This window comes from Amphiura filiformis, unplaced genomic scaffold (genome assembly GCF_039555335.1).
Source record: "Amphiura filiformis unplaced genomic scaffold, Afil_fr2py scaffold_25, whole genome shotgun sequence".
NCBI lineage: Eukaryota > Metazoa > Echinodermata > Ophiuroidea > Amphilepidida > Amphiuridae > Amphiura > Amphiura filiformis.
The window spans coordinates 1,588,380-1,650,598 of NW_027305489.1; the positions used below are offsets into that span (position 1 = coordinate 1,588,380).

General features: G+C 36.3%; 1 protein-coding gene across 3 annotated transcripts; it reads left to right on the plus strand.

The window, feature by feature from the left end:
* The first annotated feature begins 833 nt into the window (after positions 1 to 833).
* Positions 834 to 57,346, plus strand: LOC140143669 (glutamine--fructose-6-phosphate aminotransferase [isomerizing] 1-like). Of its 3 annotated transcripts, none has more exons than XM_072165488.1 (19): positions 834 to 975; positions 23,662 to 23,769; positions 25,938 to 26,042; positions 26,345 to 26,470; positions 27,014 to 27,207; positions 30,296 to 30,446; positions 32,321 to 32,344; positions 39,628 to 39,798; positions 42,499 to 42,594; positions 42,974 to 43,069; positions 43,641 to 43,738; positions 44,185 to 44,305; positions 46,673 to 46,830; positions 48,003 to 48,117; positions 48,701 to 48,828; positions 49,220 to 49,348; positions 50,168 to 50,206; positions 50,670 to 50,831; positions 53,354 to 57,346. In XM_072165488.1, the coding sequence occupies exons 1-19, from the start codon at positions 969 to 971 to the stop codon at positions 53,396 to 53,398; spliced, it is 2,073 nt and encodes a 690-aa protein (XP_072021589.1). In that variant the 5' UTR covers positions 834 to 968; the 3' UTR covers positions 53,399 to 57,346. The 3 variants fall into 3 exon arrangements, with proteins under 3 accessions (XP_072021589.1, XP_072021588.1, XP_072021590.1); XM_072165487.1 differs by lacking the exon at positions 32,321 to 32,344 and adding an exon at positions 34,793 to 34,831; XM_072165489.1 differs by lacking the exon at positions 32,321 to 32,344.
* The last annotated feature ends 4,873 nt before the right edge of the window (positions 57,347 to 62,219 follow it).

Here is a 62,219-nt window from a genome sequence, read left to right on the forward strand (position 1 = left end):
GGCTTCCCCAAAATCTATACTTTATCAAAGATTATTTGGCACATCAAAAGGGGGGACAAAGGTTTTATGGCACGACCAAAGGGGGGAAGGGCCCGGGTTCTCCCTGGTTGAAGGTATACGGGGATGTGCCACGGTTTTGGGGTACCTTTTAGCAATTTTGGCATATCGATGGGTGGGTTTTCAGTGGAGACCATTCGGGCAAAAGTGCCCCTAAAAGCGACCCAATTCGGACAAATTTGGGTGCTTTTTGGGTGTTTTTTGTGAAAAATTGGTATACAGATGGGTGGCAAAAACAGCAAAAAGTAGGTATAGAGAAAGTTAGCATCCAAAAGTCTGCGTGACACATCCCCGTAAATTTTTTTTCGAAGAACCACCCCCGGGGGAGGGGGCAAGCAATTTGGCAGACCACTTTGAGAATTCACCTCCCCAGGATACACATTTTTTTTTTAATATATTTTTTTTAATCCTGTCCAATTATTCCCATGAATCATCAAATATCAATATTCCCCTTCTGGGCCCTCCCTTTCCAGCTCTTTCCCCCACTTGGTTCTTTGGTTGGAGCTTTTGGCATGCAAAAAATAAAAGCCTTGATACAAGTCTACAACATTTTAGAGACGTGGCCGTGGATTGCCAAATGGTGTGTTTCTATTAACAGGAAAAAGTCTAAATGTATGAATTTCATGAATAATAAATTATAATGTTGCTTCACAGAGATTCTTTTTCAACAAAATTGTAATTGGAGAAACAAAACAAAGTATTTACATATACTTTTGAGGGCTTTGAGGTGATTATATTAAAAATATTGAACAGCTTATAGAAACACCCTGGAGTAAACAATCATTCATCGATCATTGCATTTGGAAACCAAGTTGACACATAATTTCTGCATTTTCAGGGCCTGTGCATTCCTTCAGTCCTGCCTTTTAATAAGACTTGTTTAAAAAGGAAACGAGCAGAAGAATAGCAATATGTGTGGTAAGTAGTTTAAAGGACACATGTCATATAACACTATAACGACAGTTACAGCATGTACAGTAAGCTTAAAATTAAATACAGCAAGACTTCAGGTCAGTCTTTATCTAGACGTTCGCTTTTCGTATCTCTTTCCTTGTTGGAAAGGTATAACGTTGAGGAGATAGGAACATGTACAGAAGATCCGGGACCTACTCTGCCATGTTTGGCTGAGTAACGGTACATGAACACAGTCTTTTGTGCCTATGTAAATTAGTCATTGTGTAAAGCTGTGTTTATACCCACGGGTTACTCATCATCAGACTGAATCATTGTCGCTAACTACACAAGTTATGTGTGCAATTTTAGAGAACGTTGACCGACAGAGGGTGTCAATATAGGCCTACGTGTCCAGTCGTGTCGCTTTTGAAAAACAGCGAATCATGCGCATGCTCAGCAGGCAAATACGACGGCGATTTAGTACACTGACCATGCGTGCGATTCAGGTTTCTCCAAAAGCGATTGAGTATAAATGCATCTTTAGAAATGACCGGCGATTGTGTGTTCTCAAGTGGGTTTTATCATGTTAATTAGTGACCTCGATCAAGCATTGAAATGCTGTCATTTTTGTACTGGATCGCTCAAGCATCTCCAACAAATTTTTCAATGTAAGTGCCTCTGGCCCTAGTAGAAGTAAAAATGGATACTATGGCCAGAGTTCTAGGGCTAGTCTTTATCATAAACATAAATAATATGACATTAAGGGTTTACCGTCGTAACTAAACCATTCGATCAAATTTTTTTAAATTGACATATTTTGTACATTAATATGTGTAGATAATAAATCAGTAAAAAAAACTGGGGGTGCCGGACCTCACTTTTGAGCTACAGCCGTTTTAAAAGAGGTGTACATTTCCAAAAATCTCTGTACACTTTAATGGCAAAATCAGCAATTTTCTCAAAATAGACAACCTTTATGTTGTAGAAAAAATTGTATCGATCAAATTTTTTAAATTTTATATATGTTATGAAAAATAAAAGCTCTGTAAATCGCAAGAAAAAAATTGGGGTACCGGACCTTGTTTTCGCGTAAATTGACCAAAATAGGTCAAAATTTCATTTTTCATGCACACCATGCGTAGTTAATTGCGTACATGGATATTTTGGTGCGTATCAACGCGCTGGTATACACGCGAGATCTGATGCCGTATAAGCGTTCGTTTACGCATATGGCCACAAAAAGGAATTGTCTGTTTACGCAGGAAAGTTTTCACTGCAAAAAAAGTTAACCTAAGAAGTTACCATAATAGGAAAAATTATTCTATGATGTCGATTATTAAGATTTCATGCCTTAATATTCTTACTAATTTGGTGTATTTTGGTCATAAACGGATGTAAGAAAGACTCCCTCTGCAATCTGCAAAGATATTGGACCAAAGAGTTATCAAGTTAGTAAGTTACACAAAGTGAGAAATTTTCAGCTTTCACCATGTTCACCTGACTCGATCGACCAAAAAGAGGATTTATTAAACATGTTTAAGCGAAGCGTTTGCCCAGGGGGGCCACTCAAATATGAGAGTGTACGCATGCGTGACCAAATTTTTTTCAACACCCCCTAAACAAGTTTTCCTCTGTGAGCAAAATTACCCCCTAAGCAAGTTTTTAGCGCGCTTCCCCAAAATTTTGACCCCCTAAACAGGTTTTTGTCTAATTTTGACCCCCTAAACAAGTTTTTGTCTAATTTTGACCCCCTAAACAAGTTTTTGTCTAATTTTGACCCACGTTACAAGTTTTGATGGTTTTTTACATATTGAATAAATTTGTAGGCCTACTAAGTTAGTAACTTGTCATTGAACACTAAAACTGAGTCCACCTCCGGATATAGGTTTACCCCCTCCGGTATACCATACCGTAGGCCTACCACTTTAAAATATAAATAATTCAGATTCGTAGCTTGTTACATGAATCTGATTGGATTCTCGTAAAGTAGTTTTGTGAGAATATACCAATAAATTATTCAGCGTAATTTATGATCTGGTTTATCCAGACGCAACGAAAAGCAGTATTCACATCGTATTTGGTTCCGAATTCGGCACCTAAAGTTGATTATCGTGTCCTGATACCAGCGGCCCTTTTCATGCTTTCTACTGCATATATAATTTCCTAAAGTAATCCAGAGAAGGGGAAACTCGCAAATCTACCAGCAGGAGTAGTAAATAATGTGAGGAATCTATAAAGGTCCTAAAATCTTTTTGAAAAATATACATGATATTTTCATTCGGATTTTCGCCACCCCGCTTTGTCCACTGAACTATATACCCATCATCATAATCATGACGTCATTAATTAATATGCACGTTTTTTAATCTAAACGGTATTTTCCATAGAAGTACGAGGCCATGGTTAAATCACATGTAAGGCCAATGGAACTCGATTATTAGTTTCCGATTGGATGTTTGAAAAAAAGGACGAGGTCGCTATTTCATTATTCATTATTCGGTCTCTTTTCATTATCCATTATGTCAACAAAATCAATGATTTTATGAACAGCTTTCTCCAAATTTAGGTACCCCAACAGTATATTGTTGATGAAAGATCATTTCAAAACAGGTTTAAAATGCTTAGATCATCATTACAGACATTTTGCAACAGATTGAGAAAAGATTTGAATTTGTTTTTATTAAAATGAAAAGAAATTTGCAATTTTTGTAATCACTCAGAAACATGATGAGGTAATCCGTAAATTTCCATTATTTACCACATCCTCTACCCCTACAACTAAGAAAAACTGCTGATTATGATCAACAGGGGATGTCAGACATTTTGAGAGTTTCAATTTTGATTATTTCCATCTCAATTTTCAGAAAATTGACTTTTTTATAAAAATAATGAAAGTTTTGGTCAAATTGAAAAAGTGATGCGGGCGGTCAATAGGAAACTAACAATCGAGTTCCATTAGCCTAACACGTCATGAAATATATTTGCATAACATAGTGCTTTAAACATTTATACGACACTGGAATAAACTTTTTTCGGAATCGGAGTTTCAGCAGATTTGAAAAGCGGATTAAAATGGTACCCTAAATGCGCTACAAACGATTTTAAAACAACCCCTTTTCATGAAAATCACCGTTTTTGCCCCTTAACGCGTCACGCCGCAGAACGCGCCCAATCGAAAAAAAACACCCCTTTTCACGCGTTTTTTTGGTCACGCATGCTTACATCATTATATTTGAGTGGCCCCCCGGGAGCGTTTGACACCATGGCCGAAAGTGTTTGACTATAATAGGCCTACAATTATTATAGACATAGGCCTACTTAGCATGCTTAGTGCCGTTTACCGAGAAAAAAACTTTTTTGGTCAAAAAAAACTATATAATTATACGGAATTATCTCGAGGTGGATTCATATCACAAAGCAGTTCAATTAAAGCAAAGTTAAACACTGGGTTGCCTATAGCTGTAGAAAAACATTTGGCCTATTATAATTTTTGTTAACTGTTTACCTAATGCTGTGTCTGAATGTAAAACTGTAATGTATGCAGATGATACCTCTTTAATGTGTAAAGCTAAAAATGAATCTGATCTTAAAATTCAAATGGAGTCATGTCTAAGTAGGGTAGCTGAATGGTTCAAAGTAAACAAACTCACTTTAAATGTTGAAAAGACTAAGTTTATGATCTTTGGTACAAACAAAATGCTTGAAAAGTTCAACAATGTACATTTAATATATAACAACAATGATATTGAAAGAGTAGATGAGTTTAAATATCTAGGTGTGAAATTTGATAGCAAGCTGTCTTGGTCAGCTCATGTCGATAATGTTAGTAAAACTATTTCCAAAAGAACTGGCATAATAAAACGTATAAAATATTTCCTTCCATACAAAACCACTGTAATGTTATCCAATGCTCTTGTTATTCCCCACTTTGATTATGGAAGCATGGTCTGGTCAAATTTTAGTGTAGAGTACCATAATAGGCTTCAGGTACTTCATAATAATCTAGCTAGAATAATTCTCTCAGCAGATATAAGGACACCAACTAATGATTTAATGAATACATTGCAGTGGGTTAAACTTGATCAAAGATGGCATAATACTCTATTAATGACTGTTTTCAAATGTTTAAAGAATGAATATCCATTGTACTTATCTTCTCAATTTGATTTTGTTCATGATAACCATAATCATATAACTAGAAATCATACTTCTAATACATTGATTGTACCAAAATTTAAATCAAATTCAGGTCAACGTACTTTTCATGTCAGGGCAGCCTATGCATGGAATTCTTTGCCACCGACAGTAAGAGCTCAGATGGAAAATATGACTTTAGGCCAATTTCAATCAAAAATTAAAGAAATTTAGGCCTGTCTTTTTCTATATTTTATTCATTTACTTGCTTGAATTTTGTATATAAATATAAATATAATTATTGTATTTCTGTATTTTGAATCATGGTATTTATAATTATCTTGTAGTTGATGGTACCATTATACTTATTTGTAATATATTGTAAATACATTATAAATACTGTATGATACTTTGTAAATATTGTGTATCGTAATATATTTTGTTGCTATATAACATGTATCAATGAGGGCCTGCTTGAAAAGCAGTGCTTGTCACTGAAGCAGTATAACCCTCAATAAAGAAAGAATAAATAATAATAAATAATAATAATAATAATTAGGCTATGATATTATTTTTGTAAATGTATGACACATTTTTTTGAAATTGAATAGTTTTGATGGTGTTGTCTATATCGCATGCATTATGAATTCAGTGCACGTAGTAGGCCTAGGTCTTTACCCAATAACACAAAATGCTTTAAAGATTTAAATGTTGGATTATAAACTTGCCGTGTGGTGCGTATCATTATGAAACGTTCTACAAACGTATTTAACCTTTAATAATAGGCCTATAATATACCGGTAGTGGTTACCCAACATTTAGGCCAAAATATTATTAAAACGAATTAACCAATTTATCCAACACTCGTTACGTTTAGGCCTAATGTTTAAAAAAACAACTTGATTCTGTGTTTGTTGGGTAGGCCTATAACTTCATACCATTGGACCCTACTGTCATAAGCCTAATTTGGGGGAGGGGTCCAGGTCCGTTATCAGTGGAAGCACGCTGGCAAAATTTGGTTTGTAGGCCTACATGTTATATTAAGCGGCCACTTTTCTTGCGCTCAGCAAACATTGTTTTCTTTATTTTGTGGCCCTGGTTATCGCCGGTGCGCAAAAATAGCATTGACACGCACATCACGCATCGTTCTCTGCAATGTCTGCAACGCAACGCCGAGCACAACGCGGAGTACGCACGCGTTGAAAACAGGCGCAATAGTCAAGTCGAATCGGGTGACGACGGAAAACCCTTAAGGTTAAACAAAATCTGTTATGGCTTTGTCAACTCAAAAAACATATTATCATCTTACACGTAAGAAAACATGCATACCAATCATGTGAAATAAAAAAAAATTAAAAAAAAGTGTAAAAATTACCATTTTAGCTTATTTTGTCACCTTCAGTCAGCTCCTATTGTTAAATTTGTTTACCGATGCTTGGTAACAAATTTGATTGACAGGCAATAGCTTGTCACCTGTCATGCGCGCAACACAATTATCTCTATAAAACATTCTATAAAGATGTCAGCCTCATGCAATTATACTGATCATCAGTTGCAAGCTCGACCCAAGACGCATTCGGCCTAAAAGACACTGCCCTATTGTAATGCAGCCAGAAAAAACCCGACCGCCCGGTCAATATTTTTTGAGGCCTGTGATTGGTTGGGTGGGAGTGGGGCACCCAGGGGAGTCGGTGGGGATCATCCCCACAGATAATTTTAAGGAATACATGGGAACAGCAAAGAGTCCTTAAAACCGGGCCTTAAAATGAATAAAATGAGATAAGAAATGTACAAATTGGGATAAAAATTTGTCTTTTCGCCCTATTCCTCACACTAAAATCCTGGCCAATAACGGGCTGTGCTGGAGTTTGATTGACAGAATCGTTTCGGGTAGGCCTATCACATTCATGTTTTATATAGCACGAACGGCCGACGGGCTTATGCTTTTCAAGATGTATTTGTTTGTAGCGCTCTGTTTAGTTAGTTCGTTGGGGTGGGTGTTTCATGTTTATTTTGTTTGTTTTAGCAGAGAAAATGGGGACATCTAAAGGCTGTGCAATAATTATGAGCCCTGGGGGAGGGTAAAATTAGGGGTGGGGGACAAGAAATTTTTGGCGAGCCGAAAGGGGATGGGAAGCAATTTTTGGCAGGCCGAGAGGAGGGGCAAGTGAATTTTGGCACATAAAACACTCTAAAATGCTTAGGAAAACCGTGCGGAAAAGCTTAATGCAAATTTTCCTTCACATCTAAGCTTCAAGTAACATGTATAAAGACCATTTAAAGTTGGTAAATTGACATCCCAAAAATTTGGCATGTGCAATGGGGGGGGCAACGATTTTTGGCGGGCCGAGAGGGGGGCAAGCGATTTTTTTTGGCGGGCGGGGAGCAATTTTTGGTGTCATTTTCCCAACAAATTACTCTTATCATACAGTGTATTCTGCATGTACATTATTACCCCCCCCCCCCACCCCCGTGTGGGCCTCCTCCCACATACCCGAAGAGGAGGAGGGGTCAAATAATGATGAATTATTGTTTTTATATTGCGCATTATATAGCCTATATCAAATTTCCGGATCTGAGAAAATCTCGAATTTTAAAATGAAAATTCCTTAGAACCCTGACTGGATGACTCGGCTAGATAATGGTACTCATTTTTTTTTGCATCGTGGCCAAATCAAAGTTTTATATTATTGAGAACACATTTTCATGCCAAAAATTGATGAATTTTAGTCCATTATCGGACCAGCATGCCACTGATTGCTGTCGGATTTTATTCAAAAAACTCATCTCTTTTTCCTCAATGAATATTACCCTAGTAAGAAGTATGCAATGTGTATTAATGAACGATGACGTTTGAGATGCTGCTGCATGGACTGATGCCGTATAGGCCTATGTATACCATGTATACTCTAAGATCAAGTCATGTTTAAGGTGGTACGAAAGGCAAAATCAAGTTGCTCTGATTGAGATTAAAATAGACTTGTTGCAGAGAGATATGCAAAATAATCTTAATTCCAAAATTTGAGCCAAATCGGACAAACGGTTTTTGAGATATTGCTGTTGAAAGATTCTTTGTATTCTATTGTTTTTGCCAATATATTGATGAAGTTAATGAGGAAAATTGGCAAAATGTGCTCATTAATATTAATTTTGCCAATATTTTGCCAATATTTTATGAATAAACCTTCATACTACTTTTACCTTTAAAATTTTGACCTGAAACTTTGCCAATGTGTCTCTATGACCTAAACCTTTAACATGTGATTTTCCGCCCATCTAATTTGCATATTTGCATAATTAATTAGCTTTAAGTATAATGCTAATTAATTATGCAAATATGCAAATTAGATTTGCGGGAAAATCACATGTTAATGTTTTAGGCCATAGAAACACATTGGCAAAGTTTCATGTCAAAATCATATAAAATAAAAGTAGTATGAAGGTTTATTCATAAGATATTGGTATAATATTGGCAAACATGAATATTCATGAGCACATTATGCCAATTTTCCTCATTAACTTCATCAATATATTGGCAAAAACAATAGAATACAAAGAAACTAAAAACATGTATATCTCGACGACCGTATGTCCGATTTCCTTCAAACAAAAACTATTTTGCTCAGTGTATATTTAGCTTAACTTATTCAATCTATTCAAATGGTTCTAAATTCAGTTTCTGTTTTCCAGAAACATCGTTTCGAACCCCCTTAAGTCTAAATGGAAGCAAACTTGGGTCAAAGGTTTGATGTGGACCTTTTAGCTGTATAATTTCGCTTTGTGTGGCCGTCGGGTGGGGTAGGTTGGGTGGGGGTGAGTGAGTGAGTGTGTGTATGTATTTCCCTTGGGATATAGGCCTACTATTCAAATCCCAATTTGTAGCGACACGCTGTATGTTTAACATACCGAATTTTACAAATTACTCTTATATATCACTAGATTTCATGGTTCTCGGTCGGGCGCTTCTCGTGATAGGCCTATTTCTAATTACCCAAACTCGTTACCCATATACCTGCCCTGACTTTTTAAACTACTAAGAAATGCGTCTCTCAATGATCAAGACCCAAGACACAACTTAATCAACTCTGTTTGTTTTAAAGGTGTGATGCTTACTTGTAGGCCTACCCATAATCTGAAACCAATCATTCGCCTCTTCCAAGCCCTGCCCTGTTACCACATTTAGAGAAACCGAAATTAATATCTGGACGTGGATATAGGCCGTTACTAAAGTAATGAAATCAATCGCGAGAAACGTGAACGCAAAAACGGTTCATAGGCCTTCCGGAAATAGTCATGTTCTCAAAAAATAGGCCTACATGCACGTGTTTGGTGTGTGCACGTGTTCGGTATCTTAACGTGTTCGGTATCTTATATGTGTTGAAAATAAGGCCTATAATTATTGGTCCGATGAGATGCACCTGTTAGTCACACTGTAATGCTTCAAGTTCCGATGCGCGGACTGTACTCCGCACACACGCCCGGTGATGCTCAGCGATAGCGCAGCGCGCGCACGCGATAGTGCAGCGCGAGCACGCGATAGTGCACCAGCGTGAACGCGAAACTTCGCGGGACGCTTGAACGCGATAGCGCCATGGACAGAGGATTTGACGGACGGACACGCCGTAATTAGTATTAAGATACCATGTATTCTTCATGCATAAGTACCCCATGTGGGCCCCTCCCACATCCCGATTGGGGGGGACAATCATTGTTTTTATATTGCGCATTATAGGCCTATACTATCAATTTCAGTCATGTAGGCCATGTTTAATATTATATTAGGTCAAAAAAACTTTTCAAAAAAGTCTAAAACACTCCGGTTTTTATGTCAAAAATGGTCTCTTTTGGGGTGCTAAATCTGCTAAAATGTTTACTGAACGTGAAAGCCCAGGATGGGGTGCCGGTAGGTGTGGTGGGTGGGGAAGCAGTGGATACCAAGCACAAAAATGTTTAATTATTGCCTTATTTTTCTGCTTCAACATCAGCCATATTGGTCATGTAATAAAACCAAAAAACAATTTTTAAGAGTGTCTCTTGTGCATAAAAGTATAGGAAACTCAGTAACTTTAAAGCATGTTTTCTGGAAGACGTAAGCACTTGTTATTAAAAGTGTAGAACAAGCCAGGAGCCTTGAAATGTTCTTTTTTAATAGCCTCTGAAATGTCCTTTCCTGTGGTGCGAAATGGGCAGAAACCATCTGGCTTACCCCCACCAGGGCCCTTGAGCGGGCCCCGAACCCCCGGCCGTGCTGGGCGACAGCTCCACTGCCACGCTCGCTTCGATTTGCAAGTTCAGGATTTTTTGGGGTCTGTCTGTGCATCTCTGAATTTTGTAACAATCCAAAAGTTGAGGGTCTCACCCCTTAATTGTTGGACTGGGATTGACAAGCCAGTAGGCCTATATAAGCGCCTTTATATTTAGGTCCATTTTTAATATCATTAAAACTTTTTGCTCCATTCGTGCGAATTTGTTCAGTCCAGCAAAATCATTTTGATAGTAGGTCATCAAGACACAGGTTTTGCAATTTGAGGCCCTGCACTGGTACCCCCCCCCGTTTTGAGGCTCACATCCCCCCTCAGACACCCTCCCGATGGTCGAGCTATTCCTGAATCCGCCACTGCCCTCTCGGCCTACTAAAAATTGCATGGTTTTTTTTGCCATGGGGGGTATTTTTGCAATGTGCAAAGGCCATTAAAATTTTTCTCCATATTAGGCCTATTTCACAACCCATTAGGTATAGGCCTATTAGGCCTAGTTTTCATGTGTTTTTTTCTCATGCATTACTTTCATGTATTTAGGTGTTTGTGAAGTTTTCTTTGGAAGGGGGTCCCAAATTTACAAAAAGTCAGCGCCAATAAAATTGCGCCCCCCCTTCCCGCCATCACCGATACACCTTACCCTTAACAGGCTAAAATTGCATTGAAATCGGTCCTTTAAAATAAACACACTATCTGTAATCATCTTGTGACTCACATTCTCTACATTTGGTCATTAAAAATGTTATGACCCCCCTGTTTTTCTTTCCAAAAATTTACGTCCCCCCCCCGTATATTTGGGGCCCCCCCCCCGAAGAAAATGCCAGCCCCTTAATATTTTTTTAAAGATTGGTTTTAGGCCTATTTATTTTTTATTTACGTATACTATTTAGCCCTATTAGATTTCATATTGTAGGCCCTATGGATTAATTATATATTTTCTGAGAGAAAGAGAGAGAGAGAAATAGAGAGGGAAAGCAAGAGGGACTGATGGAGAGTGCGGAGAGGAAGAAAATGGCAAAGAAAATTGGACACAGTTGTTTGACATAAGCGCCGATAGCGGGTCAAATTGAAATAAGGCCGAAGTTGGTACTAGATACGAGTTGTCACAGGGCACACAACGTGAGTGACCTTGTGACCTCTTCAGAAATCAACACGCTGAAATGCTGAATTCAAATCAAGTGTCCGGAGGATAAATAATTTGAAATTTTGACATCTTTGGACCAAATTGGTAAGAAGTAAGTTACTGATTAGCATGTAACGCTATTCATTAATCGTCATGTCCATTTTGACATCAACAGAATGAAAGATGTTGATGAAAGAGCGATTTTTTTTCAAGCGTATTTTATGGAGTGGCCGTAATCGCTAATTGAAAACCGTCACAAAATGACAGCGGAGTGTGCCTAAACGCCCAGATATTTCATTTTTGGTGAATCCTAGTAACACTAGCATACCACATATGTTATGGTAAGGTATCATAGAAATAATGTAGCTAAGAATTCTGGCGATAATATCATACACAAAAACAATATTATTGTTACAAAAAATGACCACAAGTGGTACCAGATTCCATGCAAATTTTGTCAATGCTTAAGCTTATAAAATAAAATCAACAAAAGCTTTATACAGGCTGAATAGTGCCATTATTTTATTGAACTGTTTATTATCTGTAGCCAAATTAAAAGCAAAATCGGGCATGCATCACTAACTTATGGCCTCTGTCACAAAAATCTTCATGCTCACGTGACGTGAACAAAATTGAAACACTGACAAAGTACATTTGTGTATGAGCTAGATTAATAAATCATAATTAATGATAATGCTTAGAATGTTAGCTCCGAGATGACCTATGATTTTTAGGTCTACGATGTTTATTTTCTGGAGAAAAAAATTGGTTTAGGTGGCTACGTGCAGCCCAAATTAGGACGAGAACCATAGAAATTTAGCGTAACCTTAAGGCTGGCATTTTCGGCGGGTAGCGGGTACCCGCCTGATTACATTACCCGGTAGGAAATACCCTACCCGGTACCAATTCAAAAAAAAAAAAAAAAAAAAAAATTTTAATTTTTTTTAAGTTTTATTTTTTCGGTTTAGTAGTGTCCCTAAACCTAGACCTAAATGCTAGGATCATTCATGGTTGACCTAAAAAAAATAAAAAATTTCAAGATATTTTGTATTTTAAATATGAAAATTGATCATTTGTATTCATGTCATAGTCTATTAATGATTTCAAAATGCATTGAATTTGAATTTTTTTTTTAGGTCTACCATGAATGATCTTAGCATTTAGGTCTAGGTCCAGGGACACTACAAAACCGAAAATGCAATTTCGGGTACCCGGTTACCCTCCCGAAAAATGCGACGGGTACCCGGGTACAAAATTACCCGAAAATGCCAGGCCTATATGACATCTAATCAGATAATGTCATGATGTTAAATAAAGATTACTGAGTTACAGTTACTGGAATTAACTCATATTATAATGCCTGGCTAATGCTGTTGTTAGTAGTAGCCAGAGTTACTCACACCTCCGTCACTACGATTTCCACTGTCCTTCTCCGTACGAAGGTCTGATACTCCTGAGCCTATCTGGTCCAGGGTACACATAAAATACCACTTTTTCTCATAAATACCACTTCCTACCATTCCTCACGTGAAGATGAGACAATAAACAAAACATATTTGGTCATGTTTTTTGAGGTGGGCACCCAAAAAAGGTGGAGCTGTCACATTTTCCAAAATATTTTCTCTTCTTATTCTTATATTTTTGCTAAAATCCATCATGAAGAAATGGTTTTGGTCTTATTTTGAAGATAAATTATTAATTAAATGAAATAATAACAAATACAGTTGAACAAATCAATTAATTAATTTCAACAGCTTAATTAAGTTAATTAGTCAGGGGTGGAGCCGAAGCGGAGGAGCCGGAAGCGGAGGAGCTCTGTGTAATTCCAATGGGAAGTTGGTGTTCATTTTAAAATTTATGCACTTTGTTGCCTCAGTAGGAGTAAAAATGCATTTGCATGATGTTAATTTTATTATTTAACTTTCCATTTCTATAATTAGCTAGTTAATCTTAATAAATTTAGTAATTAAGGATTTAACAAGCTTTTAATTAATGCAGTGGAATGTGTGTCATGCAATATAATGGGCTTTAAATTTTGCATGCATTTCATCTGTCATAAATAGATCTTTTAAAATTGTTTTATCTTTGAAATATCTATAAAATAAATCTTCTCAAAGGAGATTATTACAGTCAAGGATTTAATCTGATGACATATTGATCTCTGGCTATTGTTAAATAGTTTATTGATGTAGGCTAATTGTGCATGTATATGCCTATTGTACATGTACCATTGTTACAAATTATTCACTGTATATTGATTTTTGGAACACCCTATATGGGAATTGGATATTTATGTGATATTATAGCAATTCTTTAAACTATTTTGAATATATTTTCCAAATTAATGGCACTTAGTGAAAGTTTTCATTAAATTAAACAATTTAAAATTAACTTTTTTCACACCCTGTATTACACAATGGGCTTAACAAATATAGTGCAAACTTTATATTTAATGAAAACACTAATTGTGTTCATTCCAAATATCAAGTTTATTTTCAAATTTAATATACCATGTAGAAATATTGGAGTGGTAAAGAAATGTAATTTTTATGTATTTTTCAGTGGAATCACCCTGTATATTTTTTTGGCACACCCTGTATATCCACTCAAACTTTACAGATTTGCAATCCTGACAATATATGCTTTCTAAAAATGTATAATTTTACATAGTTTGGGTGAAAACTTTTTGAAATATAATCATTTATACAAAAAAGGAGTTGATTTTTGGCAAATTGCAAGATGTGACGCAATTGGGTCCCACCTCAAAAAACATGACCATTTGATGCTTGTTCGTAAATTTTGAGCACATTTGAGTAAAAGACCAGACTTGTGACTGTGTAATCGTTAGGGTTGTTGTCAAGTAGAATTTTCATTGTCGACAATCATCAAATCTCAAGATCCGATGTTGACAAGTTGTCGACAAAGCAATACATCAATAAGGTCCAAATATTAAGTTCAGAGACCACATTATGCGTTGTTTATTTACATCAAAATATTACTGTCAAAAACACATAATCATATAATCATAATCATTACTCAGAGGCCGTATGTCTCAATTTTGGCCCAGTGAAAATTATTTTTGTCTCACAAAAATTTGTAATGCTGTATTACAATTAGTCAATTTGGGGAATTACTGAGCCAAAATTGGGCCAATTTGAGAAGAAAATGTTTCATTTGGCGCACCCAATTTCCAGAGAGAGTAAACACTGTAAAATTACCATATCGGTAACTCACCATAACAAAATGAAGTCTATTGATCCACCCTATCATTGTAATGTTGCTCAATTATTACTTTCTTTTTATATACCTAGAAGTTATTTCATGATCAATAATTGTAATCTTAAGCTTATCTCTATTATTTTTTTTAAAATGACTAGTCTTTGTCGATAATTAGCCCATGCTTGTCGACAATCGGGAAAGCTGGGAAAAATTGCTTTGTCGACAATATTGTCGACAACAGCCTTGTCGACAACAACCCTAGTAATCGTCACCGTGTTTTGAATTCTTCCTATAAATAGATGCCGTCAGTGTGACGTCATCACCGCGACGCGAGTTCACGGGCGGTGCCCCATTTCTATATGCACGTACACGGCATTCATGGCCCTATGTATGGTGAGGAAGGGGCCATGATGTTTTGTGCTACTGTTTTACTTTTAGCCTACCGTACTCAAGTTACTGCAGTTGCCAGTGACATTGTCAATTCTCAGTCATGCTGTATAGTGTATATTATATCACTCATACATAAATTCTAGACAGTTCATTGGTTGATAGCCATTTATCATTTTTACCATCAGCCTCTCCGTGTGATAGTTTTTACCATCATCACATAGTGCTGTGCCATAGTGCGCCTGCGCCAAGCCGTGAGCTGACTCTAATAGACTCGCCGATTTTAATAGTTATGGGGTGGACACAAAAAAGTATGTCACGGCAAAACATGGTGTTATGTTGATGAAAAAATATATTCCCTATCATAAATAGTATTTTTGAGCAACAGAATTTATGTATGAGTAATATAAAACAAATATTAACTGTCTTAAATTTGTGTAATGGTCGAAATATAATCACAAGGTGAAAGATGTATTGTTCCATTCCACTCGCCGTTCCGGCTCGTGGAATGGAACAATCCATCTTTCACCTCGTGATTATAATATTCGACCATCACACTCATAGACAGTTAATATTTGTATACAATCAGCGTTTGAGTTTCCTAGTGTCGCATCGCAAAATGCGCCACACCTTTGAATACTTGCGAATCAATTCTACAAATGTATACATGTACCATCACATAAAATGCCATGAATGCGATTTAAAATATTCACCGTTTTTATTGCACTGATGCTGGCCCCTAGCTACAAAATACAGCTAGCTGTATGTTTACTATTAGTGGTGGGTTAAGGAATCCTGATGTTTCAAATTTCTTAGGGAACAGGCTTATTTGATGCAGTATGATCTCCTGAGCATTTTGACACCATTTTCATCCAAATCGGCCAAAAAATGAGTTGGGTGTCGGCCAAAACAAATACGGTATTTGGTCAGGGGGGTCTGGGGGTCTGAAAATCAATATTTTTGACAATAATCATTATTGTTATATAAAATGCCTTATTCTGTTAAAGTTGGTGCTGATTGGTATGTAATTGATGTCTAGAATTTCATTTATGAAAGTTGTCCATAAAAATTGGAGTTGTCGTTCTTAAAATGACTCTTTTACGTCCAAATATGGATGTGAGGGCGCACCGCGCATTGCATAAAACATGCAAACGATCTTTCAAACGGAAATTTCAATGATGTATGTATGAAGATAATCATAGTTACATGTAGAAACTGCTCAAGAAATTTGAGCGGTTTACAGAGTACGGTTTGGTTTTGGCAGCCATTTGAATATTTCATAGAATGCTCCCATTTAACTGTACACTTTAAAACATATACTTTTCAATGGAAGGCTTCCTGAGAATACGAAAAATGGTGCCACGGTCAAACGAAAAGCAATATAATGCCCAAATTTCTTGAGGATATGCCACATGTGATTATCTTCAAACTGGCATCATTAAAATTTCTTGTGCAAAGAATGTGTGTGTCAGGCGTCATAGGTCACGTGACAGGTGACGTACGAGAATGGCGAAAATACAAGGCTGACAGCCCCATTCAAAATATATGGTTAGCAGTTATAAATTGAAAAACAACATATTTACAGTGGGGTACTTTGTCGCACTTCAACGGTTTTAGAGTAAGATAATTTTGCTTTGACACCACATAACAAATTTAGAATTGTTTGTGAAGATTTCATGATTATGTCTTAATAATCCAATGGCGACGTCACAAATGGCAATATCGCATCCACCGCCACCTGGTGTGCGTGTTTTATGCAAAGCGCCTTCACATCCATATTTGGACGTAAAACAGCCATTTGAAGAAAACGACAACTTATTTAAATTATAAAAAAAGGGACACTTTGAATGCATTGCTAGCTGTTCAACTGCAAAAGTAATTAAAATGTACAACTTTATCCAACTTTGAAAAAAGGAATACCAGTATTTCTCTTGTTTCCAACCTTGAATAACAAGTAATTTAGGCCCTATAACTTTTTTTTGGTCAAAATTTTGTAAAACTTGTACCATAAACTTATTCGGTTGCCAAAAGGTGCTGGATTTCCTGATACTACAAATTTTTTTCCAATCCTATCCCCCCATGTCAAAAAGAAATCTATGCCACTGGTTGCGACTTAAACTTTGCATAACTGGGTCTTTGCAAATTCACTCTAATAATAGTAATGCCCGATCATTGTGTAAGGATGACAATATGGAAGGAATGGGGGTAAATGGGTAAACATGGTCAAAAGAAAGGAATTTTATTCAAGAAAAGGTGAAATTAGGCTGGGAAAGCATCGTAAAATGTAAGAAAATTGAACGTAATTGAGTATGCCCATTGGATGCCTAAAACCAGCGGGCCAAAAGTCGGGCCCATGAATGAAATCCATAAAAATATGCGGTTGGAAAATAAATAAATTATAACCCAAAAAAGGGTGAAAATGTTGCATCAAATGGCTTCATTTGTGCTTTCATTTTGATTTTTCCCCCAAATTCTCACGGGGGCACTTCCCCCTCAGACACCCCCCTGCGTAGCGCAAGCTTGACGGGCAGCGCTGTCACACACTCCATAACAATCATTCAAAATTGTACTTGCTCCTCTATCAAAATACTCAGGCACTGCCCCTGTCCATGGCCTATAATTTTTCTTGTTAAAAAGTTGCATCAGTTTTGTTTTTTGACATACAAAATGATGAAATTCATTTGGTAAATTTGTATATCAAATTATCAATTTGATTTGTTGCTTATCTGTTATGAGTAGATAACTCTGTAAACAGCCTGTCATTTGCATCTGGCTGTCTGTGGTGGCAATGGATCCAACAGACCATAGTCTCTGGGTGATATGAAGGCTTGTTTGCCCTCTTTGAAACCGCAATGTACTTCTTTGGTCAATTTAAGGAAAAGATTGTATTTTGTTATCCTTGGACCACTTCTCATCATGTTCCTCAGTCAGTAAATGTTTTTTTTTTTTTTGTCTTTTGCATGCCAAAATTCATGCATTCTCAGTTGAGTCTACAACTTGCTAAGGGGCTGTGCAACAATTTTGAGCCCTGGATGAAGGCCGGGGTACTCAGTACAAATGACCATACGGGACGTGCATGCAAACATGGGTAGCATTTTCAGCCTTCTGGTATATCAATGACCCCTTTTCAAAGCCTATTTTGGTATATGATTATGAATGGGTCCTTTTTCAAAAGTTTCTTAATTTTTTCGGACAACAGCCCAATTTTTCCTTTTAAATCTAGCCAAAATTTTCCCAAAATTTTGGGAAAATTTGTAAAAACTAAGACGATTTTGGGTAAATTCGGCCGAAAATTTTGACTTTTGGTATATCAATGGGTCCAAATTTCTTGAAAAATTGGTATATTTATGGGTCTACTTCCAAAATCTCAGCAGCACGTCCCTACCAAAACCAAACTTGAGTACCCCCCCCCCCCGGGTGAGGGTAAGAATAAGATTAGGGGCAATACGTGGTTTCAAAGTAAATGAACCTCTCATATGTCCATTTTCTTCTGTTTTTTATTGTTTTTGTCCTCAATTTTTGCTTACAACTGTACTCAGTTTCATTATTGCTGACTAGCCAGATGTGGTCACATGTATATCTTTCACACATCACATATAGTGATTTGACCACTACATACTATTACTAAAGAGTAATTCGACCACTCGCCTAGCATCATGCTAGCGAGGGATTGACCACTTGCCTTTAAAATCTAAACTGCAAGGCCTGGCTTAGACTCCAGTCCACAAACATTTGCATTAATACACAATTTGCATATGGTCATTTTCACGGTAAAGGGTGTAACTTTTGATTTTAGGGTCAAAATTTCAAACCACTTAAATATGTTTCTGTTTACTGAAATCATGCATAGAAGCAACTTAAATTCAAGTAAAATAATGTTTCAAGGCTTAAACCTTTTGATTTCTAATAAAAAATTTGACATTTGCATAACATTTTGGTTAAAATCTAAGAAAAACTGTATTTTACATAACCTCAGAAAATTTTGACATGAAAGCTGGAATACATGTGAAATTCCATTCCAAAGTAAGTCAACAGATATAAGTTAAATTTTATACCATGTTTTGCTATGTTTGTAATTGCAGTTTTGAAAATTTTTAACATCAAGTGTCATTTACAATGGAAATTTCCAAACCTTAAACATATTTAATTTTTAAAGTTTTAATTGGGTTCCTAAAATAATTTGAATGTCTAACTTCATGTACAAATAATACTTGATGAAAGGAACCTCCCATCCAAGTTTCACAGAAATTGGAGTTATTTTTTAGAATTGGCAATTCAAGCGATTTGTGTTTCGGAGGCTTCAGTTAACAACACAGGTGATCATAAAAGTAAAATATTTAGCTAAGTACTACAAGTTGACATAAAAAATAGGTAAAAAATATCACAATTACCAATTTTCATGCTTTGCTTCTAAGTATTGAATTTCAGTTGTGACAAAAATTAAATTATCACAGCAAGTCATTTTTTTTGTTTCGGAGGCTTCATGTTAACAATTGTTAAACATTGCAGAAGTAGTTTTTTTAAAAACAACAGTGTTGGGATCATCTAAGCTGTTATTTTCTTGTGTGTATTGAATCAATGATTCTATGCGGCAGATATTGTAGATTTATCACACATTAATTTTTTCACCCATTTGTTAAGTATGGTGTTTTTTGCATGTGAAGCCTCCGAAACAGGCTTTTTAAGGTATCAGTATATTTTTCAAACATTAACCATAATGTCAATTTTTAAAAAAATTTATGACATTCTGCACATATCAAGTAATAATTACAATGCAGATATCAGTATGAAACACACCAATTTAGATATGCATAGATGATAATTAAGTTTACTGTTGTTTCGGAGGCTTCATTTGTTTCGGAGGCTTCAATTGTTAACGGAAAGTTTGTATTGGGTCCCATTTTCAAACGGTGATATATATCTCCACGATTTAAAAACATGTGACTTGAGGATCTACTTTGCTACATTTTGATAAATAGATTGGATGAGCTCTTTTATTTATATTTGCACAAGCTTGCTGAACAGTTTGTTTCGGAGGCTTCAAAAAAGTTAACGGAAAAACGGCTATTTGAAGTCAAGATTTTATAAAAATTTTAAAAGCTTGCAAATCGGCTAATTTTTGTTACCCATTTCAAGTTAAGATAACAACTGTTATAAATCAAGAAGAAGTGAAGAAATAACCAAGAATTATGAACCAAAGCTACACCCACAAAGTTTGTTAACAATTGTTAACGGAAAATGAAGCCTCCGAAACGACAAATATTGCGAAGTCCGGTTCTCAAAAATACAGGGCCGTTCACAATTAAATCTAATGTGGCAGTGTTTACTGAACATATGACTGTACTTTCAGGATAAGAAAAATTATCCATGAACTAACTGAAGAAAACACAGGGTTTTACAAAAAATGTTACTGTTTTTTATAGTTTTTCAAAATGGCAATATTAAGTACATTTAAGCCTGCTAAAACTGAACGCAGTAACTCCCAAAGCTGATTATGCTACCCAAGGTAGCTGCTAACTAGATGACTTATGTGGCCAAAAATTATGGAATTCTGTGGCTTTATTAGAACACTACGGATTAAAATGTTAAAAATCCAAAGTTACACCCTTTACCGTGAAAATGACCATATACAAAATTTTACATGCAACATCTGTGTACCATATGGGGTCATTGAAAATCCATAAAAATATGTGAAAAAAGGTTGTTATTTTTCATGAATGATTTTTGAAGGTACATGTAATTTCAAAACCAAATATAAAGTCTTTAAAAATATTCTCGACTCGGGGATCAATATGTATGATCTTCTTTGACATCATGTGTAACCCACTTAGCACTACCTACTGATCGAACATTACCTCTCAGATTGGTCAGTTATGTGATATCTTCACTTTAATCACCAATCAGAATGGAGCTTTGCAAATATAATTCACCCCATTTTTTTACATGGTGAAATTATTCTAACAATGTTGCTGATTGGTCCAATTGATAATGAAAACTTCTTTTTGACCAATAGGCAGGTAGTTCTCAAGGGGTTAATGTATTGTGTATTGTCTTGAAACCATGATTTCATAAAGCAACACCCCAACTGGTGCAAAACTGCTTGGAACTGAGACTGGTTTTTAATGTATTGTCTAAATTGATAGGGGCATGTGTATTGTGTAATTGTCTTTGAAACTGTGAATAAAACAATGCAACAGGTGTGAATACTTGGAAACTGAGAAATTAACACCCACTAATTATATCCTGCTATACAATGTTGGTTGCAATTGCATGGGAATGGATTCCAGGTGGACACATGTTTTCAATTTTTTTTTATGTGTAGGGGTGTACCTACACAAATGTATGTATGTTGTTTTTTTAAAGAGTAGCAGGCAAAGTAAAGACTTTTCTATTGTTTCCAAGTGAGGTTAAGGAAATCATTCTGTGGGTTTTCATAAACCAGCTAACTGGGGGGGGGGGGGGCTCAAAAGCCCCCTTTTTAAAGTCAAATATACCTGATGACACCCTTTTTTTAAAAGTCATACCTGATGACCCTCTTTTTCTTTAGGTCCGGCTACAGGCTACCCAGTGACCGCCTTTTTTTCTAAAATTGTATCATCAAAACGCCACAAAATAATGCAGAAACTTTAATTCTGTTATTTCAGCAAATTTGTATATGAAATTTGGGACAAGAAATATAATTTTGCTCCCATTTTTCAAAATGTTCTACCTAATGACCCTTTCTTTGACATTTTATACCCAATGGCCCCCTTTTTTGCTATATTATACCCATTGACCCCCTTTTTCATTTAGTTTGTACTCAATGACCCCCCTTTTTTAAAACAATGTTTTGTACCGATAGGCCCCTACTTTGGAACGCTGGTAGGCACATACCTGTCACTACTAAAGTCGAGTCCCCTCCTCCCCCGGGCTGCTGAAAGTTTAGCCCCAGTATTCAGAAATAAAAATGGCCACTTGTTCCTTTCTGCTTTGAAGCTCTACATATGACAGCTGTTGTTTCCGACTGGCCTGATTATTTGTATGCATCAGAACTTTAACAAATTGTGGTATTGAGTTTGTTAAGGATGCATTGTCAAATAATATAAGTCTAAATGTAAATCTTTGGATGCCATCCCTATGTTTTGCCAGATATAAATTGCTCAAATCAGTACAAATTGCAGGCCTACCAATCTTTCATAGCTTCACACAAAATATAAGGGGGCTATCATTTTCTTCAGAAGGGAGGGTCCCAAATATACCAGAGGGTCATAAATTTTAGGAAATTTTTGATGACCAAAATGTAGGGAGTCACAAGATGTTCACAGATAGTGTATTTTATTCAAAAAGACTGATTTCAATATAATTTTAGCCTGTTTAGGGGGTAAGGTGTATCGGTGGGGGTAGGGGTGTGATTTTCGGTAATTTTGTGCCCGGTACCAGCGATTTTTCGGCGGTAACCGGCACCAAATTGCCACAAAAAAAATAATAATAATTTTTAATTTTTTTTTTAAAGTTTTTAGGTTTTGTAGTGTCTCTGGACCTAGACCTAAATGCTAGGATCATGGTTGACCTAAAAAAAATTGAATTTTGCACATTGTTTTGTAATTTATCAATATGCATTGAATTTGAATGCATTTTGATATCATTAATGATATCATGAAAACTATGTATCAATTTTCATATTAAAATTACAAAAACAATGTGCAAAATTCAATTTTTTTTTTTTTTTTTAGGGCAACCATGATCCTAGCATTTAGGTCTAGGTCCAGAGACACTACAAAACCGAAAAAAAAACTTCGAAAAAAAATTATTAAAAAAAAAAAATTGATTGAGCGAAGAAGGAATTTCCTGCCCGGGTAATAGGATTATCGGGCGGGACTCGAATTCCCGGGACTCACTCACACCCTTAGGTGGGGGTCATAAAATTTTTGTTGCCGAAATAGGAAGATCGCAATTTTGTTGACGCTGACTTTTTATGAATTTGGGACCCCCTTCCGAAGAAAATGATAGCCCCTAATTTTAAAATTGACACATTGTGATCCACAACCTCACCATATCCCCCACTTACTCCAAAAAAGTTGAGATTTTTATGCCATTGGAAACCTAGGACTATGTCTGCGAGCATTTTACCTTTCTTAGAGATTCAGTCATTTGGCAAAGACATTTTCTGTTAGCAGACAGAAATTACAACACAGTAGCATATATGGGTCAAACTGTACATGTGTAAACCGGGATGTGTAACTTCCCCAAATCTCCATATGAAGTGAAATTTTTGAAATTAAGCTTTTTTCATGGATATCTATCACAGTGGATATCTATTAATTATTGAGCCATATAACGGGTACCATAAAAAGAATGCTAGAATAACAACATGCCCCATAGCAAATGTAGTCCTCAATTGGAGAAGGCCACCAAGACCATCTGTCATTTTCAATGTTGTGTTAGTTCCAAAGAACTTTGTCCAGTTTCTAAGCATGATTCAAAATTTTTAAATTTTATTTTAAAAAGCATTTAGCTCGATCATGAATTGTAAATCATTGAAGATAGTGGTAGTTTGAACGAAGCTTGTAATTTTGACTATAATTTTGAATTTTTGTTGATTTTTTGTAGGTATATTTGCATACATAAACTATCTGGTGCCTCAGCAACGTAAGGCTATCTTGGAGACTCTTATCAATGGCCTCAAACGACTGGAATACAGGGGCTATGACTCCGCAGGTAAGTGTTGTGAGACATTTGTGAGACGTGTGAAACTGGGATACATTTATTCTTTATCCCGATAAACTGAGGATACGCCTGCAAACGGGGATATCCCCATTTTTCACTATGCTAATGGGGCTATATAACAATATTATAACCCCCCTAGAGGGCGCTAAAGGCATTAGTTAGACATAGGGCCTATTAGGGGAGGATGAGGTCCCCTATTGTATTCTATCTAACTGTGGATACACACATAATTTTTTCCAGCAAAGTGGGGGATATTCCACATATATAATTAAAAGACAGAGGTAAAAAGAACTTATCGCGTCTGATGTCTCTGTCAATTACGATCCTAGATTGATTTACACAGGTTAATAGCGGGTAAAAGGAACACCAATCTATGTGGTGCTGATCGGAGAAAAGGAATAGCAGCAAATGGCGAAAAATTATGTACATTTACAAGGTAAAAAGCAGCTTTTCTAGGCATTGTTGACATGGTGCCTTCGCGAAAGAAAGTTTCCTACTATAAAGAACTTTTGAGATGGTTTGCATGTTTGAAGGTGCAAAATTAACAATAAGGCGCCCGGTTATACCGCTGCGTTCAGCAAGTCATCATCACGACACTTGTAAACAAACCGTGTTCGAGTTTGAATGACAGATGACGTCAGACACGATAAAATCTTTTTATCTCTGTCTTTGATAATAACAACATAAAGCATAGTTGCGGTTGGATAGTCAGTGATAGTCCCAGTTGGCTAAATGCCACAGAATTAGAGACGGAGAACCGGGACTCCCTATACCGCCGCATACAATCGCGCCATCAGTTATGGGGGAAACGAAGTCGGCATGGTTGGTTGGAGACTGCTGTGGGTTGTGTGGATTCAGTTAGATTATCGAAAAAGTCATGGAATTTTAAGTTTGTGGGAATGGTCAACCCAGTGTGCTCACTCTCCCACAGCATGTTGTGAAGCAAAACAGAAACTTAACCTAGAATAACGTAATGTGAGTTACCTTCAATTGATTTGGTTTCCAATCACATATTATTATTTCATGTTGTCAACTGCCCAAAACATTTTATTAAAAAAATACAAATGTTGAAATTTGATATAATGTGTCAATTTCCAAGTCTACTTCCTTTTTTGTGATAAGCTATATGTAATAGAAACCAAGCAGTTGTTACAATGTATATTATACTTATAGTAGATTGCAGTAAGAGATATGAAAGAAATAATGAGTGTTCAATATTAAACCATGAAAAACCCAGGGCATGGGCAACATGCCAGTATGGAACAACATCATTGGTCAATGCAGAGAAAACAAAGCAAAAACAAACAAACACATACAAAACGTATTTAAAAGAGCCAACTAAAGCAATGATCAATTTGAGGTCATCCCACAAGGGCTCTTTCCTACAATTCTATATGTGACACGATCTGGTCCATGGGGGCCAAAGGCTGCAAATTTGAAACTGGGATAAATAAAGGTAAAAATATAGAGTAAAAAACAATAAAATACATAAGAAAATAGACATCAAAAAACTTCATAACTTTAGAACCAAAGTATCCAAGACCTTTGGTGTTTTCAGTAAATGATAGCCAGGGACAAGTGATTTGCGCGGAAAAAAATAGCCAATTGCGCGAAGATTACGCGAAACTTTTTTTCAGTGCAAATCATGTATCCCTGCCCATAGGAAAAAAAATAGCTGATTGCACGGAAAAAAAGTTCCGCGCAAATCACTTGTCTCTGTGATGATAGCCTATTGTATGAATAATGTTATAATTACAGTAACTCAATTTTCAAAAATGCCTCCTTTGGCCCCCATGGACCAGATCGTGTCACATTATGCTATACCAGCCCAACAAAGCTATTTTAGAAATGTACTGGTTTGTTTCCTTTTTAGTGACTAGCTTTGCAAAATTTGGAACATCACCACAAGGAGTCACTTGCAATGTTTTAGGCCCTTTGAACTTAATTTTAATTTTTTTAAAAAGAAATCAGAGCATAACATCCTGCATGGTGGGCTATATGTCATAAGTTCTCAATTACAGTATAATTTTCATTTTGAAAATAATGGCCATTACTAAAAATGCATAAAGATATTTAAAAAGTTCATTTACTATTATAAGCACAATGTTCATTATTTCTTTGTGTGTTTACAGTTTTCTTTTTGTATTTCTGACACACAGGTGTGGCTATTGATGGTGGTAATGATATCAATGATGCCAAACAGTCACCCCCACAGATAATCAAGAAACGAGGGAAAGTCAGGGCACTGGAAGAGGAGATATACAGTAAGAATTTAGTGGATGTATGTGATGTGATCTCTGCCAACCCTTCATGTGTTGCATTATCTTATTTTGTTTTATAAAGATAATTAGAGGCGAGAACTATTTCTTTCTTTTTAATCCTTCTTTGCTCATACATAGTAACTTTTAATGTTGAAGTCATAGGTACATAGGAAAATAGTTCTAAATTTTCATGATTTTATCTGCAAAACATGTATGTTAATGCTTTACTTTCCAGTTAATGAAAAATATAACAGTAAAAGTTGAGAGGTCTAAAATACTCATTTTATTTACTTCTTTTTTCACAGGTAAAGATGATCTTAACCTAGACCTTGAGTATGATATTCACTGTGGAATTGCACATACCCGATGGGCTACTCATGGTGTACCCAGCGCAATTAATTCTCATCCACAGAGGTCAGATGCCAATAACCGTAAGTAGTTACCATGAATAGAAGAAGGAATTGTGAACTATGACGATGAGTTTGATATTCACTATGATGAAATGCAACGAATGTTTAAATAAAGTAGTGGAAAAACCAGTCTGTATTTTGTATATCGTCCCCTGTTTCTTTAATACTGAATAAATTGTATACCTAAACCAGCGTAAGGCATGTGATGTCAGGATTTTCAGCTACCTTAAGTTGGTTTCAAATGCAATTGTGAATTCATAACATATACGACCTATCACCAGGCCTCGCATAATTTTAAAATTTCCACTTGCCTGTTGGGCGCATCCACTTAGAAATCCACTTGCCCTGCTTGATATTTTACTTAAAATGTAAAAAGTTATGCATAAAATAAAATGAACAACAAATAAGTGATTCATAATGAAGCATAATTATGCAACAAACTGAATATCAGAATAATTTTGAATTACTTCATTGTGTTTTAGACATTGAGTGATGTCAACTTTTTTGGCAAGATTAGTGTAATGTGATCTTTGACAACTATAGTTTGATTTGTTTTTCCACTAGAATTTATTGTTGTCCACAATGGAATCATCACCAACTACAAGGACATCAAGACTTTCCTGGAGAGCAAAGGTCATGAGTTCGAATCCGACACTGATACTGAAGTGATAGCCAAGCTCATCTTGTACCTGTACAACACCAGAGATGATGCCAAAATGTCGTTTAGAGAGCTGGTGGAAAATGTGATCCAACAATTGGTAATGCACTTTTGCTTCAGTTTTACCCTTCACTGGCTTTCAGGATGGCCCAATAAAAGCTGCCATCAACAAATGTGCTGGTTCCCTGGTTTCTATTGCTGGTTTCATACTTTCCTGCCGCTTGCCGCTCTGAAGATGATTTTGCTTCACTGCAAATTTGTACCAGAAATGCTAGTGGTGACCAGCGGCAAGCCGATATATATCGATCTTTCCATCACTTTGTCCAAGCGGCAACATCGCTGGGAGTTGCCGCTCTGACGTATGAGAACAAAATACGATTTTGGAGCAGTGCTCAGCAGTGTGCCGCTCCGCTTGCAAACAAGTGCAATTGGCATGATGAAGCATCACACGGCTCAGCGGCAAGCGGCAGAAAGTATGAAACCAGCATTAATAGATACAGGCCTCAAAATTAACATTTTCAAGGGCACTGATTTTAAAGCCAATGAGCAAAGGGCACAAGTTGTACTGAAGAATGCTTTGTAGATGAGGGGCATCAGGGCCAAGTCTAGGGCAATGGAGGTCATGGCCTATGTGGCCTCCCTGAATTTTAAGGCTTGTACCTGATAATTTGGCTCTAAATGGTTTCTAACCATTGGTACAGTTCAAGTCTATTGTACTTTGCCTCATTTAAAAAACGAAGCTTTTTGTAATTTATTAAGTTTTCCACTGAAGAGCTATGAAGCAAATGCAAGTCCGGAAGAGAGATAGCAATCAAATTTGGAATGTTTTGTCATAATAACCAATAATTACATAATTAGTGTGTATTTTCCTATATCGTTGATTGAAAATCAATAAATATTTCAATTGCTTCAAAAGATTGCCCCATGTTGTACACACACTATTAAAATGGAGGTCATTCAAAGTGACATGTGGTGCAAATTTGTGCAGCTTTTGTAGGTACATCGTTTGCATCCTGCCAGATGTTGCTAAATGTCATGACAATTATGGATTATTCTTCATGTTGTGTCAAGTTATATAAATTTAAACATTTTTTATATTAGAAGCAAAAATATTCCAAAATGCCTGGGGGAGGGAGGGTACTCAATTTTGGTTTGGGTAGAGGTATGCTGCTGAGAATTAAAGTGGACCCATCAATATACCAATTTTTCAAGAAATTTGGAACCATCGATATACGAAAATTCAAAATGTTAGGCAAAATTTGTCATAATTTTTACTTTTCTCCAAAATTTTTGGGAAATTATCCCTTTCCATGGTGGATGAGGCCATCACTTGTTCATTCATAACATTCTAAACGGAACATATTTCGGGCTTAAAAATTCTCTGGGATTATGAGAAAAATATGAACCATTTCCTATGTTAAAATCTATGTTTTGATATTATAAAGTGGGATTGAGACTGTCGATCTTAAACCTTCAATACTGTGATAAGAGATCAAAGTTTAATTTTGCACAATTTGGACCTCATTTTCATAACATTTCTATTTTGAATCAATGATGAGTTCAGATGGAAATGTCATATTAACAATTTGCTACATTGTATTATTTTTATCAATAATTATTTTGTATCTTAATTTGATAGACATCAGTACTGTATTCATTGTATTTAATGCCCTTAATTAGCCATTACAAAGGTATCTCTGTGGGAACAGTCCACTAGTCCATCATTAGTCTGAAAAGTTATAACCTTGACCAAGGCTTCATCCTTACTTTTTCTCTAAAGTAGGCCAACATGCTATATGTTTACCATAATATTACTACTGTGGTATGCCATGTCCTGCTCGCTTATTCTTAGGCACATGATCAGATCTATGTTGTGGACAGATTTTGCAAAGTCACCCATGGTGTATTATGTAATCAATTACCAACCTTCAAGTCCTTATGGCTAGCTAGAAGGAAAGGACAGGAAATGGGGGTAAATATGGTAGGGGCCCCTGGCAGTGCAGTCTGCCCAAGAGTAATGGTAGGATAAGCTGGGATGGTCAATACATCAAACAATTGTAATTCCCTGGCATTTAATGTCAATGGTATTCCACTAACATAACTAAAGATGAACTTGGAAGAACTTATGCAGTTATAGCTAAGCCAGAGCATGTTAAAGGGCATTCACTAACAATGGAAGTTAATTGCACAGCTGTATTTTACACAGGCCTATATAAATATAGTGTTTGGATAACTCATTTGATTCTGGGAAATAAAGACAAGGGTCTGTGGAAAGACACTGCTTTTGAAAAATCCTACCCGGGGATGCATACATGTACATATAATTTTCATTAACTAGCTAAGAATGCACAAGGACTTGAAGCAAGTCTATTAAAATTAGGGTCTAGGGCATTTTATGTTAGGATTAAGGATATCATTAGGGATAACATTAGGGTTAGTGTTTAGTGTAAATGTTAGGATTAGAGTTATTGTTAGGTTTTAGGTTATAGATAATTAGGGTTATGGTGAATGTTGGGATTTGGACTTAGGTTAGTTAGGTTAGGGCAAAGTTTAGGGTTAGGGTTTATAACCAAGTTATTTTTTTTTCAGACTAATGACCTTTCAGACTATCAACCTGTAATATAACTCTGTATATAAATAACAGTATATAATACACAAGGCAGCAAATGGTGTACTGTATTAGACCTAATTAGCACCCAGTGCTTAATTAATTGGTTCTTTTGGGGGTGCTTATGAAACTGATGAAATGTAAGTCTAAATTGGGAATTTGCAAAAGGTCAGTGTATCTGAAGTCAAAATCAACATTTAGTTGTACATGCAAGTGTATTGAAAGGGGGTAGCTTGGACAGTTGTCCCTTTTAAAAACCTGTTAGGGTGCTTATTAGGGAGAGGCGCTCTAGACAAAATATCTTATTCTCGATCATGAGGACCAACTTCGGTACGCACAGATATTTGCGTCGTGCGTACTACCCAAAGGCCACATGCTAACAGCACAAGTACCTCTTTTGAGATTTACCAATTACAGTCTCTGGTCGCGCGATCGTGTTGATCCACAAAAAGTATGCTGACGTGACAGCACGCAGGAGGTACATGCTCTCATGATTGAGAATTAGATATTTTGCATGTTATTAGGTGTTTTATGGTATACCACATTTTTCATCTTCATATATTTTGCCTACCTACCCCAGGAAGGAGCATTTGCATTGGCATTCAAGAGCATCCATTACCCAGGAGAATGCGTAGCAACCCGTCGTGGTAGCCCACTGCTGATTGGTATCAAAGCCAAGAACAGACTGACTAGTAATCATGTTCCTATACTCTATCCAGGAGACCCAAGAGGTAGGAGAAAACATCTCAATTAGTGCAAAAATGTTGTAAGTGTAATGATATACAAAGGCACTTACAGCATTTATGCATTCTGTTATTGATTTGATTTATTTAAGATGTACATTAAGAAGTGTCGGGACACGCTCACCTTCATTTCAGATACAAGGTAAGAATTTGTCAAGGAATTTTGTGGGAATCGGTTGATTTGTGCAAATTTTTTACTGCTTGAGACATACTGAAATTCCCAGATGAAAGGTAGCTGTAACGTTTGTATAACATTAACAGCATTAAGTAATTCATAAGAGGAAGTCACACTATGTATGTTGCCAAGAGCAAGTGCTGCAAAATAAGTGAAGTATGGTTCTTGATGAGATATTTGGCTAGGGCAAGAGCCAGGTTCACCAAACCACAGTAGGAATTTCAAATAGACAAACACATGCCCACCACTCAACCATTACAAAGTGCTCACAGAGAGGTTACTTGACGCAGCAAACGCACACAATTACATGCGCATTTAAAATGGCAAAGCATGTTTCATTCATTTGAAATTCTTTACAGTACACATGTATCATGTAATCCAAGCTTGAAGTTAAATTAACTTATCATTCACCAAAAAAGAATTACTCCATAATTTCTGACCAGTTTTAGACCATAAATTTCATCTTCATCTCTGGCATACTTCCCAACATCCCATGAACACAGCATGACAAATTCATGCCTGCCACATCATCATTATGAGGAAACCATTACAGTAGATGGGGTCTTACCAGAGTCCCCTTAAGTTCCCTAATATACTGCATACAAAATAAATGGCAAATTTTCATTAGGGGACACTGGGAAAGATCCAGGTTGTAGTAATGCCTTCAGCCAAGATGAGATAAGTTTCAGTAGTGTGACAAAAAAAACCCAAGCTTGGTCAGGCTTAAGGGTATACGATGTATTGTTGGTCGAAGCAGCCAAAACAAAAAGTAGTTCGCAGCATCTTGCGAATGGTAGCGAGCTTTAGCAAAAATTGCATTGCTCAATTCATAGCGAGCGTTTAGAAGAATTCAAATATCACAGATATGCTTTTGTAGGTCCTGTGGTTCTTGAGTTATGTTGTAAAGAGGGCTGAAACAACAACACTTTTGTAAAACTTACATAACTCATTAAAAACAATAAATTAAGCAAGTTTTCAAAGTATATGATTTGTAGAACGAACTTTTGCAAAACACCAAAGTGTTATTTTTCAAAAATATAATGATTCAGATAATGAAAATTGATATTTTTTTGGCTGCTTCGACCAACAATACCTTGTATACACTTAAAGTGTTTTGATCACAGAATTAAAACCAGAGAACCAGGACTCGACTGCCATCTTGATACAGGCATGGAGAAAAATTGAGGGTATTCAGTTTCCCTCGGAATGTGCTCGAGGCATTCGTTGTCATGCAAACGCGACGTGGATGATGGGCGCATTTGAGAAACGCATTTGATGCGACCTGCACGCGAATATCAAGACGCTTCAGATGAGACGCAGAATTGTTTTCGTTCGTCTCCGCGCACTGTCGGCAAGGACCCGAATACCCCCAATTTTCTCCCCATAGCTGACGGCGCGATTGTATGTCGCGGTATAGGGAGTCCCGGTTCTCCGTATCTAATTCTGTGGTTTTGATAGATTATAGTGACAGACTACAATATCATTCAAGTGTTCACTAACCAGAGCTCATACTATAATTATATAAAAATGTCCTCTCAGTAATAAGGGAATGATGTGCATGCTGTATGTCAGATACTGAGTGCCAACTGTATTATTCATATGCCGTGTGCCAGCTTGCTATCTAATAGCTTAATAAATGCTCTGATATATTATTGACAACACACATCTCCTACTTCATTTTCTTCAGACTATGAGAGTCACCAACACACAGGTACTGTTTTTTACTTTTCATAGATAAAATGATATTTCTCTTTTCATTTTGCTGACTAATAATATAACAATGCTTAATTCATTCATAGATTTCTGGAGATAATATTTTAGGCATAAAAACAATGTTTACAAAACAAGTTTGCCCCACAGGATTTTCTTTCATATGAGAAATCCAGAAAAATATATTTCCATGCAGAAATATGGCTAAGCAAAATATTTTCTAATACTAATCATTTTATTCACAACAATCTGGCTAAAAGAAAAAGTAAGCTTCAGTTTTCCACAAGCTGTAATAAATGGGCTATTCTAGTTGAAATCCATATACCCCCTATGGAAAACATTACCTTAATATCCCACACAGGGGGTGTAGATTTCAAATGGTAACCTCATTTGAAATTCACACTCCCTGTGTAGGAGATTAAGGTCATGCTTTCAATTGGAATAACCCATTTCTCATCCCATTTTGCAGACTAATAATATAACAAGGCTTGCATAACCCATTCGTAGACACCTGGTAGATAATAACTTAGGCATAATAATAATAACATTTACCAAACTAGTTTGTTACTATAGTGTGTTTTTTCTTTTATTTGAGAAATCCAGAAAAAAATGTATTTCCATGCAGAAATTTGGCTAAGAAAAATAATTTTACAAATGATCAATTATTTTCCGACATGGAAAAAACAGTGGCATGATCAAATTGCAAAGTATTTTACAAATCATTTTGTTGAAAACAATCTGGACACTTCAGCCTAATGTACATATAACATCTGTTGCTTTAATTTGAATTTTGAGTATGGTAATACAGTTTCACTGCACAGCTAATTAAAGCCATTATGTACAATCTGTTAAAACAAAATTGGCTCATTTTTTTTTTCAAACCTGATATTTTTGCATATTTGTAATGTTTACACATGTGTCAACTGACATCTAAATGGACTCGGCCAAATTTGTTTTGTACTTATGTTTGTAGGGCAATATTTGTGGAACAACAGAGCAATTTGAATTAATGTCTTAATCAAGACATTTTAGGGGGATTTAAAAATCCCCCTTATAGAGCTCTAAAAACGACACTATAAACCAGCAGGTTTATACTAATTTTGACTTAAAAAGGACAGAAACCCTCCCAAACAGTTATTACTAATATTTTTTCATCATTTTTGGTAAAGAATAAAAAATTAAAATTTGACAAAAATCGTACATTATGGTTTAACGTTTACTGTAATTTAAACACCTCATTAATCTAGGTTTTTAACATGGGAAACCAGATGGAATTTTGATTGCAGTAATAGAGTTTCACTGCACAATATTATAAGTACTACAAATCTACAAATAATGGAGATTCTCTCTGATAATATTAAAGATGTGAAATACCCATTTGATGGTCTAAACAATTTGATTGGAATGGATAATACAGCCATAGTTATTGAAGTATACCATAGATAAACTGGATGTTGAATTCTGTTATGAACAATGTCATTCACTACTGAAAACTTCTGTTGCTGACACGTGATGCAGTTGCAATGATTTGTAGCTGAAAATATGTTTGAAATCTACAAATCATCAAAAGAACCAATTTTAATTAATTTCAGATTCAGATTTTAAGAGTGTGACCAAACTTACAGGATTTAAGCTCAAATTTTGGATTATAGTTGGAGCCTTTGATTTGTAGGAGTGGGATTACAACTAGTCAGTATGTTATTTATTTTAAAGGGAGTATAGTAATTTCAGACTGAAGGGTGATCAGGAGATTATACCCAAAGAGTATACTGCCTTAAAATTGGTTACCGTAAACCCGTCTACAAGCATATAGTGTGTTTTTTATGAACTCTAAATTAAATATTATAAGGGTTAATATACCAATACAATAGATTGGTCTTAAAATAATACTTGTTTGCATATGCTTGGATCCGTAATTTATTTGCTCAAACTCCATAATGGCGCCTGGATTAATGTAGCTTTCATCAGCAGCACTCTATATGCTTGTAGATGGGGTTTTACGGTATATGTACATTTATTGAAAGGCAAAGGTTGAATATGGAGTTATGCACTTTATTCATGTACTACAATAACAAGAAAATAGTGCATGGCTAAAGTGGAACTATAACATAACAACAATCATATTAGGCAATTCCAGTTGAAATCCATACACCCCTATGGAAGATATGACCTTAATCTTCTCCACACAGGGAGTGTGAATTTCAAATGGGGTTACCTGAATGGGCGATTCCATTTAAAACCTACACCCTATGTGTAGGAGATTAAGGTCATGTCTTCCATAGGGGGTGTATGGATTTCAATTGGAATAGCCCATATCCATTGATACTTGTTAGGATACAATTTCCAATTTTACTTTTTGTATCCCATCACATATTAATATTGTAACGTTCATTGCTTTTGGGGTTGTTCACTTGATCATCTTGGTTGTTTTTGTTTATTTTGTTCACAGCTGATCCTCCACCAGAGAAAAATAATACTACTAACTCTGGTAAATCACACAGCATGAGTGCATAATATATCACTGGTTACCATGGTTACATGGCAATGATGGCATGATTTCTTGCCCATCTATAGCCTGATAGAGAGATCAATTTAACAAGTTATATGTATTTGGTACAAAGCTAATGCATTGTGATTGGTCAGTTATGTAAAATGGCCAAATCATAGTGTTGAATATGTATTAGATGCAAATTACTTTCTTATTTAGATAATGCTGTCTCTTACTGTATTTCTGCAGTACCTTATTTAGTTTCTGGGCTATACTTTTTCAATAATATAAGTTTAACAAACTGTGTTTGTTCCATTAAATACCCATTCCACAACTACTGTCAAAATTAGAGACGCACCGATCATGATCGGCAGTTCTGAATCGGGGCCGATATTTGCCTAACTGGTTCTGAATCGGGACCGGCAAAAAAGTAAACATTACCGATTATTGCTACCGATCACACCCCAGCAGCTGCACCAGCCTGCTTTTTAAGCTTTCAAGCTCACAAATCAACTTACGTTGTACAGATGGATATAATTCCTTACTCTTGGTCCATAAAATTTAAGTTATTTAACAAAAACAAAGGTGAATTACATGCACATCACAATGCGCGAGCCAGTTCTCACGCTTGTGTTGGTTTGTTGCTGTTTTGGTCGCTGTTTTGCTGACGTGACCTTGGGCCCTGACCTGGGGAAACCCCAACCAACTTCGGCGCTCCTGTCATAGTACTATGTGTGGCGATCGATCCAATTTAATTGAGAATGGCTTACAGCGCAAAAGACCCCGGAAACCAGCACGCCCACATGGCCTCGACGTTTTGCCTTGAATGGAAATTAGGGCTGTACCATTGGGAGGGTAGGCGTGTTTTGAAGAAAAAGAAACAACAGCAGTATTAAATATAATTATTTGAACAGAAATGTGAAAAATAAATAAATAAATAAATAAATGAGATTGAATTATGGGTATAAATGGTCATCGCTGATGCAAGTATGAATTGATGTGTTCGTATCGACACAAGAACAATACTAAATCAGTCTACCGAAAGGCCGAAGTAACCAACACAGTGGCATGCATGCCTCCGAATTCGGAATTCATGCACGTAATTGTACTATCTGGTTCTGGTTCTGAATCGGCCGATCACTTAGCAACATAATCGGTAATCGGTAATCGGGCAACAGAGGCTGATCGATGCTTCCCTAGTCAAAATAATGAGAGAATGATTTCAATCTATTCAACCAGCTTAATCCACATACCTTGGAGCAACCAATGTTGCAGTCCCGATGACGTAAAATACTTCCAATAACCTTATCTGGGATGTGCCCACCCAAAATGAATTTGTTAAGTGCCCTGGGTGGATAATGGAACAAATACGGTACATAATATGGCAATCATGAAAATAGAAACTTTTAGGTTAGTGGTCTGTCACGATTCCAAACCATAGTCCTAATCCTAACTTTAATCTCACAATCCTAACCCTAATATCTCCTCTAACCTTAATAACCCTAACCAATTCCTAACCGTAATCCTAACCGTAATCCTAACCTACTTCATAACTCTAACCTTAAAACCTAATCCTAATTACTTGGGAGTGGAGATAGTAATACTAAAGTTCTGTTCATGAAACTACTGCAGAAGCATAGGAAAAGGAAGTTCAATGCACTTCTGTTTTTCCCATCATGCATCAGCATGAATACATTACAGGGTATTTTTGTTGTGACCAGGGCTGGATTTACCTTTTGGGGGGGGGGGGGCTGAGCTATAGGCGAAAATTTGGAGGCCCCAAACTCACTGTGAGAAAGGCATTTGCACTCAAGTGGCCAAGTTCAATTTGGTTTACGTATAAGATCGACAGTACATGGCAGCAGAAGCATTAAAATATAGAGGTGAACAAGCATATTTTGTTCTGATTTTACTAGGACAGTTTTGAGCGATGCAGAAAATTAAATTTTGACTTTTAGCCCAAAATGAAGGTGTATTTTGGTATTTCAAGAGCCGGTGCATGGGAAGCTCACAAAATTGTGTAATTTTGCCCTATTTTGACCCAAAAAGATGGGCTAAAAAGGAAGATGCACATAGCAATTTTGGGACCCGGACCCATCTGGCCCAATGGTAAATCCGGCCCTGGTTACGACTTTCAGATCTTTGATACATAAAATGTTGCTTTTTGTGGCCTTGAACCCAGAGGATATACTTTCTACTGTCCTTTGGCATTTTCCAGGGTCTTACATCTATAGTATCTTCCTTATGAACTTGATAAACTGAGTATGAAGTTTAGGAACTCTTTAGACAACATATGGTTTCCATTCCCATTATCTCACAACAGACAGCATGTTTGAATAGATACACCAGTACTTGACTCCTTTCTGTCCTATTCCAACAGCATGACATAGCAAAATGGGTGATTTTGTCAAACAAAATCCTAATTTAGTTTTCAATTTCATGGTACATGTGTTGCATTTTCTGAGCTTTATTTCAATGAATACTCCAGCACAACTGGACTTTCGATTCCAGAGGTATGGTATATCAGTGTCGCTCAGAACAATAATGTGCATGGAAAGGAAGTTGAATGCTATTTTTGGCTCTATATCAAAATCGATGTTTACAAAGGACTCATTTAGCTTGATCACATCACAAATATCCCACAATGCATTATTTCAGGAGGTTGCATACTTTCATTTGCATGCATCACATGTGTATTTTGTATGTGGCACATATGCAATTTGACATTTAAATGTGAGCATATTGCATATCGTAGAAGGTAGGCATGTTGCCCATGTGGGTTGACGATAAGTGAGGGTGCATTGGCGAACTCAAAAAAAGCGCAAATAGTGTGAGCATACACAAAGCGAGTTTGCGCATAACACTAACAAGTTGAGTGTTCGGTGTACGCTCAGATGAGCAATGTCGCCAGGTCCGAATGCTGTATACTGGCCTCAGCTGAATTCAAGCATGCACAGAGGGCACAGGCACAGAACGTTCCAATCTATGTATTTATTAATCTATGATATTGTCAATATCCCTAGAATATTGCATTGTGGGAATTATGTGAGAAACAGTCGGATATATTTGGTAAAGATTTCTTCTGTAGCAACCAGAATTCGGATTATACAATCCATATTTTATAGATAATCTTTTATGTAATCTTTAATGTAACATTATAAAATCACTTTTAGAATTCTATTTCTTATCTGTAGTATGGTTTTAGATTGGCGAACATTGGTTTTATCTGAATTAGAATCTTATTTGGGTACATAGAGGCAGAACAGTGTTTTGAGCATGTATTAAGTATCAACACAGAAAGTAGACTGTTAAGAACTGGGAGTCCTTCACCAAAAATGTTGGAAATCAACCATATTGCATTGTCACTCATGGGAACAAAATATTGCACCTCCAGAATAGCTTTGTAAAGGCCTGAAATCATGATAATTGACATCTTTGAGCATGATCAGTACAGAGCATTGTACATGTTGCATGTTTTGGGCAGAAAACATTGCAGGCATTATGGCAGATAGATGGTGAGATATTCCTGAAGTACACTACATACATGATTGATGTGCAAAAATGGCGAAATCCAAGTTCTTCTTAGAATAATTCAATTCGGAGAGGCAAGTTGTGATTTAAGAATATACACTGTGTGAATTGTGTCAATGTAATGATATATAGGGATGTAGATTTACTGCTAAATAAGCCTATTTTTAAGTTTATCTACATCAGTAAATCTTACAATATGTGACCCCTCAGCACAACTGAGCCCGGATGTCGCCAGTGCCACTATTGAGATATGCTCCATTGAACTTAACAATAAACAATAGGAAACAAAGGATTTATTGACTGTTTTATTGATTTTTCACTACTTAAAGGAGGATTTCGTGATCCTAGCATCCTCTTTTTATGACATTTTTCAGTAGATATCCACGAAAAAAGCTTATTTCCAAAATTTCAGTTGATTCCGATTTTATGCTTATGAGTTATGCATGATTATGTGTATTACACTGCTCCATAGACAATGTGTTGTAATTTCGCTCTGGTGCACCAGAACGAAATTCAAATTTGGCGATATTTTTGCTAAACGAATTAATCTGCAAGAAATATTTGGTACATAAACATTATGTAGCCAGAGGTATCCAGTGGTGTAAAAATCTCAACTTTTTTTGGGAAAAGTGGGGGATGAGGCTGTGGATCACGAAATGCCCCTTTAAATGTCAAGTACTATAGACACGATATACATCATTTTAAAGCTAATTTCAAGCAGAATATTTTGGTTGAATATCTCAAAAATGATGATTGGCGACTTCAGGGCTCAGTTGTGCTGAGGGGTCACATATATGGAATGGGAGAAATCTTCCATGGCCCATGTTTCCCACACAAATGTAAATTTCCCCAAGCTGTATGATATGAAAGTATTTGTGAATAATGACACTTATGATATCTGTATTTAGTTGGCAACATCTGTAGATTAAATTAGGCTTTCACTCTCCCCATGGTTCATATAGAATTGGGTGAATGGACCATAAGGGTACTGTGTTCTTTGAAGGAGATGGTAAGCTGTCGTACCTTGTATAGAGAGTATATTGCAGCCAGTTTCATAAGAAGTAGGGTGTTTACCCTGAGCTTTAATCCATCCCATTGCCATGTTCATAGGGAGCCCTTACGAATAGCCTTGCTATTTGGGTACCCTTCTGCTCAAGTAGTAAAGGCAAAATAAAATTGTTAATGCTCACAGACAAACACATATGTCCTGATTTGTACCATTTTACACCTGTTCCTTTGATTATTTGTGGTTCTTTTTTTCACAGGAACTGAAGGTGTAACATTCAAACGCTCCCAGAGTACTACAGATTTTGAAGTTCTAGGGGAGCAGAAGGAAGTTGAATACTTCTTTGCTAGTGATGCCAGCGCTGTTATTGAACATACAAACAAGGTTATCTATCTTGAAGATGGCGATGTGGCGGCTGTCAGAGAAGGATGTAAGTATGGGCAAAGTATGCGCATAAATACATGCACATAACACAGAGGGAGGGTCAGTACATCTAGTGACATCAGTTCTGATATTCTTGGAATATGCACATGTGTGTAAACTTCCTCAAGGCTGCTTGTAATCAGGGTTAAACTATTGAATAATGTCATTTTGGTTCACTATATGTGACACGATCTGGTCCATGGGGGCCAAGGGAGGCATTTTTGAAAATAGAGTTACTGTAATTATTACGGTGGAAGCTCTATAGTCCGACGGTTCTTTATTCCGACGGTTCTTTAGTCCGAAGGTTCTTTAATCCGACGGTTCTTTATTACGAAGGTTCTTTATTCCGACGGTTCTTTATTTCAAAGGTTCCCTAATCCGAATATTAAAAGAGGTTCTTTAATCCGAATTTTAAAAACGGTTCTCTAGTCCGAATATGAAAATAGGCTCTATAGTCCGATTTAAAAAGGTTCTCTAGTCCGAATATAGAAATAGGTTCTCTAATCCGAATTTGAAAAAAGGTTCTCTAGTCCGAAATTGCAAAACGGTTCTGTAGTCCAAAACGGATACCGTGTTCTTTAGTCCGAATTAGTAAATGGGTTCTATAGTCCGAATTTTATTTTAATCATTTGTTTCAGTGTCAAATCATCAATTGTTAAATACAAATCCGCTGAAGTTCAACATGGTTGGTTTCTCTGGATATTTTTTCAGTAGCACACATTGACGCTCACCTTTATTCTGGTGATATTTTCTTCATTTTTATCCGCTTTTTCATTCCATTATAATATTATATACTAGTAATACTTCACGATGTATTCGGGCATTGTCGAAGTTCAAATTTTCATAGCGCCATCCCGCCATGTAAATGCTGCTTCTGTTTCATTTCAACAAATTTTAGTCATTTAAACAAATTAGTTTACAGAATAGTATAGTTTTATCTTGCGATTGGGGGGGGGTGGGGTGGCGTGCCCGGGGTATAAAATGTTTCAATGTACTGGTAGTCTTGTGATTAAATGATCATCATTTTCGACCCGTTCTCTACCCAGAAAACACGCTTCTGGCCATTTTTCAATCCGAGGGCCTACTTTAAAAAAAAATTGTGTTATGCAACTTTTTGGGCGATCCAAGTTCATGTGTAGGTCTCAAAAATTTATTTAAGCTATAACATGCCTCTCTTTTTTCCACAGAAAGGCCAAAATATCTCTAAAAAGATTTTTGTTTTTACCGGAATCCATCTACATTACATCGTGATTTGGTGGTGTGCGCCCTTTTAACAGCAGTAGCGTCATCCCGTTTGCCATAGACTCTGCTTTAGTATTATCTAGCTAAAGAGCGCAGTTTCTGTTAATGTTTTAAAAATTCGGACTCTAGAACTTTTTTATTGATTTGGACTAAAAAACACGGTATCGGTTTCGGACTATAGAACTGTTTTACAATTTCGGACTAGAGAACCCTTTTTTGAATTCGGATTATAGAGCCTATTTCTATATTCGGACTATAGAACCCTTTTTTAAATTCGGACTATAGAGACTATTTTCATATTCGGACTAGAGAACCGTTTTTAAAATTCAGACTATAGAACCTTCGAAATAAAGCACCGTCGGAATAAAGAACCTCTTTTGAATTTTTTTTCGGACTAGAGAACCTCTTTTAAAATTCGGACTAACGAATGCTATGAACACATGTTCGGACTAGCGAACCTTCGGACTTAAGAACCTTCGGATTATAGAACCTTCGGATTATAGAGCAGTCCCCATTATTACATTATACATACAATAGGCTATCATTTACTTCATGTTATCATCAAACACCAAAGGTCTAGCATACTTGGTTCTAAAGTTATGAAGTTTTATTATGTCTATTTTCTTATGTATTTTATTGTTTTTTACTACATATTTTTACCTTTATCTCAGTTTCAAATCTGCCGCCTTTGGCCCCCCATGGACCAGATCGTGTCACATATCAGACAGTCATCAGGGTTATAAATTATTAATTTTAAATATTCATTTTTGTGGAATAAAGCTAAATAAATATTTTTAGCTTTATTCTGTAATAATCAGCATACATGTTAAATTATAATCATGCTTTATTTTATTAAAAATGTGAGAACATTAAAAAATGTCCTCACAGTTTTTAGATCGACCTCGAATTGTATGTGGAGTACCTCTACTTCCATGTATATACACACACAGACCAACAGACAAATCCCTACCTGCCTGTGCCAGTAATAACAGACCTTGTGTATTGCTTTCAAATCAAGGATGTCTGATTCGTATAGGCTGTGTATGATACACAGTAGAACATATCTCAAAAATGCAGTTGGCATGTAATTGCAACCTACTGCCGACCTCCATGAACTGAGGATGCATGGTGCTTGTTTGCAGGTCACAGGCAGCGATCGAAATAGGGCCGGTCGGCCGGCCATTGGCCTGTAACTTTTTGGCCTGGCCGGTAACTTTTCTGACTGGCATCTAGTTGCCGGCCCGGCTGGCCGGTAACTTTTTAAGGTCAAGCCTGGCTGGCCTGTAACTTTTTGAGGCATATTTCGAACACTGGTCACAGGTCCATGGTTTAAATGTGAAGTCATGTGTTTGTCCTCGTTTGTAGGCAAACACTGACAAGTCTGACATTATTCCTGCACCCAAACATACTCTCACACACCTGTGTTACATGAAGGTATAAAATTAATTCTTTGTTATTTTTAAAGGCTTATCAATTCATCGTATCACAAGGAAGAAAGAAGATACTGCAGTCTCCAGAGAAGTGCATACTCTGATGATGGAAATCCAACAAATCATGAAAGGTAAACATGCTGTGTCTAAACTTGAACTATTGTGGATAGCTTGATGGTAAAGTAAGAGATTAGCAGGAATGGAATGGTTTAAAAGTAAAGGAGAAGTCATTTAAGTATGAAAAATACCTAATCATCATCAGTCGCTATATGATTCAACGCTTGAATAACGCAGTGAGCCGCTAAAGATAACATTGTTATAAGTTGATTTTGATGGGACAATGCTAGTAATATTCTTTTTCTACATAGATATTTAATTCTGAAGAACTTTAACTATAGTTTTCCAAAAATCTTGAAATATCATCATTACACAGTTGTGTTAAATTTTTGGAAATTTAAGCATCAATATCAAATGATTTTCATTGTTCACTTTTTATTTCTTTGGTTTTAGGAAGCTACAGCTATTTCATGCAGAAGGAGATTTTTGAGCAACCTGACAGTGTTGTGAACACTATGAGAGGCCGTGTCAACTTTGAAGACAACTTGGGTAAGTACTAAGTGAGATATCTAATGCACATATTACAGTTCTCATCAAGGTCCATTCGCACTTGCCTGTGTGTGCACTCTATTAATTCTGTGAAAAGAACCAGATCATGCCAGGGTCATGTAATACTATATATGCAGCTTGTTCAATGAAGTTGGTGCTTCAGTTGGCCCGGACAGAACCTCATTTGCAAAGGAACTCGGATAAATAGAGTATAGCAGTTGTAGCATATGAGAGACACAAATCACTGTAATTATGACAAATGTAATTGGTGACCTGAAACTTTTCCTCTTTTTAGCTGATTTCCTCTTTTTGTCATGAAATTTACACATTATTTGTTATTTTCAGCCCAATTTGAGCTTTTTTAGCATGATTTTGCACTTTTATTTACTCTTTTTTTAAAGCATTTCCCTCTTTTTTCACAAATGGTCAGTTTCAGGTCTGTAATTGTCTATTTGTTTCTTTCTGTGCCTCCCCTAATTCAAGATAGTCTGTCACAAAGAGATTTGCACATTGTATTCTCTTCTTTTTTTACTATGCAACTGATTCTTACTGAATTTTACTTATCTTTTAGTCACATTGGGTGGCCTGACGGAGCACATGTCAGAGATAAGAAGATCTCGTAGACTGCTATTCATAGCCTGTGGTACCAGTTACCATTCTGCATTGGCTGTAAGTGTTTGACATTTGACCCCATACTTAATTGACTATTCAGTTACCAAGGGTAAACTCATACAGCAGAATCATGCCATGTTGCCTATGGGGATAGTGTAATCAATGAAATAATGTGGGCTTCTTTTTATCCACTAAAGTTTGTCCGCCTTATATAAGGTGGAAAAAAAGACTCATAACACTGTGTATTGATATAGAATGTCTTACGCTAGGTGTGCGTTGCGTAATGCGTGACTATCGCAGACTTATGTGAATTTACGCGAGCGTGAGTTGGGACTTTATTGACGTGAGCAGTAACAAAAGCCGAATAATTTCCGCTTTAGATAAACCGAACAAACTTTAGTTCAGGCGATTAATAATGAAACAAAATATCATGAACATTGAACCATTTCTTTGAAAAACTAACCAAAGATAATTAAAATCTCTAATTAAAAAAAAAAATTCAGACACGACAACTGATGGAGGAGTTAACAGAGTTGCCAGTTGTGGTTGAGCTAGCTAGTGATTTCTTGGACAGATCTACTCCAGTATTCAGAGATGATGTGTGTTTCTTCATCAGCCAGTCTGGTAGGTGCTAGTTATAGTGTCTTGTCTTGTCTGTTTTGTAGCCAAACTTTTCATGTTTAAAGAGTAAAATTAATAAATTTCCAATCATCATAGTTCTGTCAGGGAACTTGTCAATGAAAGACTCTATTGATGCAAGATTGGAATTTATTTTGTTTTCAATATAACTATTAAAAACAATGTAGCTGTATAGAGAATCATGTTTTGTATTATGTTGTGTTTTGTCATCTTTATACAATAACTTTAGCAATATGAATCAAAATAATGTATATGGGTTGTAAGAGATATCACAATAATACAAGTTATAACCATGAGATTATACTCAAAGAGTACTGACTCAACATTGGCCTGTACAGGGTGTCCCAGAAAAAATTACAGAGTGAATAAAATTGAATGTAAGTCGAGAAATAGACATCAGAATCAAAAAATATAAACTGTAGCGCATAGCCTATTTTGTTGTGCATCACGTACAAAAATTTTACTTGATTCGGTTGACTGGTTGCAAAGATATTAACGATTTTATAATGCGCGCATCAATGCAGTTCATTCCAAGTTTCATCAACAGGCGCTTTTTTCATACTCACTCACCGCTTAAGTTTTTGTGTATCTCATTAAATTTAGTCCACATTATCTATTTTACAATTATGTTATTCATGCTTTCACTGAAGATAAATAACAGTTTGTCCAAGAAAACTTTGATTTCTGCAATTGGAAGGATTCCAACTTTAATTCTTTAGGTTGTGCAAATATGTTATATTTTAACTTTCCAAAGAACATTTGAGCTAAGAATGACAATGATCAAGTGCTTACAGCTTAACATGTGATTTTTGATACCCATGCAACATTAATGTTAAAGTTTTTAACAGATTTAAACTTTGCATTACAATTTCTTGGAAATATTTAAAACACATTATTTAAATGTGTGTGAGAAATTTTTGAAGCCAGCTGGAATTCTTTGTGCAATAATTCTTTATGCAACATTTATATCAACATTAACGAAAAAAGTACCAAGCATCATCTTACATGCGAGCTTTCATTTTCAATATCGTGCAGGTCACTGAACAAAATATGAAGCCCATTTACAGTGTTAACATGTGCGCATTGCGTTGAATGATCTTTCTTTCAAACTTGGAATGAAATGAATTGACACATGCGTTATGTAATTGCTCATTTCTTCGCAATCAGTCAACCGATTCCAGTAAAATTTGGGTATAAGATTCAAAATAAGATGGGCTACGCGCTGATTTGTAGATATTTGGATTCTGATGTCTATTTCTCGACTTACGTCCAAATTCATTCACCCGGTAATTTTTTCTGGGACACCCTGTATAACGCTATGGTAAATTTTGGTTTGTTACTTATGGAGGGCAAATAGTGTAACTGATGCATTTTTCAACAAGAGCCTGCTATTGAATGAACATTTGTATTTTTGTGCACTCAATCTTTAATTCAGATATTTGGCACAAAGCTTTACATGCAGAATGCAAACAACAACTCACTTTGTATCAAAGTTTGCAGGGTACATAGTAAGATTATCTAGAGGCACACACAAACATGGCAGAGTCAGTACTCTTTGGTTCTACCTCTTTGGGTACTTCCTATAGATTTGACTACTTCCCAAATTGACTCAAATATTATGATATCAAGTCCTCTATTTTTTCATTTCATTTGTATCCTTTAGCAAAACAGTTTTTATATTCCGCTGCTGCTAGGATATATTGCACCATTTGGCAGCCAACAATAATGTTACAGCTCCCCATGTTAACCTGGGTGGAGTGGGGCAAGCAAGATAAAGTGTCTTGACCATGGACACAACATTGTCCTGGTGCACGGTTGTTTGATGGGATCATTTATTAGTTTTTCAAACAAAACATCATGTATAACCAAATTTTAGGCTTAAACAGCTAAAAGTGATATCGTGCTAATGTATACAGATGCTTTTGAGTCGTTCTCAACTTTAATTTCCCCTCTTTTACAAAATTATTCACTTCTATAGTATTTTTTGGATATAAAATGTATCTATTATTAATGACAAAAATGGTGGCGCTATTTAGTTACTGGAAATTACCCTTTCAAGCTTTTTATACAAATAATTCCTTTTATTGTTTGATAAAATATGTTTATAAAATATCCTTGTTCCTTGTTTCACCTATTACAGCTGTTTTAATGGCGGTATTAATCACCTAACCCTTGCAAATAAAGAACCATGACTTAGGATAAATAGCGCCATCTATAGTTTGCATTTAGTTAATAATGAAGGCAATTCTATATACATCAAACAGCCGTGGGTGGGTTCAAACCCACATAACCTTGTGTTCATGAGTCAAACCTCCAACCATTGTAATTGTATGTTTGTTTGTTTTATCAAAGGCGAGACAGCTGACACACTCAACGCAATGCGATATTGTAAGAAGCGTGGCGCCCTCACTGTTGGTATCACAAATACAGTAGGAAGCAGCATATCAAGGGAAACAGCCTGTGGTGTACATATCAATGCAGGTCCTGAGATTGGTGTGGCCTCAACAAAGGTATTCATCTTTGGATAATAAATTTAAAGAATACAGGAGTGGAGTTTAATATTCGTCCACAAATGTTGTTTGATGGTGTCGCTAGTTACACATTTCATTATTGGGTTTCAGGAAATATCGTTTTGACATGTTGCATGGATCATATTTTAATCAATTTCCTTCAGACCCCAAGCTGGGATTACAATTATTGTAATTATATCTTCTATTAGGGTTGTAGCTTACATAATTTTGACTGCTATTTTATCAACCATCATTATGAGCTTCCAAAAGAAAATTATTCACACTAAAGATGACTAGTTTGTGTCTGGTATCACTGTCAATCAAACTCCCCATGATTCTTGATTGGTTAGTAGGGTGTAAAAGGGAGGTTGATTCGTCTGGTGCCTTCATCGGAGAAAAACAATCACAGAAATTGGTGAAAATTACGGTACTTTTACAGGCAAAGATCAACTTTTCTTCTAGGCATTGTTAACATGGTGCCTTCAGGAAAGAAAGTTTCCTATTAGCAAGACCTAACTTGTGGTTTGTATGTTTGAAGGTGCAAAATTAATCATAAGGTACACTGTTTTACCGTTGCATTCAGAAAATCATTACAGCAACTCGTAAACAAATCGTTTCTGAGTTTGATTGTCAGGTGGTGACAGATGCAAACAAGTCTTTTTAATTATGTCTCTGATTATATATGATATGGACCAGGGCTTATTATTTGCGTGGGTGTGGGTGAGGGGTAAACAAACAAGTCATCATTTTTGCACCAGTGTAGCAACAAATTATAGGTAAATAAAGTAATTCTTGGCTAAGATCGAACGTACCTGTTGCGTCCATGTAGCGTACTAAGCGTGTAAGCAATGTAAGGCATGTGCATGTTTTGTGCGTGTGCATGCTTTCTTCTGTACCACGCTATGTACATGTGTGTTTATCGTGGAGCCACTAGCGTTCCCGAGTGTTTGAGCTTGGCCAAGAATGACCTAAGTTACCTGTAGTAGACTTCTGCTCTTGTGAGGAACTCATTCTGCACATTTTGCTAGATTTATTTAATCTTAGTTGTTGGGGCCAGAAGGAGACAGTTGTTTATGTGGATGTATACTTTGACTTACATAGAAGGACTATGTGAATATTGATAATGCATTTTTTTTTAATGTTTACACTACTCATTATTTGTTCATTTGCAGGCTTACACCAGTCAGTTTATATCACTTGTTATGTTTGCTTTGATGATGGATCAAGATCGCATCTCCACCACACCAAGACGACAGGCAATCATGCAGGATCTGAAACGATTACCAGGTATAGTCAGGAAGATGTATAGATGAAATTAGAAATTGACACTTTGAAACACATTCTTGTTTGCAATATTAATATTTTGCCAAAAAAGGCTGTATAAAATTAACATTTTGTTCTCCTCCCTGCCCGCACCGTTTTCTGGACTTGGTCCTTTTTTCCAATTTTCAAGTATTACGTTAAGCTCCAGCAAATCATTATGATGATAAAAATTTTCCCAGAATTCTTCGAAAAAGGATTACAACTGCTAGCTAGCATTGCCAATTTTGCATCTCCCCTAAAAAACAAAGGAGCACTATGTCACATTTTTTAATCTGGTCACCTAAAAATCATAGAATGAATGGTGACTGTATGAAATTACGGAGTAGAATGGAGGAACAATTCAAAAATTATATTTTTGTCTCATAAACTAGACAAGATTTATGCCCAACTCATAAACAAACAGCAACCAGGAAGTTTGGCTACGTCATCAAGACCAGGCTGTGTTGCCGCTTCAACAAATATCTAGAAACACAAGAGTAATCAAGATAGCTGAAAAATAACATTTAATGCTAATATTTTTGTCTTATTTTTAACAAATTCATTGCAGAATTAATCAAGGAAGTTTTAAGCTTGGATGGCCAAATAAAGAAACTTGCAGAAGAATTGTGGGAGGAGAAATCTATTCTCCTTATGGGCAGAGGTTTCAATTATGCAACCTGCTTAGAGGGGGCATTGGTAAGTACAAACCAAGCGTACTGAAAACCGTTGCTTTCAAGTTTACCAGATTTTCAAATTAAAGTTTTCCTTGAAGTTTAGGATCAGATTCAGTGTTGCCAGTCTTCAGGAAATGTCCTGATTTCAGGAAATTTTACCCAATGATTCTGTACAAATGTATAGGCAAAGTACATTTTTCAGGAATTTTTTTGCATTTCAGTATTTTTTGACAACACTGATTAGCATCTTTGCAGATTGAATCATCTAGTGCGAAGGGTCGTGGTAAACAGTGGAACAAAACTTGGAGTTGGTTTCAAAATTCTCAAATAGATACATATACAAAGAAAAGTTGCATTGAATAATGTTTACTTATTGCACTGATATTTTGAGATTTTCATTGTTTTTCTTGCAGAAAATCAAGGAGTTGGATTATCTTCATTCTGAGGGCATTCTAGCAGGAGAACTGAAGCATGGTCCACTAGCATTGGTAGATGAAGACATGCCTGTTATACTCATTATTATGAAAGACTCAACATATGTAGTAAGTACCTAACCTCATATGGATGTGTGAGCTTAAGAACATCTTATGTGTATGCGCAGACAAGCAGTAATTTATGGATGTCCAATCTTAGGACTAATTGCAGCTACAGATAGGATGTCCATCCAGTCATCACAGTTCTTGCACTTTCTCCACTAGTCTTGCTCTTTCCAGTCCTTCAGGTCCTTTTATCACTCCATCTGGATTGTGATCTTCCCTGGGAAAGTGGGCCCAGCAGAAGAGCATCTTTATTGGTGTTCTGTTGTGGTCCATTTTATTAACCCTCTGGACACTACTGGTCATCCAACACCATGTCTGATTGGTTGACAACTTGAAATGCTCATTTCAATTGCCAATTATGACTAGGCTTTAAACTATTTGTGATCAAACTTGCATTTGCAGATGATCTTATTAATATCCTCCTTGAATGGTTCAAAATGGTTCAATCATCAGGTAGTTCTCATTGGGTTAACATGACCCAACCACCATAGTCTTTGTTGATGTGGTGTCAGTCACTGGGAGTTGCCTACATTTAGCTGTGTTGTATCTGTTTGAATGTGATCTCTAAAGAGTGATTTTAGGATACATCTCAACCATCTCAGTAGCTGCCAAGTTTACAATATTTCTGTGAACCAAATTCTTTTAATCATGACACACATAAGTAAATGTCAAGTAAAAATTGACGGAAGAGATTAGACCCTAAGAGAGCTGAAACATTCCTGAATTCTTGTTTAAAATATTCCTACATACAGTATATGTTCTACTTTATGCAACTATGTAGAATTGTTTATACAATTATTTTCAATTACATTTATTTAACAGAAATGTCAGAATGCTCTACATGAAGTTGTAGCTCGCAAGGTGAGTCTTTATTATTCTTATTTACATACCTATTTCCTGGGCCCATTGGACCATAACAGTTCTCTAGATATGCAACCTGGATGATCCTAAGGCCCCCCAAAGGCCCTGTTATGTTGCCCTCATTACAATTTGTTTTTTGAATGACAATTGTAACAGATATGTTCAAAAAATCAATGTTTTTCACTTCAAATTAATATTTTAAGACTGAATATTGAAAGACTAGTCTTGATTATTTAACAAGTATCCAAATTCTCTGATGGAAGAAGCATTATTTTTAATATTATTGGGGATTTTTAACACTGAAGGTTTAAAAGAAAAGAAAAGAAAAAAACACTTGAGGGGGCAATACAACAATTTTTTGGCCTAATAATGCTATCAATAGCAAGCTTGTCACTGATTGATAATTTTATCAGTATATATTGAGTACCCAGTCTTCACTTTTGTATCATTTTAATCTTCATAGTGCCGGCCCATCATCATCTGTGAGAAAGGTGACTTAGATGCGCAGAAGGATGCGTCTTCCATTGTTGAGTTACCCGGTATGTCAGACTGTCTACAAGGAATCCTGTGTGTTATTCCATTGCAGCTCCTAGCATTCCATATTGCAGTACTCAGAGGATTTGATGTAAGTCTAAGTTTCTCACTATCATGGTATACAAATATTGACTCCTATGAGGGGCATGGTTAAGATTATAGGACCAAGGTGATCTCAATACCATGTTTCTGCCTTGTGTCATGTATGGTTATTAGATCACATAGGGCCTATAATTTAAACCATGCCCAGAATAAAAAGCAGTCATAAATTGTACTTTGTTTTATATGTGCCATAAGCACAGTGATTTATAGTTCGCTACACACATGCACAACGGACAGATGTTGATCCACAAGCCTCAGCACACTTTAAAGGTTTACCATCGATCCAAATTGGGTAGACACTAATTACATACATATAAATAATTTTTGTCATCTGTTATTTCAAAAGATCACAATGCAGAAATAACAAAACATGCAAGAAAATACAAAATTCAATAGGAAAAATCCTAATACAGCAAAATATTACATTTCGCCCATGCCCCAATAAGTGTCCACCCAGGGTATGTTCAATTTGCTAAAGGGTACCATTAATTTTGAAGTGACGGATAGACGTCGATACAGTGAAATAGCTGGGGGGGGGGGTTAGAAGTCCTCTGTAAACATGCAATATATTTTCTGCATCAGAAAAGCTACTAGAACGTCTCAGGACCCTTTTATAACGTATCCGTAAATTTGTCTCTAATAAACGCCTGTTTGGAAAAAAATTAGGTAAACCATGTAAAAAATAAGCGCCCACCCATAATGACTTTGTTAAGCGCCCTGGGCGCTTATTGGAATGAATACGGTATGTCTGTAGGCCCTTTTTGAAACTAGGTAGTGAGTTGACATTGTGTACAAGAAACGGTAAGCCATTCCAGTGTATTGGAGCACTCTCTTCATCAGACCGATGTTTTTTACAAACGTAATCAAGTATTTTTACCCTCTTCCCCCAAACGAAACGAGTTTCATTTATAGGACGTCATGGATCTTTTGGTTTGTTCCCTTATACTACTCCTTTCTATCAAAAGTTCACTCTAGATTTTATCAACTTTATCCCTAAAGTATACAACAAAGTGATCACATAATTCTTGTGGGGAATCATGTGTAGGTAAGATCTTATTAGCACTGTTTAGCAGACCATTTACAGTTCTGAACATAGACTTAGAGTCAGCATCTTTAAGTTTGCACTTTAAGTAACATTTTTTAGAGTCTTCAATCATGGTATTCACATGCTCAAGCTGGTCACGATAGAGTAGGTGGTGCAATTCGAGACCTATTTTCCGCCATTTTGTCTCATACCGGCGGTGGACTCTTCTTGCCTGGTGAATCTTGGTATTATGCCATGGTTGATGGACTTGTTTACTACAGGGTCTTTGAGTAGCAGGAGCATGTTTGTCTAATGTTAGGGTTATTGCTTTTTCGTATCCATTGTATGGACTGTAAGTGGACTTTGTTGGAGTTGCGCTGCAATGTTATAAGCTATAGTTTGTTGTGACAAAATTCTGTAAAATAGCTTATACAGTGCCTTTTTAGAAATCAGGTGACAGGAATCTATATATTAGGTATAATAAGATTTTGCATGCTGTTTTGACCAGACATCCCATCGTTGCCGGGTAACAAAAAACTCCTATGTAAATTTTCATGGTTACTCATTTGGCACAAGGAAAATTATAAAATGTCAAATTTGAAGGTATTTTCATTTTACAGGGGACATCAAACACACTTATCGAATAAAAAAAAACATATTTGAACAGTAAGGCAGTTTTTGTGTCTCCAGCAAAATGACAATACCTTCAAAATTGACAAAATGTTCTGTTCCCTGTTTTGCCAAATGAGTAACAGTGAAAATTCACATATGAAGTATTTTCTTACCAGCGACACCATGTAAAATAGCTGTGAGTCCCAATAGGATGAAACTAGTATTCCATATTAAAGTAGTCGGATTAGTTGATGCAAGTTGCCATTGCCATCGTTTAGTTTGCTACTTGCATGCTGGTGTGAACAGAACAAGTGTCCCATGTAGAGATAAGACTAAGGCCTCAATAGGATGAAACTAAATAACTTCAGGAAGATTTTTCAGTTCAGCAATCCTGTTGCATCATCACCCCTACATCAGACAGAAAATAAAAAGGCCAAGAATTTTCTTTTGGTTAGAACTTGTCAAAACACGAGGATTTGTCCTTTCTTGTACCCTACCATAACTGTAGGAACAAAAGACCGCTTTAAATAGGAAAAGTTAAATCAAATAAAATTTGCAACTTACATGTGACAGTTGCATCTGTTAACTCCAAACTACATCTACATACATTTGATTGGTATGATTTGATTGGACAAACGTCGGGAAGATTTTGCAAAAGATTGGTCAGGCATGTGGCAGTTGAAATCGTAGTCCCCCCTTTTTGTTGATGGCTGGCAGCTCCACTCTCTCCCAAATGGCTTCCCTAACATGCTTGGAAGGTGATGTATCATGATGAAGTGTGTTGTGTAATATTTCAAGTAGTGTAATCAATTGTGTATGAATGATGTTGAAAAAACTCTTAAATCACTGATTTTTCTGCTTCTTAAATCTTTCAGGTTGATTGTCCCAGAAATTTGGCCAAGTCAGTTACAGTGGAATGAAGCAATGGAATTGCTTGGAAGAGCAAACTACTTCAGTGACAGTGGGAGTGATGAAACTGAGTGGAACAGCAGATAGGGTGTAGTTAAATTATTCAGGGCTGACATTCTAACACCAAGCATGTGCCAATTCTTTATCCACCGTAATACGTAGTGTGCAATCGTATTAGGCCTTTCTTCAAATAATTATAAAAATATCAAATATTTTGGAATTAAATTTCTGTAAAGCTTCACAGAAATTGTGTATATGATGAATCTAATGTTTAAATGACAATATTTATATTATATATATTTTCTACGATATATAAATACTCACAATTTAGATCATGCAGAGCGTAGTGAAAACTAAATGATGTCAACTCTACACAGCTAAAAGACAATTCCCAACAATAATTTGTTAAATTTAAGGGAAAATATTTTTAAATAAATTTATTTATAATTTGATTTAGTAAGTAGAAGTCTTCAGAAGTTCTACGTAAGCAGTAGTCATTGTGAGAGTTTCAAAGCAAGCTTTCAGGGTGCTTTTGGCAAGAAAAGTTTTAATATATCAATATATAAGACAATCAACAGACCTTTGCGAAGTAATCTCAATACAAGCATCTGCTTGCAAAAGTGTGTGTTGTTTGTGTATACAGTATATACACCTTTCATGTAAATCCCTTCTGAACTAATAAGTGTGTACTTTAAAACAACACATTCCAAGGCATTCTGTTACAGCAGAAAAATCATTATTTAATTATATGTATGTGTTTGCTTTGAGAACCATTTTGGCAGCTCGATAGTGTATAGGGTCAATGGCTCCTCTGGAGTTAATTCCAAGAAAATTTTGGGGCAAATTAAAAACATGCAAAATAAAACTTGTGTCACATATCAAAGTGAAACTCGCAACTGGTATATTGAATTTCAAGAATAATCTTTTGCTCATAATCTTTTTGATTTAATTATTTACTAAGTGGAACCGGTAGAAATATTTGGTTACTTTATATATCTTTAAGAGGTTGCAAGATTCCAACATGTGGACCAAATTATTTGAGTATTTTATTGTCATTCCAGTATTTCACCGTAAGATATTTTAGTGAGTAGGCCTAAGTAATTAAGGTTGACAAGTATTATTTTAGAATAATAATATGTTCAGCTCATATTGAGTTAAAGTTATACCCCATTGCCTCAAAACAGTTGTTGCTTGGATGTGTACATTTGAATTCCAGCAGTGCTGTATTACATTTTGTTTGTGCATGCCTCTCTCCACCCAAATGTATAAATGGGTAGCAGCTTATGTTGGGAAGTTAACAGGTTGGTTTGTTAAGGTGTAGCTAATTACTCAAAATAACTATCCATTACAATGTGGCTCAAATTCCATTTGATGGTATGATGCATGCGCTGACCTCACATGAAGAAAAGACCTGGGAGAGGGGGGGCATATCTTTTTTTTTGTATGTTCTGCAGGGAACTGGAAATAGTGGGAAAGAAATGAGAGAAATATGGTAATTTTTTGAGACTTTTAGAGCTGAAATTATAAAAATCAAGGGTCTTTCAGCACTTTATTTTCATAAAATTCAGGGGTCTTTCCAAGATGCATGGTTCAAACATAGGTATATCCAAGGGGAACATACGCATTTGGAGAAAGAAACTTGTAGATATAAGATGTATATCTAACTAAAGACTCCATCCCAACTCATTTTGAGAATGTAGATGATGTTTGAATAGGAATAAAGGTTGTGATGAGTTAGTGCCAGTCACAACATCTTGTCACATGACACCATGAAATGTCATGTGACAAGAACACAGTTTATCAAGGTCAACATTAATTAGAAAAAGTTATTTTTAGAATGTACAATGCATAGCCTTGTAAATGGCACTAAGATTTTGCGTGACCAAAGAAATGATTATGATAATGGGATGTTATGTAAGCAATAACAGGTCAGTACTTTAAAAATACTTGAGATGACTTCCAAAGAGTGAAGATTGATAAATAGGTAAAGGAATTTGGAATGTAATTAAAAAAGAATTTTAAAATCGTGGAACAAACTAGGCTTGTTTAATGTCTAGAAAACAGTTACCATGATTTACTTACGTATCACAAGACTTCTGCAAGGTAATCCTTAAAGGAACATGTTACTGTCAAAACTCTGAAACATTGGTATGTGATGTTTAATGTTTGATGGTTTAGTTCAAGTAGGATGGTCCATTTTCATCACTTGAAGTTTTCACCGTAATTGAATTACCATGCCTCCCACTCCTTATCTTTAATATGAGAGCCAAAAATGTGGATAACCCTGTAGAAAAGTGTAAGAACGTTATATGGGTTCAACCACTTTAGACACATTTTGGCTTACAAAATCCAAACTAAACATCTTTTAGCCCTAATAATATTTCACAGAGTCTATGAGATGAATATGGGCTTTCTACTGATGAATTAGGGGTGAGGTAGTTTATCGGACCATCCTCCTTAAGTTAGTTGGTAATACAGAAGGTGGAGAACACATGAAGTGCACACATTTATAACCTATATGTGTCACAGATACGATGTAATGCAATATACACCGAATAACACAATAGATATGTGAAGAACAGACAACAAAAAACAGATTACAAAGTGAACATCTCAAAATATGTGGACATTACAATCAAGTATGTGACCATCCACCACAAAGGGACTCCAAGGTCGGCACAACTAGTTCTGTGATATGGTGCATTTAACCTGTCAATGAACAATAGAAAATAAAGGAAAGGATTTCTACAGTACCTTTCTAACAAGCAATATTATATGGACATGCACGATATCATTGCAAAGCTTATTTTGATCAAATTTGCATGTCCAATACCTCGAAAGTTGCAAATGCAGACTTTCCAGCTCATTTGTGGTGGACGGTCAAACATTATATTAGTTTTTGGTTAAAACATTAAGTTTTATTTGTGATTATTATTTTTGATGTAGTTTATCATAGGAGTATTAGATTATATAATCATATTTGTCAAGTGCCTTCAAATTTTTGCATGAAACTTTGCTATATATTTTGTCGTTGCATGCCAACAGTAAGTGCATTTTCCCTATAATGTGGACAGGTTTTCTATATTTTACAAGTGTGCATTAGTTGCTACTTGGGTGTTTATTATCAGCATTTTTTATAAGCATTTTGCTTCCTATATTGTAGTTTCTATTAAAGGCCTATTCAGCAATTTTCTGTATAAAATATTTTATGAACTGCACCACCGACCAATTAACAATTATATATAGGCCTATTTAATAACTATGTTATCGTGTCTGTTGCATAAAACATGTGAATAACCTGCTCTGAAAGTCTGCTAGCTACTGTACCATAGCCTTTAATAAATAAAAGTATGAGCATATTTTTAAGGTCCGTTCATACCACACTACAATTACTTGCGGTGCAATGCGTTGCCACAGCAAAATACTGCACTGCGGTATCAAAATAAAGTTAAATACATTTTAACTTGGAAATGCGACAAGTTAAATGAATTTGTGGCAAAAAGTAATCGATATATTGGCAACGCAACGCAAAGCAATTGTATGAACCGACCTTTATTCCATCATCATTTTGATGTCAGATCTTGTCTTTATCTGCTTTGCCATTTGTCCATTTCAGCAGCACATATCTATGGGCGATTCTATTTTAAATTCACACTACCCCTGTTGAAGATTTTGGAAATATCTTCCACAGAGGGAGTGCGAATTTCAAAAGGAATGAAGACATTATGCAGCTCCATTTGAATTTCATTCTCCCACTGAGAGATTCAACCTGAATCTTTAACTGAGAGACGGCGAGTTTCATATGGCGCTGTTAATGTGTTCATTCTATTTGAAATTCATACTCCCCCTGTGGAAGATATTTTCAAAATCTTCCACAGGGGTGTGTGGATTTTAAATGGAATGCTTGTTCCAAAAATCTGAATTTTAGATTGTTCCAAAAATCTGAATTTTAGGGTGTTGTGTTCAGCAAATCACTGAATAGGCCTTTAAATTAATACAAATTTTTGTATAAAGATATATTTTCATTCTATGTGGTGCAGTGTGTACATTTTATTGTACATTTTTTATAATGTATTCTTCCTACCTTGTAATATTTAATGTGATTGGAATTACTTCATGTAATGTATGGTAGTGAGTTCATTTATGTATTTATGAAAGTAGGCATGTTTAAGTATTACTCTACACCTGGCACAAAAAGAAACTTCGTCAGTTATATTCATCCTTGCTGTTCAATAACTTGATAATTTTGGATTATTCTGAAATATACATTTTGTTAATTGGACTTTGCTTTCTCATTTGACACCCTGTTCGTGAAAAACGAACAAGAATTGACCAAGATATGCGCCTTCAAAGCCTCAAACCCCAAAAAGAAAAGTTGCATTTTCAACGGTTTTCAATGGGGACGCATCGTTGTATTGCACACAAGCACCACGGGACAATCAATAAAGCACACAGTGTAACAGGCACAATTGAATCGTTAAAATTGCAAATTGAGAGTTTGGAGGCGCATATCTTGGTCAATTCTTGCTCAATATTCACGAACGGGGGTGTCAAATGATAAAGAAAGGTCCAATTAACAAAATGTATATTTCAGAATAATCCAAAATTATCAAGTTATTGAACAGCAAGGATGAATATAACTGACGAGTTTCTTTTGTGCCTGGTGTATTTGCAAAGACATTTCGCCCTGGCCGACCAATCGTGTTAAAAGAACATTGATTGGAAAATGAGATGCTGATGTGATAATGATGTGATTCAAATCAGTAACTGACTTCATGTTTACGCTGCAAGTTGCACTAATTTGGGTAGTGCGGAGGTCTGTACAAATAAGGTATATTGCTAATAGAGATCGATAGGCAAAAGCGATGCATGCTGGGAAGGAAAAGGGATCAAATTTGCGATCTCAGGTGATGAATTCTATAGCTTTTGAGTCCTTTTCATTCCCAACATGTATCATGTTTGCCCATTGATCGCTATCAGCAATATATATCTTATAGGTGCAAGCACAGTAAAAAGTTTTTTCCTCTAAAAGTTCGGATGAGAGGTACGAGCCATGCATGATCTGTATACCAGGATGAACTTACTTGAGGAGACTTATTTAAATATTTGTTGCGGCATTTGTGCTCATAATATTCTTTCCTAAAAATTGCACAAAAGGTAATGGTTATGGGCAACAGAAAACGCACAATCAACTGTCATTATTATCCTATTCTTTGGTTTGTCTAAAGTTTTGGTAATGACTTAGAGGTGTATTTTGCTGGTCGCTGTGTGTAAAGTCACTATCACAGAGCATACACACACGTGTACCGGGCGGTTTGTCTTTACGCTTGTATTGCAATTGGGAAAAAGCATTGACGTTACTACCAAACTTGAAGTGAACCAAAGAATAGGTAAAGTATCACAAGGCAACACTTGTGTCACAGTATGTATCACAGTGAGATATTCCAGTTGAAATCCATACACACCCTATGGAAGACATGACCTTAATCTTCCATACAGGGAGTGTGGACTTCAAATGGAGCTACCGGAATGGGTGACTCCATTTGAAATCTACAAACTCCTGTTTGGGAGATTAAGGTCATGTCTTCCATAGGGGTTAGATGGATTTCAACTGGAATACCCCATTTTGCGCAAACTTGTTTAGTTAGTTCTTGTCACTTCCTTGAGACCAAGCAGTGTGGGAGGGTGTGGGCACATACTGCCAGCTACATCACATACTCTCGTATCTCAAAAGGCTTACCTTGTGTGGTTTTTAATTATCGTTTATATTGTATTTCATATTGTTATTTCATATTTTGGCATGCTACTTTCTTTAATGAATGGACTTAAAAGGGTGATCCACAGCCTCATCCCCCCCCCCCCACATTTCTCAAAAAAGTTGATTTTTATACCACTGGATACCTCTGGCTACATAATATTTATGTACCAAAAATTTCTTGCAGATTAATTTGTTCAGCAAAAATATTGCCAAATTTAATTACAACAGTGGCCTATGGAGTAGTGTAATACACTAAATCATGCAGAACTCGCAAACACAAAATGGGAATCAACTGAAATTTTGGGAATAAGCTTTTTTCGTGGATATCTACTGAAAAATATCATAAAAAGAGTATACTTGATCACGAAATCCTTCTTTAAGATTGTAATATTGTGATGATACCTCAAAAGTTAATTTTACATGTATCTCATCAGTTAGATGACGATAGTAAAATAATCCCACAAGGCAGCCTTTTGAGATACAATAGTATGTGACCATTACTATCATGTGGTATTTGTATTCCTTGGTTGGAATATTTGTAAAGTAGAAATTTGCATGTGAAATAAAATATAATAATTTATGATAATTATAAATGATGGAGTCAAGTAATTTATTATTTAAACAGGGAATGTTTCCTCCTTTTAGATGCAAAAAATGTTATGCATTATTGCACGGTGCTGCCATGCAATTCGCAAGGAGAGTCTAAGATCTGGTAGCATACATGAATGAGGATAGAACCAATCATATACCATCGTGTCAAGTATAATGCAATTCTTTCTTTCACTATTGCCAATTTGAGACTCTCTTTGCATATGGCAGAACTGTGCATGTGCATTGGGCAAATTACTAGCCATGGCTTGAGTTCAGGGGGTGTGAACCCAATAATTAATATCTTGTTTAACCCATTTCTTGATTTGGAGGGTAAAAACCATGCCTGAAGGCAGCTACAGTAAAGTGGTTCGATAATACAAGTCCAGAAAGCAGGCTTGAGAACTTTCAGGTTTGAACCCACATTCCAAGTTTTCTGCCATGGGGCAGGTGTGCAATCTACTGAACATAGCACACAAAGCCATGTGGCAGATGTGCTGTCTACTGAAGATAGCATATTGCAAAATTAAGCCATGGAGAAGGTGTACTATCTACTGAAGATAACAGACAGCCATGGGGCAGGTGTGCTATCTACTGAAGATAACACACAACAAAGCCATGGTACGTCAGGTGTGCTCTCTACTGAAGATAGCACACAAAGCCATGAGGCAGATGTGCTATATTATCTACTAAAGATAGTACTCAGAAAAGCTATGGGGCAGGTGTGCTATCTACTGAAGATAGCACACAAAGCCATGGGGTAGGTGTGCTATCTACTGAAGATAACACATAAAGTCATGGGGCAGGTGTGCTATTTACTGGAGATAACACACAACAAAGCCATGGGGCAGGTGTGCCATCTACTGAACATAACACAAAGCCATGGGGCAGGTGTGCGGTCTACTGAAGATAGCACTTGGCAAAATTAAAGGCCCATTCAGTGATTTGCTCATCCGGACGATCGTAAAAATCATCAAAATTTAGATTTGGGTACCTTTGTTATTATCATAGATGTGCTAACATAGCCTGCGAGTGGTTCAGCCTAAAGCCGTGTATTTAAGACAAAATAAGACATTTTACACGAATCTGTAATTTAGATACTGACAGTATGTATATGTATTTGAATGGAGCTTCAACTTCTTCAGTACTGCTGTTTTCTTCGTTTTTTGCTAAATTTGTCATTTAAAAAATATCAAATGACAATTTGAATGACTTATCCTTCACTTTTAAGTAATTTATAATTTTTTTATACTTGCGCTGGGATCACTGAATGGGTCTTTAAGCCATGGACATGATGGAGCCGGTGTGCTATCTACTGAAGATAGCACACAAAGCCATGGAGCAGGTGTGCTATCTACTGAAGATAACACACAACTAAGCCATGGTACAGGTGTGTTATCTACTGAAGATAACACACAAAGCCATGCAGCAGGGGTGCTAGCTACTGAAGAATACACACAAAGCCATAGGGGCAGATGTGCTATCTACTGAAGATAACACACAACAAAGCCACGAGGCAGGTGTGTTATCTACTGAAGATAATACACAACAAAGCCACGAGGCAGGTGTGTTGTCTACTGAAGATATATACTGAAGATTATACAGAAAAGAATATCGTTACATGGTGTCAGGACTGAAGATAGCACTCAACTAAGCTATGGGGCAGGTGTGCTATCTACTGAAGAGAACACACAGCAAATGTAAAGACGTGTACAGGCGTGCTATCCACTGAAGATAACACACATCAAACGTAAAGCCATGGCGCAGGTGTGCTATCTACTGAAGATAGCACACAGTAAATGTCAAGTAATGGGGCAGGTGTGTTATCTACTGAAGATAACACACATCAAACGTAAAGCCATAGGGCAGGTGTGCTATCTACTGAAGATAACACACATCAAACGTAAAGCCATTGGGGCAGGTGTGATATCTACTGAAGATAACACACATCAAACGTAAAGCCATTGGGGCAGGTGTGATATCTACTGAAGATAACACACATCAAACGTAAAGCCATAGGGCAAGTGTGATATCTACTGAAGATAACACACATCAAACGTAAAGCCATAGGGCAGGTGTGATATCTACTGAAGATAACACACATCAAACGTAAAGCCATAGGGCAGGTGTGTTATCTACTGAAGATAACACACATCAAACGTAAAGCCATAGGGCAGGCGTGCTATCTACTGAAGATAACACACATCAAACGTAAAGCCATAGGGCAGGTGTGATATCTACTGAAGATAACACACATCAAACGTAAAGCCATTGGGGCAGGTGTGGTATCTACTGAAGATAACACACATCAAACGTAAAGCCATTGGGGCAGGTGTGTTATCTACTGAAGATAACACACATCAAACGTAAAGCCATTGGGGCAGGCGTGCTATCTACTGAAGATAACACACATCAAACGTAAAGCCATTGGGGCAGGTGTGATATCTACTGAAGATAACACACATCAAACGTAAAGCCATAGGGCA

What these genes read in the sequence shown, in the direction of transcription:
- LOC140143669 (XM_072165487.1), top strand. An exon ending in GTTACCATTCTGCATTGGCT is followed by an intron (nt 43,739 to 44,184) that starts GTAAGTGTTTGA and finishes AAAAAAATTCAG; the next exon opens with ACACGACAACTGATGGAGGA. An exon ending in CAGTACTCAGAGGATTTGAT is followed by an intron (nt 50,832 to 53,353) that starts GTAAGTCTAAGT and finishes TAAATCTTTCAG; the next exon opens with GTTGATTGTCCCAGAAATTT.